General features: G+C 40.9%; 3 protein-coding genes across 3 annotated transcripts; all 3 read left to right on the forward strand.

The window, feature by feature from the left end:
- Positions 1-40,611: 40,611 nt before the first annotated feature.
- On the forward strand, positions 40,612-43,554 carry LOC131016594 (OVARIAN TUMOR DOMAIN-containing deubiquitinating enzyme 3). Its single transcript, XM_057945304.1, has 8 exons — positions 40,612-40,741; positions 40,813-40,948; positions 41,067-41,154; positions 41,807-41,870; positions 42,180-42,285; positions 42,355-42,409; positions 42,719-42,772; positions 43,206-43,554. The coding sequence occupies exons 1-8, from the start codon at positions 40,720-40,722 to the stop codon at positions 43,341-43,343; spliced, it is 663 nt and encodes a 220-aa protein (XP_057801287.1). The 5' UTR covers positions 40,612-40,719; the 3' UTR covers positions 43,344-43,554.
- Positions 43,555-49,639: 6,085 nt separating this feature from the next.
- LOC131016595 (ataxin-3 homolog) lies at positions 49,640-52,177 on the forward strand. The gene is made up of 2 exons (XM_057945305.1): positions 49,640-50,087; positions 51,373-52,177. The coding sequence occupies exons 1-2, from the start codon at positions 49,821-49,823 to the stop codon at positions 52,009-52,011; spliced, it is 906 nt and encodes a 301-aa protein (XP_057801288.1). The 5' UTR covers positions 49,640-49,820; the 3' UTR covers positions 52,012-52,177.
- A 4,475-nt stretch (positions 52,178-56,652) lies between these two features.
- On the forward strand, positions 56,653-58,695 carry LOC131018767 (uncharacterized). The gene is made up of 2 exons (XM_057947471.1): positions 56,653-58,008; positions 58,081-58,695. The coding sequence occupies exons 1-2, from the start codon at positions 56,653-56,655 to the stop codon at positions 58,693-58,695; spliced, it is 1,971 nt and encodes a 656-aa protein (XP_057803454.1).
- The last annotated feature ends 13,394 nt before the right edge of the window (positions 58,696-72,089 follow it).

The raw sequence follows: 72,089 nt of genomic DNA on the forward strand, positions 1-72,089 counted from the left end.
GAACAGTGGAACCTCCTTCTCCAGTCTGACTGATGAGGAAGCGAACAAGACTCTCAAGTCTGCTCTGAAGGATGAATCTGAATCAACGGAAAGCCAAGTCACACTTTCCCACCTTCATCCTGAGTATGCCATGCTGGGCAAGATCATCCAAAAATGCTGGATAGGTGCAACCGGAACCCCGACAAAGCTTCTCAACCTCAGAAGAATGTTATGGCAGCTCTTCTGAAGAACGAATCCTTCAACTGGGAAAAACCTTATCTGAAGCTTCTCTACAACGAAGCTCACAACACAAGGCCTGCGACAATGGTTTGACAAGGGAACAGGGTTTCCCAGATTATCATCCGAGGAACAAAGAAGCACAGCTTTGTGCAATGGCCAAAGGTGATTGATTTTACAGACAGTCTTCGTCTCTTCAAACCTGCAAAAAGAGAACCCAAACCTTCTCCGAAGACGAAGATAATCAATATCTCATCACCACAATCATCTGGATCTGATGCCCCTGTACCCCCCTCATCAAATCCTCCTGCTCACACGAATGTGCCACGCCGATCCCGTTCCATCCTCCCCCAAAAATCCTCCAGAAAGCTAAACGAGATGTCTTGGAAATCCTCTCCGAAATCCAAAGGCAAAGCTGTCTTGGAAGTTTTCCCTGAACCAGATCCCACTATTCCTTCAAAAGGTACTCACGACACCCCACCTCAGTCGATGATGATACTGGCACTTCAAAGTAGGGTTGTAATCGAATCGAATAGTATCGAATATCACCATATTCGATTCGTATTCGTGACAATATTCGAATATTCGATTCGGTATTCGATTACGTTTCGAATACTAAATAAGATTCGAAGTGATTTGTGAATTATTTGATTCGATTCGAGTATTCGATTCGTTTTTTAAATTTTTTTCTAGATAAAAGTTTTTGAATATTCGATTCGAGTATTCGATTCATTTTCCATGTTATTCGATTTGATTCGAAATTATTCGATTTGATAATCCTGAAGAAAATTAAAGATAAAAATATTTCACAACTCTCACAAGTTTTTAGGAAATCACAATAAACGAATCACTTCCATTAATCTCCATAGAAATCATTAAGATTTCATGGTTCAACACCTCATAAGTTGGAACAAATAGAGTATATCACCAACACCAACTAATTAAGGATTTTTTTTTGCTTAGCTAAATAATTGTAACAGATCTACGCATCACCCATCAAAACAAAATACAATCTTTAATACAAATTGGTAAAAAGTAAAATTAACTAGAACAGATCTACGCATACAGATGAGACTCTGGAGAGGAAGAACATATTTCAGCTGAGACAGGGATGACAGAGCTTCCACATCTGAATCTGGGGGGTGGACGTTGAGAGATGACGGCTGCAAATGGATCTGGCGGTGCGAAGGTCTGCGAGATGCACTAAGCGATGATGGAGGTTGGGGCGGCGGGCTCTGTATCTCCTCGAGAGAGAGAGAGAGAGAGAGATATGGGTTAGAGAAGTGAAGCCCTACATTACCGTGAATCTTTTCTTTGAGGGGATGTCATTTCTTTTTCTAATTTCAAGTATAATAATGAATACTCATATTTTAGAGTTAAGATTTGCATTGGGATTCGGAAGTGACCGAGTGAGTATAATATATTCTTTATCCAAAATTCCAAATATAGGACAAATATATATATATATATATATATATATATTAAATATTTGTGAATATATAAATATTTAAAAATATCGAATCAAATATTTTCGAATATTGAATCGAATATCATAATTTCATATTCATATTTGAACATTAATCGAATCGAATCGAATATTTATAGTCGAATACGAATCGAATAATTTTGAATACGAATATCAAAATTTTGAATCGAATACCGAATCGAACAAAAATATTTGATTCGTTTACAATCCTACTTCAAAGGCATCTGAAGAGCCCTTCATTTGTGAGCCAGTAGCTGATTTACTCAGCTCGTCACCAAACTGCCAGGATCCCCAAGAAGCTCCAGCATACGACTCTGCTGCTCCAGCGGAATCTGCAGCTGATCCTGCCGCTTCTGAACAACTGATGGCTGATCCGATCAGTCAGTTGAAATTGGTCTCAACTCCTCCATCAACCGCAGTTGACGACAATCAACCCGGTGTCATTGAAATAGATGCACCTCTCTGCTCTTCGCCCGCAGCAGCACTGAAATCAGCTGACTGTGTTGATCCCTCATTCACTGAAGGACGAGTCGAAGACATCACCAAGTCTCCTCAACCTTCATCACCATCCCTCTTGAACACTGATGAGCCTACACCATTCGAAGGCATTTCTATCAGTCAAGAGTGGACAAGCTCTCAGCTCCCTGCTGAAAAAGAAGCTGAATGTCCTGCTCCACCAAGCAATGCTGGGGCATCCACCTCAAAAGCTCCCGTTGACAGTCAGCAAGCAAAGGCCCTGTCTGACGACTCTGATATTCCGATAGAACACGTTGAGCTTCCTCACCCAACAGGACCTGTTCTATTCGATTCAGACGAAGACACTGATGAGCTCCTTACACTCTGGAAACACAATCGACCGCGCAAGCATCAGTTTCTAATTCCCAAAGAAGTAGAAGATCCGATCGCTGTCCTGCTCGAGCACATCTCCAATCAACAGCATGAAATTGAGTCACTTCATCATGAACTCGAACGTCAGAACATTTACGGAGAAAAGTTTATAAGGAAACTTAAAGAAGTTCAGCAACAGGAAACAGACGACATGATTCATCACGCTGGTCTGATCCATCAGCTCAAAATTGATCTGCTAAATGAGGAGATTGCTCTTATCAATTTTAAGAAAGAAATGATTGATCCAGACGAAGGTCTTCCCAAACTCAAGAAGGATCACAATGACTTGTGTAATCTCTTTCTTGAAACAGAGATCAAGACGAAGACAACTCTTCATGAGTTCAAAACTCGGGTCAACAAATTGGAACTCGAATTTTTGCAAACGTTCATGCCTTCAACTGAAGTCAGACTAATCGTTGCAGAAACAGTGCGCCCTGTCCTGACTCAACTTGCAGCAGTTGAACAGCAACTCCACCGTCCTCAAGAGTCCCCTCACTCTGCCCTTCTTCAGAAGATGTTTGATGATCTTCAAGAGCTGAAAAGCCGACTCCTTCCCGATGATGCCAAAAAGGGGGGAGAGGATATGAAGAAGAAGCGCGACCGAAAGGAAGAAGATTGGATTCCTCCATCCTTGAAGAAGGATTTTGACTTTGCCAAGGCTGATGATCTGATCTCAAAGATTGCTCCTACTACTGCCTCAGTTGATCTCAACAGAAAAAGAGCCAGAGAAAGCTCTTCAAAAGAACCAGAGCCAAAGGACAAGAAGACGAAACCTGATTTCTCATCATGTCTTCTGGAAGGTCAAAGGCTCCAGTATTACTCGAGTAAAGGCCTAACGGTATCATACTTGGACAAATTTGAGTGTCAAGACAAATGGATACCATCTGAGCTGAATGTCTGGTGGGAGAAGATCAAGGAATGCTACACCAAATGGATGATCTTTGCGAACATCCAAGGAGACAGGGATTTCCGGAATGATGCCTGGAAATATTTCCTGTTGCAACAGCCAGAACGAGACTTGGTCTTGAAAATGCAAGATGCTCAAAGAAGACTCGGAACTAGCATTCCTGATCCAATGAAGAAGACGGTGGCTCCACCAAGGATCAAGAATGGAGTCAACAGAGATAAAATCAAGACAGAGATCAGAGCCATCTGCAAGATCTGGAATGTGAATCTAGACTCCCATGAAGCCAACGAAATCAGGGAAGCAGTCTTCAAATTGTATAATCAGAAACCTTGAACTCTTGGTTGTCTTTTACTTTTTAGTGTTGTTCTTTTCTGCTCATAATTGTAATATAGACTGATGACTTATCAGTCTGTTTTTAATGAAAATAACTTCTTATTTGATCTCAACCTGAAGACAATGACTTTTTGTCCAGACTCTGATTATGTTTTTCTATCTTCTCCTTGTTCTGTTTTAGAACTGTTTCGTTCTTAACTCTAAGTACAAGTTTTTAGGTTCTATTGTTAAGGGGGAACTGTTTTCACCCCAGTTTTAGAACTTGTGCTGTGAGTTCAGTCTTTTTGTTGTCTAGAACTGCTGTATGGTTTTGGCATCATCAAAAAGGGGGAAATTATTGGGAACCTTATGGAATATCCTAATCCTTGTTTTGATGATACCAAAATTCATAGGTCATAATTGTAATAGACTAGAACAGTTTTTGAACTCAAGTGTTAGAGTTCGTTTCTAGTTTAGTATGCGGTTCGGAAGACTGAAGACTGAAAGATGAAGGACTGAAGACTGAAGACTGAAGACTGAAGATACCAACTGAAGTATCAGTTGAAGAATCAGTTTGGAACTGATTACTTAATGCGTGCCACAGACTGATACTAAAGTCAAGTATCAGTTGATCAGTCTTCCTCGGACTGATATTCCAACATTCAAAGGAAGCCACGTACTCACAAAGTACAGCCGCATTAAATGCAGAGAACTCAGGATCTTATCTCTGCAGAGGTCATTCATATTTGGTGGTTACTTTATCAGAGACGTCACATCTCTTGTCCCTCAAGAGAGCCGTTTCCACCAGACAAAGAACCTCGAAAATTGAAGCCTCAACCCAAATTCGAATTGCTCTCCAACGGAAGAAATCTTGAGGACGTTCTACGCCAACGGATCCAATCAAGAGTTCTCCTACAAATAGCGCTCGAGGATCAACTTCAATCTTCACCGATTCAACGACATAAGCTGAAGCTCTGCCGAAATTGCTACTCAGCCTAAAGCTTAATCTCCCCAAACCTTGAATCGAAGAAGAGAATTCCAAAGCCAAAAATCAGTCACTGCTGATTACATACATTCTCTTAGACCTTAGGCAAACCTCTGTTTACCCAGAAGCCAAGGTCAAACTTGCTACAAAGAACTTGTTCTTTGCAGTATAGTTGGCACTCGTTCAAACCTCCTTTCCAAAAGAAAGATTTGAGTGATTCGGAGGTCAGAAGGGTTTTCTGTCTCTGAGAGTCTTAGCACGGGTTGTGCTAAGCAAGAAAAATCCGACGCGAGTGAATCATGGGTACTGAAGAAGGGTTTTCTTCAGTGGTACGGTTGTGTGCACCCGACAAGCACACGGATTGGTTTGCAGTGCACCTGTTAAGCACTTGCGGAGTGGATTGTTGGTCTGATCAACCGATCGTGGATGTAGGAAAGGGTTTTTCCGAACCACGCAAAAGTCTCTGTGTTGTTTACAGCTTTCAGTTTTACATTCCTACTTGTGTTGTTTCAATTGATAAACTGAATACCGATTCACTGCAAAGAGAAACCTAAGACCAACAACGTGCTCAACCGAGGCTATTGCGAAACTAAGTTTAATTTCCGCTGCGTATGATATCAGTCTGACTGATCTATCTTTTGATAGTTAGGAAGAGTGTTATCATCTCTGTTTTAGCAAACTCGACTGAAGCCCATAAGTGCATCAGTTAAGTTCCAGTAACTTAACTGATAACTCCTTACTGAAGAGCGTTCAGTATCAGTCGTCAACCTGTTTGGTCAAAACTGTTTTCAGTCAACAGGTATCTTTGTTTGCGTGCAAAGTTTCGTTTAGATCTCTATCTTGAGATCCCTCTGATTGAGGATTTTGTAAAAATAGCCCATAGGTGTATTCCCCCCCCCCCCCCCCATACACCTATTCGAGACCCCCCCGGGACCTAACACAAAGTTTAGGCTATGATTATTGAATGGCGGAACTCGGGGTATAAGGGAAGCTTAATTAAGCTCATTTTCTTATGAAAATGAATATTGTTGGGGTAAATGAAGCATAATTGTTGCTTTTGCCTATATCTTACCTTGGTGGAATTCAACTTAAATTCTAGACAGGACCAAATGGATGATAATTCGTAATTTATTTCTCATTCCTATGAGGATATATTCTGTATTTGAATAGTTAATTGCAATTGTTTGCTGATTAATGCGAGGGTCATGTGGAGTGGAGCAAGACAAAATAGCAAAAGAGAAAAAGAAATTATTGAAACAAGAAGATAAAGTATATTCCCTCGAGCCGATGATAGGGATAATAGCTCGGCGAAGAAAATGGCGACTTGCTTGTCAATGAAGAAGTTGGGTTATATCTCTCGCTCAACTCCGTCTGGTTTTGAGTTAATTGGGAAATGATTATGCAAACTGATGATGCATGTGCAATTATTGCTTGATTTTAATACCATGGGATCTGAAAATTTGAGTGAATTCATCGGGATATGAATATGGGAATCAAGTTGTGACAATGGATTATATAATCTAGGGTTCGAATCCTCTTTACAGCCCTGTTTCAAGGGGCTCTCATATCTTACTAATATTCTCGTTCAAGAGTTCTTACAGCACAGGATAAACAGCTTTGGGAAAAAACTTGAACAAGTATGGCAATCACCATAACACGAAAAGCTAATCCACTTGTAAGTGGTAATTCAGGTACTTCGCTGAACTTTATATCGTGGAAGCATGTGAGCATGATGGGGGAGTATTATGCTTTATCACTAGGCAAAATTATGATCTTAGGGTATTTTATGGGAACATGTAAGCAGGATAGGGATTTGGGAAATATTCTACTTCTTTACTTGGGCAAAACCATGACTTATATGATCTTTGATGGGATTTGTGTAATCACAACATCATCTGGAAAGCTGCACAACTTCTACATATGTGCTTAGACTTGAAATATGACATTATTAATAAACGAAGCTGCACACCTTCTGCATATGTGCTAGGGCTTGAAATGCAACTTGCATATTCTACTTAACATGTTCATGCAGAGCATTGCACATGTCACCAGAGGGGGGGAGTAGGGTGTATACCCATAGTCCACAATTTATAAATTCAAAATTGCTTCTTAGCAAGTCAAGGGAAAAGCAAACATCAAGGGCAGATCAGAGGAATCATTTTAACCGTAAGCCACAAAAGTTGGTTGCACCCCCAGGGTCTTCCATGCTCCGTGCAGGGGGTTACTGTTGAACCGTAAGCCACGAAAGTTGGTTGCACCCCCAGGGTCTTCCATGCTCCGTGCAGGGGGTTACTGTTGAACCGTAAGCCACGAAAGTTGGTTGCACCCCCAGGGTCTTCCATGCTCCGTGCAGGGGGTTACTGTTGAACCGTAAGCCACGAAAGTTGGTTGCACCCCCAGGGTCTTCCATGCTCCGTGCAGGGGGTTACTGTTGAACCGTAAGCCACGAAAGTTGGTTGCACCCCCGGGTCTTCCATGCTCCGTGCAGGGTGTTACTGTTCAATCGTAAGCCGCGAAAGTTGGTTGCACCCCCCGGGTCTTCCATGCTCCGCGCAGAGGGTTACTGTTCAATCGTAAGCCGTGAAAGTTGTTGCACCCCCAGGGTCTTCCATGCTCCGCGCAGAGTGTTCCAGCCGGCAAGGAGAGAAGCAGCAAAGAAATGCACACAAAGGAGAGAAGCAGCAAAGGAATGCATACAAAGGAGGGAAGCAGCAGAGGAATGCTCGGCCACCGTCCGTGGCTTCAATGCTCTGCCATGGTTTCTCTGCCGTGGCTTCAATGCTCTGCCGTGATTTCAATGCTCTGCCGTGATTTCAATGCTCTTACATGGTTTCTCTGCCGTGGCTTCAATGCTCTGCCATGATTTCAATGCTCTTCCATGGTTTCTCTGTCGTGGCTTCAATGCTCTGCCGTGGCTTCAATGCTCTGTCGTGGCTTCAATGCTCTGCCGTGGTTCCAATGCTCTGCCGTGGCTTCAATTCTCTGCCATGATTTCAATGCTCTGCCGTGGCTTCAATGCTCTGTCGTGGTTTCAATGCTCTGCTCTACTCTACGGGCTACAATATTTTGCGCCTCTGCTCTATGGGCTGCTTTGATATTCTACTCGCTGCTCAGCGAGAAATAAGCCGCCTTTTGGCATGCTACTGTCATCCATCGGTCTTCTCGTGCGCTGGTTTTCTTACGCGCGGATTATCTATTGGTCTTCTCACGCGCTGGATTTCTCACGCGCTCCACAACAGGGTATATTGTTTAGACTCGACAAATATTTATGACGGGTTTTCTCACATGATCAGAGTATCATATTTCTCAACTTCAACATGGGTCTTCCTATGTTATTCGGGTATTCTTGCAACGGTCTTCTGATTCATCTAACACAAAGCATTTATATTGCTTATCTATGCAAAGTATTCAATATGGGGTATTCTCAGCGCTGGTCTTCTTATGCGCTCAAAGAAATGGAAATTATTTATCTTTGTCAACATTCAACAAACAAGAAGGAAATCTAACTTGGAACTACAATTCCAAAGTCAAGGGGAAAATGCTTATCTTTGCTTTCTTACTGTATTAAAACTCTTATGTCTTCATGATTTGCAGGGATTAAGGAAAACAGCATAGCGCTGGCTTTAACAATATTTCGCTGGCTGAACACGAAGAATACCCGGTTCAACCAGACTAGGGGGAGTAGTTGATGAGGACTGAAATATGCACCAGCGCTATGCTAAACATAATGGGAATATTTCTAGTTATGATTATTATTATTATTATTGTTATTGTGGTTATTTCTGATATTTGATACAGGAGTGCCCTGACTCTCGGCTTGGCTCAGCTCGGCTCCGCTTTCCAGCTCTGATGGTTCAATTTCAAGATGTAGATTAGAATAACGGGGATTGGGCTTGATTCATTGGGCTAATGGGCTTTAGGGGGCCCAAGGGCCTTAAGTTTATGTTCATGCTTATAAATAGGGCCTTGGGGGCATAGATTAAAGGAGATATTCATTTTTATAGCTTACAACTTGTAAAGTGTAAAACACTCTCTCGATTATAGTGGAAAAACCCCCAAAACCCCCGTGGACGTAGGTCTTCTCGACCGAACCACGTAAATCCGTGTCGTTTACTGCTTTCTAGTTTAGGTGTTGGTTTCTCGTTTCACCAGGCTATTTTTTGTATTTTTTAAAGTTCGGGCTATATTTACAAATGGCTCAAAAGTTTGGGCCATATACTACAATTAACCCTACAAATAAAAACAAATGACTAACATTGTGAGATTAATGTCATAAGTTGAGTGCATCGATCGATGGCTCAGTGAAATTATGTAACATGACACTATATTGTAATTAATTACAATGATTCATTTCAACTTCCTAATATTCAATGTCAATTTCACTAATATTATATAATTCTTGTTCTATATTATACTCAAATAATCGAAAAATGTGGTCAATGCGGTCAATGTGTGATATTATTTTTACTATAGTCATTTATTTCAATTTTATAATTTTTAATTTCATTGTCATTATATCTTCTTCTTTTTATATATAATAAAATGTAATTTCAACTGTTTTGAACATTTTATGATTGTCGATAGCTATCAATGACATATTGTTAATTACTAATTTTCACCATCAATCAAGATAGTTGGATCTACTTAACTAAAATAAAACTCGTGTAAATTAATTCACTACAAAAAAACGCGTAAATAGCGACGAAATTTACCGACGGCAATTTTGCCGTCGGTAATTACCGGCGGCACGACGGCGGCATTTCAGGCGACCCGCCCTATCTCAATTACCGGCCAATCACCGACAGCAAAATCGCCGCCGGTAATTAGCGACGGTAACGCCGCCGGTGATTTTTTAATTTACAATATATCTTTAATTTTACACAATTACCGACGGCGATTTTGCCGTCGCTAATTAGCGACGGCAATTGCCGTCGGTAATGTGTAAAATATAGGGCACGCGTATTCCTTCTTTTTTCAGTTTTGTGCCGCACACAGAAGCCCCCCCTCCCCCTGCTGCTGCTGCTGCTTCCGGTCTCCACCCGCCGCCGATCGTCGCCGCCCACTGCCGCCGCCGTGCCCAGGTAACTCTCTTTGTCTCTCTCTCTCTCTCTCTCTCTAGATCTATATATATAATTATTTAATTATATATATATATATATATAATTATTTAATTTTCACTTATATTCTTTATTGTAGTTCGACGACTTCGTTTCGCCGCCTTCTTCACGACACCCGCCGGTAACCACCACCGTACGCTTCTCTTATTTATTTATTTAATTATTTATGAATTTATTTATGTATTTATATGTTAATTAAATAGATTTATTTGTTATATATAGTTAATAATTAATTTATAATTGGCTTTGTTTATAAATAAATTATATGAAGAATGAATAATTTTAAATTATATTAATTGAAGCATGATTAATTTTAAATTATATTAATCAATTAATATATGTTGTTAGTTTAATTTTAAATTATGAAGCATGATTAATTTTAAATTATATTAATTTTAATCAATTAGTTTAAGTTGTTTGTTAGAATAATTTATATATGTTGGATAATTTTGTTAAATTAAATGTTATGTGCTATGTGTTTATGAAATGTTATGTTATTATATATATTGTGGGATAGATTTAATCAATTTCTTAAGGATCTTCTCCCTTTGGGATAGAAATTGATTATTTCTTAAGGATCTTCTCCCAACAAATGATTGTTTTTAATTTAATTACCCTGATTTTTATTGCTTTTATTTGTATTGTATTATTGCTTCGACATTGGGGGGCCGGGTAGACCTAGTATAGGCTTAGTAAATTAGGACCACTATGGTCACTATAGTTGCTGGTAGAGTCGAGCACTTGGTAGTTAGGATAGTGGGGTTATGCTGTCGAAATTTTGTTAGATTTCAAGTAATTTATTATATTTTATTTGTTTTTTTCAATTAGAATTTGCAAGAATGAGTGATAATCGTATGTGGATGTACGCGAGATATCGTACTGCATTTGAAACGGGGCTTGAGTTTTTCCTTGAGTGGGCGAGAAATCAAACGGCGTACACAGATGGATAAGGTAACATTAGGTGCCCATGTAAGAAGTGCAAGAATCAAGCGTATTTAGATGTACCTACGGTCAGAAAACATGTTAGTAGGCGTGGATTTGTCCTGAATTACACAAATTAGGTTTCTCACGGGGAAGCACCGCTGTATATGCCGAGAGAACATGCTATAATGAATGAGGATGATGGATTATACAATAACTACGAAAGGATGGTGCATGACCATGCTGGACCTAGTAATTATCAAGATCCTCCAAATCTGGAGCAGCCGCCCAATAATGACGCTCAATAGATTTATAACATGTTGGATGCAGCGGATACTCCATTGTACGCAGGATGTGACACGTACACACAATTAAGCTGGATGACTCAATTCATGAGCATAAAGACTGAAAGCCACATGTCAGAGAGGACTTACAATCAGATGTCTTCGATGATGAAAGTTGCTTTACCAGAGGGTAACAACTGTGTAGAAGACTTCTATAGTACGAAAAGAAATCTACGTGGTTTGGGTTTGCCAGTAGAGAAGATCGATTGTTGTGTTAATAACTGCATGTTGTATTTGGGGGAAACTAGTGAGCTACATAGTTGTATGTTCTGTGACCAATCACGATATAAGGACAGGTTGCGTGCATCTGGGAGCCGCCGAAAGAAATAAGTGCCCGCCAAACAGATGCACTATTTTCCCTTGACGCCCCGATTGCAGAGATTGTTTGCATCTCCTGCAACTGCTGAACATATGCGGTGGCATGCGACCTCCACAGACGATGGGATAATGCGCCACCCGGCCGACTCTCCGGCATGGAAACACTTGAATTCAGTCTTTCCTGGATTCGCCGAGGAGATCAGTAATGTGAGATTGGGCCTCTCTACAGATGGTTTTGCCCCATTTGCACAATCAGGGCGTCAATATTCTTCTTGGCTAGTTATTGTCACGCCGTATAACTTGCCCCCGTGGTTGTGCATGAAAGAACAATTCATGTTCCTCACAGTCCTCGTGCCTGGCCCATCAAACCCAAAGATGAAGTTGGACGTTTTCTTACAGCCACTGATACAAGAGTTAAAATCTCTGTGGGAGGTTGGTGTGAACACTTACGACATATCGTTGAAGCAAAATTTCCAGATGCGAGCAACTCTGATATGGACTATCAGTGATTTTCCAGCGTACGCTATGTTGTCTGGGTGGGGTACAGCTGGGACATTGGCATGTCCACATTGCATGGAGAATACAGAAGCATTCATTTTACCGATGAGTGGAAAACAATCGTGGTTTGATAACCATCGGAAGTTCTTACCTCCTAACCATGTGTTTAGGAGAAACAAAACTTCATTCTTGAGGAATAAGACTTGCAATGTTGGTCCACCAGAACAAAGATCAGGAATAGAAATCTTGAATCAAATTGAGGGGTTGGGCTTCGTGAACGTTACCGAAGACTTCGATGGCAGGAACGCTCAACTCGCCAAATATCAACATGTAGGGTGGAAAAAGAAAAGCATATTTTGGGATCTACCCTATTGAAGACATCTTTTGATTCGACATAATCTGGATGTCATGCACATTGAGAAAAATGTGTTTGATAACGTGTTTAATACTGTCCTGAATGTGAAGGGGAAGACAAAAGATACAGAAAAATCCAGAGAAGAATTGAACACCTTCTGCAAGCGGAAAGAGTTGAAGAAAGTGGATGGAACCCGACAGTATCCGAAAGCATGTTATACGCTTGACAGGGAAGAGAAGAAGATCTTACTTCAATGGATCAAGAGTCTTAAGTTTCCCGATGGGTACGTGTCAAATATTAGTAGATACGTTGACATGAATGCCCTGAAGATGCACAACATGAAAAGTCACGACTGTCACGTGTTCATGCAAATCCTTCTGCCTGTTGTCTTTAAAGAACTTCTTCCTAAGAATGTTTGGGAGGCAATTACAGAGTTAAGTTTCTTCTTCAGAGAATTAACATCCCGCAACATGGCCATATATGATATGGGAATACTTAGTGAGAAGATAGATGTTACTCTTTGCAAACTTGAGCGTATCTTCCCTCCTAGTTTATTTGATTCAATGGAGCACCTACCAGTTCATTTGGCAGATGAGGCACGATTGGCTGGTCCAGTGCAATATCGGTGGATGTATCCTTTTGAACGATATTTGAGGACATTAAAAAATCATATAAAAAACAAAGCCAAGGTTGAGGGGTCCATCGCCAATGCATACTTACATGCAGAAATGTCAACCTTCTCTTCGTTTTACTTTGAAGATCAAATATCTACAAAGTGGACAACTTTGCCTCGCAATATTGAGATGCCTGTTGCTGAAAATGATGATCCTTTTTGTCTCGCCATATTCAAACCTATTGGGCGTTCACTTGGCCGAGGGACGAAGAGATACATGGATGAGCGCGAATACATTGATGCACGCATGTATATTTTGAGCAATTGTGCAGAGGTTGCAGAGACATATAGCAAGTGAGTATTCTCGTTCAATTTATGTATAAGAAGTATTCATCATATATAGGTGTTAACATATAACTTTTTCTTTGTATCCAAGGATCTTCGAGGAGGAAAAATGATATGCAAATCCTTACATGACTGATGCAGAGTTTGAGGTCGCGTTTGACAACGAGTTTATTGTGTGGTTTAGCCATTACATAAGAGACGATAAATTTATGTTAAATATACATTTACTTACTCTAAAATTGGCTTGCAAACTTAAATGATATTTGTGTGAAACAGGTTTGTCGTCCTTGTAACGACGAGTTGAACCCTTATATTAGGTCGCTTGCAGCTGGACCATTAAGGGAGATTGAAACATACTCCGGCTATTTCGTGAATGGCTATAGATTTCACACAACTGATCATAATAGAGAGAGTGCGACTGTGAACAGTGGCGTTTGCATAAAAGGCTCGGTCTATGGTAGTGATAGAGATGTGCTAGACTTTTATGGGCGTCTGCAAGAGGTTTGCGTGCTGGAGTATCCGGGGTATCCAATTAAGCAGACAGTCTTGTTCAAATGTGAATGGTTTGACTTGTCGGCTCAGGGAACTTCTATTGATACAGACTTCAAGTTAGTTTCAGTGAACCACACAAGAAGATATAAGAAGTATGATCCCTTTGTTTTGGCGAGTCAGGTAGTTCAAGTGTTTTACTGTCCCTATCCCAGTACGAACCAACCAAAGAAAAATTGGTGGTCAGCATGCAAAGTCAACGCAAGATCAAAGGTTGAAGTGTCTACTGCAGCATCTACATCAACATTAGATCAACCATTTCAAGAAGAAGTGGTTACTATTATGTCTACTCACACAAGTGTAGGCATTGAACAACCACTTCTTCTTCATCCCCTCGATGGAGTCGTTGAGATTGAAGATGACGATGAACCAGAAGACAAGGATCCCCCGTTGACATCTAACGATAGTGATGATGATAGTAGTGATGATTATGAATAAATGTAAATGCACATTTTGGTTGAATTTGAGAATAAATTTGTTCTGTTTGTTAGTTACTGTTAATGTTATGTTTGGCTATATATTTGTTAATGTAATTGTATACAACAGGTATCATGTCTACCCATAGAGGTTTCTTGGGATTTAGGAGGCGATCTGGCGGTAATGCGCCAGAAGCTACTGCAGATACATCTGATGGGTCCGGGACGCATATTTCTGGGACTCCCGAGACTCCCCAGGCCTCTGCTAGTAGTTCACGGGCTAGAAGGCCTATGGGCCCTACAGCTGCCGATATCAGAGAGAGAGCGGCTAAGGAGAGTACTGGGAGGATTATATTTCAGAGGCATCCTACGACTGGGTAAGTATTTTAGTTTAAATTACTGTTTCTCGTACACCATGATTAAGTGATAAAATTACTTGTACACAGTGTGTTGTTGGAGCCCTACGGCCTGTCCAAAGCTTGCACACAAGCGTTTAAGATGTTTGATAACCCAGGCGGGTACACATGGAAGTTGACGCCCCCGGCGATGAAGGATACATTTTTTGGTGAATTACAGGTACAATTAAATTTATAGTACATATAAATTTATCATATTAAATTGTTAAAATGTTTGATATTAAATTAATTCTCTTTCTTTCAACAGAAAGAGTTTCATTGGCAGCCCGAGGATGAGCATGACGTGAGGAAAATGTGGGAGAAAAATGCCCGCAAAAGGTACTCCGACATGATGAGCGACTACAAGAAAGAGCTCAAGGAGTGTACCCGCCAAGGGAGAGAGATGTCTAGACCCGTCTGGATGACTCCCGATTTCTGGACTGGACTCCAGGAATACTGGCAGCGTCCCGAGGTTGAGGCTGTTTCTACACGAGCACGTGCCAACCGGATGTCCGAGCCCGATGGGGAGGGTACAGGGATCAGTAGGCATGTGGGCGGGTCTCAATCGACTCGTATCCTGCAGCAGTATATGGTTAGTAATTAACAAATAATTAAGTTCATAAGTATATATATATATATATATATATAAGTATATAGGGAGAGGTTCAAATAAGAACCACTAATAAAATAAGAACGGAGAACCATTTTAAGCCATTCGATCATCAAGATCTACGGTGGATGCATCATCTTGATGGATGGATGCAGATGCTGGGTTCGAATCCTGGTGGGAGCAAAAAATTATTTTTTTCGGATGCATTAAATTTAATAGCGGATGCATTAATTTGTATAGCAGATGCAGTAATTTTATTGGTTCTTATGTTCTCACGATAATTGTGGTTCTCATTATAACCGCACCCTATATATATATATATATATATATATATATATATATATAAATTATTTATCTTATATAATTAAGTTCATAAGTATATATATATAAGTATATATATATATATATATATATATATATAAATATATAATATCTTGACTAATATAACTTATTTATCTTATATAAATGCATCTACAGAGCTTGGAGCCTGATTTTCCCCAGGATGCACCGAACTATGCCACCTTCCTCCGCCTCCACATGTACGCCGACGGAAGTTATACGTCGGAGAGAGATGCAAGAATTGACGTAAGTGTTTAAGTTTATTCAAATATTTAGTGAATGTATTTATTTTCTAACAATTATGCATCGTTATGTATGAATTAGGCCGAGGTTCATCGACTGGCCGCTGCCACAAGACGAGAGTCACGGCTAGATGAGGTGTATTTGGAGGTGGTGCATCCGGATAGGTCACGGATCTACGGCGTCGGGAGTGCCGGGCAGAGTCAGGCTAGTAGGGGGTCTATCCGCAGCACGGGCACTTCTGCGGTGTCTCAGCAGCTTTATGAGACACGGATCTCCACGCTGGAGGAGCGATTGGCGGCAGAGCAAGCAGTACGCCAAGCCATGCAGGAGCGCATGGCTCAAATGGAGGCGTTTATGAGGATGTATAATGCTCAGCCACCTCCACCCCCTGATGCCGATGATGATGATGATGATGATGATGCTTAGGACTTTCCGTCTTTTATTACCATGCTAGACTTATATTTATGTTTTCAAACAAAATTACATTTGCATTTTCTTTTCAAATTTATGTTTTATTGAACTATATATTTCAAGTGCTTTAATTATTAAAACTATATATGTTTTATATATTTATGGCAATGATTATGATGATTGCATTTAACATAAACAAATAAATTCAAATCACATTATAATAACCAAATTAAAACACTTTTGGTGTATTAATGTTAAAAAAAATTAAAAAATTAAAATATTTAATTAATAATTAAATATTTTACCGACGATAAAAATAAGGACGGAAACGAACTCGATCACTAATTAACAACATATTTCAGGTATTATCTCCATATATTCAAAGATTATAAATATATGAGTGAGTATATAGCATTTAAATGAATTAATAGGTGTAGATATATCAATAATACGAGTGTTCTGTACTGGTGACCACTCGAAAAGAATTTCAAAGTTAAGCGTGTTTGACACAGAGCACAAGCAAGATGGGTGACCCACTGGGAAGTTCGTCTAAAGTATGCAATACCGTATAAATACGGAAATAAATTGTGGATATACAATAAATAAAATAAATAAATAAATAAATAAAATAAAAAAATAAAATTAAAAAAATTACCGAGGGCAAAATGCCGTCGGTAATTACCGACGGCATTTTGCCCTCGCTAAAAGCCCGGCCCCCTCCGGCGAAGCGCCACCGGACGGCGGTGGTTTATTACCGACGGCATTGTGCCGCCGCTAATTAGCGGCGGCAAATGCCGTCGCTAATATTCCGGCATTGCTCCGCCAGACTCCGGTGGAAATCACCGACGGCATTAATGTCGTCGCTAATTAGCGGCGGCGGTTGCCGCCGCTAATTCTCCGGCATTGCTTCGCCGTTTAACGACGAAAATTCCGGCGGCAAAACCGCCGTTAATTGCCGGCGGCGGCCGGTCGCCGTCGGTATTGTCGTTACCGACTAGTGGATTAGCGGCGGCAGGTTGCCGCCGGCATCGCCGCCGGTAACACAATTTACCGGTGGCCGTCTTTTATTACCGACGGCATTTTGCCGTCGGTAATTGCCGATTTTTTTGTAGTGATTATAATCAATCATAACTGAATATGTTTCAAAATATAATTGGATAAGAATGTCGATGAACAATGCATGGCGGCCGATTATAAAAACTGGAACATATATTCATGTCTTCTTTTACGACATCCAAACGGTAAAGACCTTTCTTATGAACAGTGGGTTCTACAGTTCAAACGAACCTTCCCCAATTTTATTTTATTTTAAAAAAACATTACTATCAACACTTAATCACATAATAAATTAGTAAACACGAAATAATTTTAATAAATAATTAATAATAATTTATTAAAATGAGATTTTATTGAAAAGAAAAAAGAAAAAAAACTAAGGCCCCTTGAAAGCACAAAGAAGCAAACTAACTGTCGAGCCTCGCTAAAATAAAGAGTACTCGTCTAGAAGGAAGACCCCGAAGGGCGAGAGGAAACAAAACAAACCAAAACACACGCACGATGGGAGGAGCATGCCTCGGGCAGACTTATGCTCACAACATTCATAAGAAAACTAGAACATGGTCGAGGAGTCCCCCTCTTCCACCTGATCCGCCCAGCTTTTATTCGCTACGTTACTCATCGCACGGGCACTGGGGGCGATATCCCTGCTTTCCACGCCATATACATCTGACTGACTCCGGATTAGGAGGAATTTCCCGATCAGTAGCTCCCTGGAGTCTACCTTTTAATGTTACCCGCGCCTTGCTGGATTTTGAACCTGGTGGTCTACCCCGCTTCTTGGCTGGGGTCTACTGATTCAGCCACTGTCCCAGTCACGAAAATCCTCCTTTCCTCCATCGCCATTATGTTCTCTCTAATCTTGCTGTCCACGATAACATCCTCGTCCACAGAACTATTATTCGCCTCAAGAGTGGAGGGAACCATGAGAGCCTGCAACAAATCTGGGCCAGATAATTATCAACATTTATCTGAAGCACCTCAAAGCCATTGCTGATTTTAGTACCCGTGTCCTGCTGTCCAACCTTAGGTTTCCAATTTTTTCGATGATTAACCTGTACAAAGCCCTCATCACCTTGAGCAACGTGGGGCGGCTTATCGTTCTCAGCGTTCATATTAGGCCTATCTTTGTCATTAGGGAAACTGGTCTTGAGCACGCTTGCATTTCAATTGAATGTCCAGTTAGCTTGCAATTAGAATAATAGAGAGGTAGCTGCTTGTAACCGAACTCCACATAAAAGGAGTTATCTGGGCAGTCCACGAGGATATATAGAATCCGGCAAATGAAAAGCTAGATCAATTAGCTCGATAAGAATGCGAGCGTAATGACCAACCTCACCATCGGCCGTAGCTCCATCAATCTTTATAGGAGTCCCTAGCGATATACCAATTCCAGTAATAATAGTCGTAGTCCAATATTCCACAGGCAGACAATATATTCTCGTCCATACCTGAGCAAGCGAGGATAACTCCTTGTACGGGTTGAAATTACGCGTCCATTCCCTAAGTCTCATGGTGCCTTTAAAAAGATCCCACATCATTTTACGTTTGGCCGCTTCTTATCCTCTGGAGAGTGAAACTTGATTGAGAAAAATCTCTTTCCCATGGGAATCAACTGCCACCAATCAGCCGGCCGCCAAATAGTATGTAACTCTTTCTTGAGCTCAGTTGTCGTTCTCGGTGTGTCGCCTTTTCTAAGAATGAGCCTCCCGATAAGCGCGTGTTTGAATTCATCAAGGCGAGATTCGAATGATTCTTGACATTGTCCGCTGCATCAGGAATATTAGAAGGAGCTTCATGAGAAGCAGAAGTAGCGACTACGGTAGCAGATGGACTACCGGTTAGCGAAGGAACATCTATAGACACAGACGCCGGTCCATGAGGAACTAGGGTTTCAGGAACACCCCTAGTAGTTGAGGAAAGTGAACGCCGGTGGGGAATAAAGTTAGCCGGGACAGGCGGAAAGTTGAGACCAAAGTAGACGCAGTAGCCCTGAAAGTAGCTGCCATCTTCGTCGTGTCAAGCATATCTGGGTTTCGTGCCCTAACCAAAGCAACAGGCGATGAAGGGCAGAAGGGAGCAAGGAAGTAGCCGGGTTTACATGGGGAGGGTTATCGTCTGCCCTTCACTTTGGCTCGTAATCAACATCAATATCAATAATAATAATAATAATAATAATAATAATAATAATAATAATAATAATAATAATAATAATAATAATAATAATAATAATAATAATAATAATAATAAATGACTAAATTTATGAAAATAATATCATACATTGAGCACATCGATCGATTGCTCAATGAAATTATAAAATATGAAGGAATTATTTTAATGGTTTGAATGATAACACACGGTAGCTACTTTATTTGATTACAGTATTTCATAAAGGTAAGGTTAACGAAAAAATCATATCAAATTAAGGACATAGAAATAAAACTTAAAAAATAAAAGTAAATGACTGTAGTCGACAAAATCTATCAACTTGACTCATACTCAATCAGCATTCCAAATTGGCCTAATGAGCTAGACAACCCGGTCAGTCTAGCCCAACAAACTTCGAACCAACTTGGATCGATAACGAGGTTAGCCCAATTACTTAAGAAAACTTGTTCGCCCAACCCGTAAAGTCAAGTTATACTTATTGCAAGACCAACCTGGACCGACCCAGGTTAACTATCCCACTTTAAGTCCAACTTGTCTAAACAGTCAGGCTGAATAATTCGCATTCAGCCTGAGCCCATCAAACTAGTCCAACAAGCTAGTTCGCCACTCTAGCACGACCCTGAAAAGTCCAAATAGTCAAACAGACTGGCCCGTCCAGCCCGAAAAGTTATAAATCAATTTGAAGTGACAACCAATTAAGCTAAATATATCTCATCCGGCCCAAGGGCTATTGTCAACCTCACACCCTAAAAGACACCTCCCGCCAAGCTGACGCAGTCAGAGGGCAAATCTTTATGATCCCGTCCAAATCGCAACAACCTGGGAGATAAGGGTTTTGACGAGGCCAGACTGTAGAAATTCTAGCGGCTGGATGTCTTCTATATAAATATCCAAACTAGGTCATAAAGAGGACACACAAAAATTCCTACTTGCTCTCTACTTCTTGAATTCTCTCTACTGTACCACCACGCTGATTTGCTCTTCCAAGTCGGAAATAGCCAACTTGGTGATGTGGATCAACTTTCTCTTGATGACAAGGCGCAGCTTGATCACACCAATGATGTTTAGTTTTTTTGTTATTTTCTTTTGCTAAGTCATGCTTAGTTTCGTTTCAAATTCCTTTCTTTAGTTGTTTTATGTCATTTGCAATTATCTTTAATTATGAGAGAACTATAAGTATTCTACTCCTATGTGTTTAACGGGAGTTGAATAGTTTTATAAACAAAACCCCTTGAGGTTCCTTCCTCGTGCAATTCTCCGGCATCATCTTTGATCAACGGAATAATTGCTTGTTTGATTACTTGTTTTCTTGTTTGAGGGTGTTGCGCATCATTTGTGATGTGCTGTACATCACTTGGCCTATCTCCGCCTCCCACATTCCATCATCACAACCCGTTGTCACTGTTTACACCCTCCGACACCGCCGATAGCTTGGAATAACCACGCATTCCAACCTGTCTTTCTCTCTTATTTCATTCTGTTTGTCATTCTACTTTGTTATTCCGTTACTGACTTGAGCGTCGGAGGCTCTACGGTCAACACCACCCCCTCCCGGTGCTCAACCTAAGGCTCTTAAGTGTTCTTGTGTTGACAGGTTGCTAGTGGCCAATCTATTCGGACATGCAGACGTCATCCTCAATTGTAGATTTTAGCCTCTACAATGACTATAATTGTTTTGATAGAATGTCGTCATGTGTTGAGCACATAGATCGACAACTCAATACAAATATAATATAAGAAAATATATTATAATAAATTAGTGAACTCGAAATAATAATAAAAGAAGAAGAAGAAGAAGAAGAAGAAGAAGAAAATGACTAACATTGTGAAAATAATGTCATACGTTGAGCACATCGATCGATTGCTCAATTAAATTATACTATAGGACATTATATTATAATAAATTTAGTGAACTTGAAATAAAATATAAAATAGGAAGGAATTATTATAATGGTTCGAATAATAAATGGCATTAGCTACTTTCTTCGATTATTTCATAAAGGGAACCTGAAATAAAAAATATAAAATATGAAGGAATTATATTAATGGTTCGAATGATAACACAATAGCTACTTTATTTGATTATTTCATAAAGGTATAGGTTAACGAAAAAAATAGCAAATTAGGGGCATAGAAATAAAAATTAGAAAATAAAAGTAAATAACTATAATTGTTTTGGAATAATGTCGTCATGCATTGAGCACTTGGATCGATAACTCAATGCAAATATACTATAAGAAAAAATAATTTGTTTAAAAAATTACTATAATTATGAATGTAATGTCATACGTTGAGCATTTTGATCGACTACTCAATGAAATTATACTATAGGATAATATATTATATATATATATATATATAAAATTAATCAGCTCAAAATAAAAAATATATATAAAAATAAATGACAATAATTATGAAAATAATGTCATACGTGGAGCACGTTGATAAATTATTTTCTTAAAATTAAATTATAGAGCACTATATTGTAAGATATTACATGAAAAGGCAATTAAGAAATATCTTATATTATTAGATATTACATTATATTATAAGGTATTACATATCATTTCCAAAACAAAGTGGCCATATTTAAAATAAAAATAAAAATAATAATTGTTAGATGACAAAATAAAATAGTATGTTAAATAAAATAAAGAAAAAATTAAAAATATTGATACATATCATTTCCAAGAAAATGGAGAATATTTTTTTAAAAAAATTAATAGTTAGATGACAAAATAAAGTGACCATATAAAATTGTATGTTAAATAAAATAAAGAAAGAATTAATAATATTAATACATATCATTTAAAAAAAAGTGGCCATATTTAAAAAAATATATATATTAATCGTTAGAGTCCAAGATAAAGTGACCGAATGATATGTTAAATAAAATAAAGAAAATAATAATAATAATTAATTAAATAGAGGTTGTATTAAAAGAAAAAAGAAAAAATATCATAAAGAACCCTTGAAAGCACAGAGAAGAAGACTAAGGGCCGAGCCTCGTTAAAACCTTTCTAAGGAAAATCCAATGGGAAAACCTTAAAAAGGGAAAAAGAATACTCGTTTAAAAACAAAGTCACATGAGGACGGGAAGAAAAGCAAACACGAAAGAAACACGCCAACATGAGAGGGGAGGACTTGCTTCAAGAGCTCCGGCCTGACCATCGCCCCCAAGCAAGTCTGGAGCTGCCCTTATGCAGTCATGCTCGAGACCACTACGCGGAACAGGCCGAAACAGACAAGGCCAACGGAAGCTGTGAGAATCCGACTCATCAAAACCAATCGAGGGAACGACAATGGAAGACCGGATGCGACGTCGGAAGCAAGTACCGAGCAGCCAGGCACTCCCGCCTAAGACCCAGGAGGGCAACATACCAAATCAGGAAGTGCCCCACGCTTGCGAGGGAAACAGTAGCAGAGAGAATAAGTGCGAAAAATAAGGAGCAGGAGGCTGAACCAGTCGGAACCAAGCAATAGAGCAGGCTTCGAGAAGAGCAAACCAACCAAAAAACTTGACGCCAAGTGACAGAGAGGGCGAATCTCTGCCCATTGCAGAGCTTCCAATGGAGTCTGACCCTTTGGAGCCCAGCTACTAGCGCACCAATAAGTTGAAAAAGACTCCAAATGACACTCCGACCATCAACACCAAAAGAACCAACAACCAAAACACTAAAAATCATGGAAATCCGTGGCGAGAAGAAGAACGCCAAGGGTGACAACATACAGTGAGTGATCATGTCACCATACGGAGATGGCTATGAGTAGCCATGTCAAGCCGAGCAATGATGTCAAGTTCATGGGGCCACCAGCCCTCAGTACAAGAAGGATTAGCTATGATGTCAGCAACTTTGTTACCTTCATAAAAAATATGGGTAACCTGGAGGCGAAAGCTTTGGAGGAGGCGGAGAACGCCCTTCCATAAGGCCACAAATCTCCAAGGAATCACCTTAGACCGAGACTGCAATGGATGAACCACATAAGTCGAATCAGACTCAATCCATAGATAAGTCCAGTCTCTAGTAAACGCGATCTGAATAGCCACAATAACCGCCAACAGCTCCGCTTCAAACGCATATCCCATACCGCCTTTGTTGTGGAAACATCCCTTAACCCAGCTCCAATGATCTCTAAAGACTCCACCCGCAGATATGAGGCCAGGCGAACCAAGGGCCGAGCCATCAATGTTAACTTTAATCAAGGGGGCCACGGGAGGCCATGCCAGTGAACGGAGATAAACTCCGGCGGGAGAGTCGTTCTAACAGGGACACCAATATTCCTAAGAATAGTGTAGTCAGACCAAGTGTTGCGTATGTGACCCAACTTGCGAAAATTGACATCCATCTCATGAAAAGCCACTTTGACGGTGTGAAGAGTGTGAGTATCAACAAAGTTCTTGCTATCAAAGATGTACTTATTACGTTGCATCCAGGTTACCCAATCATGGTAATGATGCCGACTTTCCAGAAACTACTCAGCTGAGGGCTGAGCTTGTAATTCCAAGCAGCAACCAAGAAACTATGAATATCCGTGATATGAATAGCCTGAGAAAAATCAAACCAGCCTAATATCTCCTGCCACACAGGATGCACCCGGCTACAAGCCCATAAAATGTGATTTGCGCTTTTGTCAGCTGCAAAATAAAAAAGGCAATAGTTGGGCATAATAAGACCCTACCTAATAAGACGATCAAAGGTGGGCATCCGGCTGTGGAGCACACGCTAGCAGACCAGCGATCTGCGAATAGGGATGTAAGCCTCCCAGATCCAGGAACCCCAGGAAAGGATGTAAGCCTCCCAGATCCAGGAACCCCAGGAAACCTAAAGGAACATCATACAGTTGTTGGCGAAAGCTAAAACAGCAGTCACCTTCCCTTGGAGCGAAGGTTTCCAAAAATAGGTATCAGAGCCAGAGCCAGAGCCAATCGCTAGAAGCAGGATATTGCAGACCAATAGAGGGAATGAATTAACAAAATCCTGAGTAAAGTGCCAGATCCCATCAAAGAAGTAGTCAACGACCGTCTAGCAAAGAGAGTCGTGCATAAAATAAATAAGGGACTCCACATTTATCGGTGACACGATATCCAAGACAATCATCAGTCCAGAAGCGGGTCGAGGCACCATTACAAATATGCATGTAAGAGTCCTACACAAGACCAACGATTTCCTGACGTAAACCCAGCCAAACCGAGGAAAGCGCGACTTAAGACTTCACCTGGTTGCATTAAGTGAGATATCTCCAGCTCATGAGGTCGTACCCAAAACACTAGCCACCAATCACTTTCCAGGCAAACTTTATGAGAAAACACTTGTTCATATGGGTGAACGAGCGAATTCCCAACCCACCTTCTTTCTTAATCGCGCAGAGACAAGCCCAGATAATAGAGTAGGAAGGTTTCTTGCAGACATCACCCATCCAGATAAAATTACGGCATTTCGAATCAAGCTCTTTCAGCAGAGATCAAGGCCAATAGTAAACCATCATAGATTGCGTGAGGGAGCTCTAGATCACAGATTTGACAAGACAAACCATAGAAAGATGCAGACCCTTCCATCTCGAGAATTTATGGAGAATACTATCATGAATAACCCGGAGACGCGACGCCCGAGCTTTACCCCAAAATATAGGAACGCCCAAATAGGTAAAAAGAAACGATCATCTGGGGAAAATAAGAGAACAACCAATCAGCTGTCTAGTGTGAGAGGGAACACGGTTGGAGAAGTAGACACAAGATTTCTCCGTGCTCACTATCTGCCCCGAAATATAGTCATAGTAATCAAAGATGTTATGAAGAGTCTGGGCATTGGAGTCAGTGGCCTTACAAAAAAATTAAGATATCATCCGTATACAACAAGTGAGTAGGAAAAGGTGTCCCCCTCTTCAGCTGTATAGGGAATGAGATGACCCGAGTGCACACAATTGTGGAAGAGCGCACTCAGTGCATCCTCCGCCATCCCAAAGATGTTGGGAACCTTGTGGAATATCCTAACCCTTGTTTTGATGATACCAAAATTCATATGACTTATTTGTAATAGACTAGAATCATTTTGAACTCAAGTGTTAGAGTTCGTTTCTAGTTTAGTTGCGGTGTCAAAGACTGAAGACTGAAGACTGAAGAACGAAGACTGAAGACTGAAGACTGCAGATACCAACTGAAGTATCAGTTGAAGAATCAGTTGAAGACTGATTATCTAATGCGCGCAATGGACTGATACTAAAGTCAAGTATCAGTTGAACATTCCTCCTAGGACTGATCTTCCAACGTTCAGAGGAATCCACGTACGCACAAGTACAGCCGCATTAAATGCAGAGATCTCAATATCTTATCTCTGCAGAGGTCATTCCTATCTGGTGGTTACTTTTGAGAGATGTCACGTCTCCTGTCCATCAAAGAGAGCCGTTTCCACACAGACAAGGAACCTCGAAGATTGAAGCCTCAGCCCAAATTCGAATTGCTCTCCAACGGAAGAAATCTTGAGGACGATTTACGCCAACGGATCTATTCAAGAGTTCTTCTATAAATAGCGCTCGAGGATCACTTCAACCTTCACCGATTCAACGACATAAGCTGAAGCTCTGCCGAAATTGCTACACAGCCTAAAGCTTAAATCGCACAAAGCTTGAATCGAAGAAGAGAATTTCAAAGCCAAAATCAGTCACTGCTGATTACATACATTCTCTTAGACCCTAGGCATATATCTGTTTACCCAGAAGCCAAAGGTCAAACTTGCTTCAAAGAACTTGTTCTTTGTAAGTATAGTTGGCACTCGTTTAAACCTCTCCCCCATAAGAGTGTTTGAGTGATTCGGAGTTCAGGAAGGTACTCTGAACTCTGAGTGAAAAGTCTGAGCACGAGGTGTGCTTAGCAGGGAAATCCTATGCGAGGTGTGTGGGTGCTGAAGAGGGGTTATCTTCAGTTTACGGTTATGTGCACCAGGCAAGCACACGGGTACGGTTTGCAGTGCACCAGGCAAGCACTTGCGGAGTGGATTGTTGGTCTGATCAACCAGCCGTGGATGTAGGAAAGGGTTTTTCCGAACCACGTAAAAGTCTCTGTGTTGTTTACAGCTTTCAGTTTTACATTCATACTTGTGCTATTTCAATTGATAAAACTGAACACTGACTAACAGCAAAGAGAAACCTTAATCCAACAACTTGCTCTACCGAGGCTATTGCGAAACTAAGTTTAATTTCCGCTGCGTATGATATCAATCTAACTGAACTATCCTCTGATAGTAAGGAAGAGCGATATCATCTCTATCTTTGCAAACACGACTGAAGCCCTTATTTGATCAGTTAAGTTCCAATAACTTAACTGATAACTCATTACTGAAGAGCTTTCAGTATCAGTCGTCAACTCTGTTGGTCAAAACTGATTTCAGTAAAACAGGAGTCTTTGTTTGCGTGTAAAGTTTCGTTTTAATCTCTGACTGAGATCCCTCTGATTGAGGTCAGTAGATTGTCATAAAAATAGCCTATAGGTGTATTCCCCCCCATACACCTATTCGAGACCCCCCGGACCTAACAATTGGTATCAGAGCAGGTTGTTCGCAAGAACTATCTGCATCTGACTATGTTCTATTTGAACTAGATCCTTTTCCTTAAAGGTCTCGAAAAAGTTTTACTCTTTCTTTTTGTGCTTGCAATTTGCTTTATCTGCCGTTATCTGTTCTCTCTTTTTTTATGGAGACTAACCACAACAGATTATCTTCTCTACCTATGTTTAGTATTGAAAAATACGACATATGGAAGTTTCGGCTTGAAAGCTTCCTCACCGCCCAACATTGCCGAATGTGGGAAGTCATCACCAGCGGACCGATCACCATCACCGAAACCATCAAAAGGGTTCCTACCGATCTCCGACAGGATCCTTACGATGAGGTCCAGCCCAAGTCAAAGGCAGACTTCACCACAGAAGAAAGGAAGCAAGATGAGTTGGACAACCTCGCCAAAAGCATCATCTCCGGCACCGTTCCCGACAAGCATGTCATGAAGATCATCAAGTGCGGATTAGCAAAGGAGATGTGGGACATTCTGGAAAGAATGTGCGTAGGTTCTGAGGAAATCAAGGAGAATAAGCTATCCATAGCTTGCCAGAAGTTCGACTCCTTCCTCATGCTCAAGAATGAATCTGTCGAGGAAATGGAACAAAGATTCAATCTTATCTTGAACGAAGTTCAATCCATTTCCAAAGACAAATACACTCAACGAGAAATCAACCTGAAGATTCTTCGAGCACTGCCACGTGGAGAATGGCAGATCTACTCAGTCGCTCATCAGCATAAGCCAGGATTCAGTCAGCTCCCGACAAACAAGCTTTTCTCCGACCTCATGGCAAATGAGTTCGACCTTTTGAGAAATCTTGGTATCAAGAAGGCTGGAGGATCAGACGAAGATGGTCCATCAACCTCAAGAGGAGTTGCACTGAAGGCCTCAACCAGAGAAGGCAAGAAGCAAATCAAGGAGCCAACGGAACTCAACCCAGAGGACTTCTTCAGTCAATATGCTTTGTTGACTGAAAGATTTAACAAGATGGAGTCCAAGTTCCGGAAGTACAGAAGGTTCCACAAGCAACACTTCATAGGAAAAGAAAGAGAAGGAAACTCCAGACATTCCACAGATCGTAGCGGAGAAAGGAAGTCAGCCGCTTACGACATCAAAGACTTGGAATGCTTTGGATGTAGAAAGAAAGGGCACTTTCGACATGAATGCCCTGATCTGACTCCAGCTGAGCGCAGGGAACTGAAAGCTAAGAAAGATCGTAGCTTTACAAAGAAGAAAGCGATGGTTGCTGACGATGCTGACTCTTCCAAAGACACATCAGAATCATCCGACTTCGACAGTTCCAGCTCAGATGATGAGAGCCGAGCCCTGATGGCCAATGAATCAGAAAGCGTGGCTGACAACAGCTACGACAATGGAATGAATGGCCAGAGGTAAACTCTCACTCAAAAACTCCTTATACTGATAACTTCCTGATGCTTTCAGGAGACCATTCAAAATCTGGAGATAGCTCATCCGATGAAACTGACGAGTTTGATCAGCTCATGACTGATCACTGTCAGCTGAGGAAAATGTTCGAAGATCTCCTCAAGCAGAATCAGAAAATGGACAAGGAGATCAATGATGAACGAGCTAAGAATCAGACAATCATCTACTTTCCGGATGAAACGTGTCTTGATCAGCTAATCATGGATAACAGTCGACTGGAAGAAGAGCTCAGAATCTCCAACTCATAATGTGAAAGAGCATCTCATGAAATCAAGAGGCTCAATCACAAACTGGAAGAAACAGTCAAGAACTGCATGATGCAGTCTCCCATGATGAGCAACTTTCCATCGAAAGGCCTGGTCAACAGCATCAGAGGAAAGGTTGCAGCCGCCAAAGGAAAGGATATCATGATCATCTCAAAGGACGATCCTTCTGAAATCACAACCTCAGAAGAATCAAGAGATCATGATATGGATGAAGTTCACAAACGCAGACTGATGGCTAGATCAAATGTTCCACCTCCACGAAGCTACAGACGAGCTAAGGAGGCCCCCAACCAGATCATTCTATTGAAAAGGCTGGAAAGCAGATTTCAGTCAAAGATCCGAGAAGGAACATCAGGAGTCAAGAAGAGTCTTCCTCACCAATCCAGGGGAAAGAAAAGCAATATCAGTCAGAAACTAACATCCACAGTTCAGTTTCAGAAGGAACAACATCCGTGGAGACCAAGTAATGCCGAGTCCAGATGAAGCAAGAACCATCCTCGTCAACAAGCTACTGGACATCAGCCAAGTCTCCAAAAGTCTGCAAAGACTCGAGTATCTCAGGGAAGATACTTTGCCGAGCAAAGAAGACCTCAACCACTCATCAGACAGAACTGCTACAAGAGTGAGGCCTTCAAAAGGATTTCTCAACAGAAGAATGCTCATGTGCCACCTGAAGCGCCAACGACATCAATCAGACATTCAACAAAGTGCAAGAGATCAGCCAGACCAATTCTGAAGCAGATATGGGTTCCAAAGGGAACTCGAGCTAACATCGAAGGACCCAAAGCTTGACTGGGTGCCTGAAGCAACTCTTCCTTGCAGGTCAATATCAGGAAACATAAAAAGAAGGAAGAGGCTAAAGCTTCAATAAGAACGTGGTATCTGGACAGTGGCTGTTCGAAGCACATGACGGGCTACAAAGAATATCTATCTCAGTATGTTGAGAAAGCTGGATCCAAAGCTGCATTCGGAGACAACTCAATTGGAGAAACAAAAGGCTACGGTGTGCTCAACATGGGTAACGCCAGTATCAGTAATGTTAGCTTTGTTTCTGGTCTTAAACATAATCTGTTGTCTGTGAATCAATTTTGTGACAGTGGTTTCACAGTGAAGATCAAGAAGGATGAATTCACTGTTAGAAACAATCAAAAGAAGGTGGTTCTGAAAGGATTCAGACAAGGAAGTCTCTACGTCGTTTCTTGGGAAAACAGCCCACCAGAAACGTGCCTCATCAGCAAGAGCAGCTCGGAGCTCAATTGGCTATGGCACAAGAGACTCAACCATCTCAACTTCAAGACGATCAACAAACTTGCTAAGCATCAGCTGGTAGAAGGTCTTCCTTCTATTGCATTCCAGAAGAAGCAAGAATGTGAAGCATGCCTCAGAGGAAAGCAAACGCGGATATCATTCAAGTCAAAGTCAGGACACTCCTCTGAAAGGATTCTGCATCTACTTCACATGGATCTGTTTGGCCCGATCACTCCAAGAAGCTACAACGGTAGGAAGTACACCTTAGTAGTCGTTGATGATTACTCACGATATACTTGGGTTGTATTTCTCTTCAAGAAGAAAGAGACACTGGAGGAACTGCCAAAGTTGCTGAGAAGACTAAGCGTTGAAAAAGAAGTCAACATCATCAGCATCAGATCAGATCGTGGGACTGAGTTCCTCAATACTGTCATTCGTAAGTATTGTGATGAACAAGGAATCAGTCATCAAACTTCTGCGGCAAGAACTCCACAACAGAACGGAGTTGCAGAAAGAAGAAATCGGTCTCTAAAGGAAGCAGCAAGAACGATGCTAGCCGAGTCAAAACTCCCCTTGAAGTTTTGGGCCGAAGCAGTCAACAACGCATGCTACACGCAGAATTGCTCCTTCCTCACTCAGAGACATGGAAGAACTCCATACGAGTTATGGAAGAACAGAAAGCCATCGATTGCCTACTTTCATGCTTTCGGTTCTAAGTATTTCATACACAACAATGATAAGAAGAGGTTAAACACTTTCGATAGCAAGGCTGATCCATGAGTTTTCCTTGGATACTCTGGAACAGAACGTTCAAGAAAAGCCTATCGAGTGTTTAATACTCAAACTCTTTGTGTTGAAGAAATACCTCATGTGATCTTTGATGAGTCTACAGATGATTTCAGGGAACAAGATGCTGAAAAGTATGTTCAGATCGCTGAAGGTTCCAAAGCTGAAATCCACAACATCGAGCCCTCTACTGTCTTGGTGTGGGGACCTGGCAATGATGAAGATACTGAAATGCTTCAGTATCAGAAGATCAACCAAAGGTCTGAAGTTCAGACTGGAGCCAATACAGATGGCATCAGTCAAGGGGGAACTCCAGTTGCTAAAGATCGAGTTGAACGCGCAGAAGCCGCTCCAGCTCAACTCTCCCCTGCTCCAGAAGGTACTCATCACCCCAGAGCAATTCTGACCGAAGAAGCCCCACCTTCCTCAGATGAAATCAAGAAGTATAGAAGATGGTTTGAACTCCACTCGAAGGAGAACATCATTGGAGAACCATCAGATGGCGTCAAGACTCGGAGATCAATGTGCAACCTCGTCTTCGACATCAATCAGAACTGCATCAATGAAGATAAGAATTTCAGCTGTTTCTTATCAACTACAGAGCCCAAGGATATTGAAGAAGCTCTGAAATCTACTGAGTGGGTCATCGCAATGCTAGAGGAACTCAATGAATTCAACCGAAATTCAGTTTGGGAGCTTGTGGATCGACCAGACGATGCAAAGGTGATTGGATTGAAATGGATTTTCAAGAACAAGGAAGACGAAGAAGGAAACGTTGTGAGAAACAAAGCAAGGCTAGTGGCTAAAGGATACAGTCAAGAAGAAGGAATCGACTACGACGAGACGTTCGCCCCAGTTGCCAGATTGGAAGCAGTCAGACTCTTCTTAGCCTTCGCAGCTCACAAAGGTTTCAAGGTACACCAAATGGATGTCAAGTGCGCATTTCTCAATGGAGTGCTCACAGATGAAGTCTATGTAGAACAACCTCCAGGGTTTGAGGTTGCTGGACCAGAAAAGGTGTACAAGCTAAAGAAAGCGCTCTATGGGTTGAAGCAAGCACCAAGAGCATGGTATGATACTCTCTCGGAGTATCTGGTTGAATAAGGCTTCAAAAAGGGATCTGTGGACAGAACTCTGTTCACTCTCAAAGAAGGAGATGATCTCTTGCTTGTTCAAATTTATGTCGATGACATAATTTTCGGATCCAAATCCGAACGCATGTGCAAGAAGTTTGCTGACATCATGACCAACAAGTTTCAAATGTCCATGATGGGAGAAATGAATTTCTTTCTCGGATTGCAAGTCAAGCATACCAACGAAGGAATACTGATCAGCCAGTCCAAGTATGCCAAGGAGCTGATAGCTAAGTTCGGTATTCAGCACATGAAGTCAGTCAAGATCCCGATGAACACAAACTGGAAAGTTGATCCAGGTTTAGAAGGAAAATCTGTTTCTTCGAAGAAGTACAGAGAAATCATTGGATCTTTGCTGTATTTGACTGCGAGCAGACCAGATATCGCATTTACAGTCGGGGTATGTGCAAGATATCAATCAGATCCTAAGGAAGCTCATTTAGCTGCAGCTAAGCGGATTCTGAGATATCTCAAAGGCACGCCCAATCTAGGATTGTGGTATCCAGCAGACGACGACATCAAGCTCACTGGATTTTCAGATTCAGACTTCGGTGGATGCAAGCTTGATCGCAAATCAACCTCCGGAACATGTCAATTCCTAGGCAACAAACTCATCTCTTGGTTTTCAAAGAAGCGGACTTCAGTCGCCACCTCTACAACTGAAGCTGAATATGTTGCTGCCGGAAGCTGCTGTTCACAAATCCTGTGGTTAGTCCATCAACTAAAGGACTATGAGATCGACGAAAAGGAAGTTCCTATCTTTTGCGACAGCTCCAGTGCTATTGCAATCTCCCAAAATCCAGTTCATCACACCAGAGTAAAGCACATTGAGATTCGACATCACTTCATTCGTGATCATGTCGAAAAGAAGAATGTCTCTGTGGAATGGATTCCCACTGCTATTCAGAGAGCGGACCTGCTGACCAAGGCTCTTCCAGAAGAGAGGTTCAATGATCTTTGTGCAAAGATCGGCCTCATCAACCCTGAAGAGTGATGCTGTGTTTGAAGATTTTCTCAAACAGTCATGCTGACTGGTGGTCAACCAAACTGCTGCTTCTACGATCACCGACGTGGAAAGCAATGAAGTCCGAATGCTCATCTGAAGAAGAAATCATCCTGTTGATTCAACCAGGATCTCGTGGTATCAACTGACTACTATGATCAGTTGATCAGTAAGTATTTTAAATGCTTATCTTTCAAAATCAGTTATTTCAATTATGAGCTTTAAGTTTTTAGTTCAAAATCTTTTACTCTAACTGATCAGTTTCTTTTAAAAACTTTAACTGATTGTTGGATTTGTTGGAAAATGGAATATCCGTGAAGGACAAGATTTTTATAAAGTGAAAATCTGTCTTGATTGAACTTGTCCTGATCTTTTTGCCAAAAATCCTTCCAACCTTTTTGCCTCTGCAATAAAATTTCTTGAAAAGCTCATTGACATGACAGTATGTAATGATGCCTTTCAACTTTTATAGAAAACACAGTCCCTCGCAGTGACGGCGGACGCGAATTTTCTCTTCAATTGCATTTTAGGCACAGTTTTCGAAAAACCTTTCATCTTCTACATGGTTCACTTTTTGTCTATTTATACCATGTTGTCTTCACGATTTTTCTGCATCAACTAACAACTCTCCACAGTCTCCACTGTGAGAAAAAGTTTCAATTGTTTCAAAAGTTGCAGAGAAAATTTGTTCCGACTAAAGGAGAAATCTATGACTGCAAAGTCATGGAGTGGAAGAATGACGCTCACATACCTGGTCTTCACCGGACCCTTCCACTGGATCTCAACGTCTCTCCGACGTCAAAGTTTGCTCTACCCTCACTTGTATCCAACGAAGCGAGCGTCTTCTATCCTCATGCCCGGAGCATCGGCTTGAAGTATCTGTCTGAAATAACACAGACTTCATCGTCTTCACAGAAAGGCCTCTCGCCCACTGTGAAGCTTCGATGCCAAGCAACAACAATGAGCAGGAGCTCGTTGTCAACCGGCGCAACATCGACAGTGTCTATCCTCACGATAGCCACTCAGTCGATTTTCCTCCTCCACACACTTCTCTTCTGATGCCTCTTTCTCTTCACCATCAACCCTCTCCTCAACCTCCTTTGGTTTGCATGATTGCTGCTCTCTTCCTCAATATCTCGAGAGCCATGCAAACCTGATACCACCTCGTTCTCCGCCTCCTTCATCCCTCCTCTCCTCACTCTTCATTTTTTTTTTCTAAACCCTCCGCATTCTCCATTTACCTCTGACCCTCAACATCTTTCTCTGGGCCATTCTGCGATTCTGCTTCCACGCAGTGGTCTTAGCTTCATCCTTCAGTCAAAATTCCACTTTTTTGATGTTGCCAAAAAGGGGAAAATTCTTAAGAGACTTATTCTCAAAAGACTGAAGACGATCAAGCAAAATGATCATCCTATTTCATCAGGATGATCATGAGGAAGATTAACCAGAGGATAAGACCTCAATTCAACGGAACACAAGTGAGAGTGGAACAAGCTTAGGAACATGAAGACACGAAGACAGAAGATGAAGATCAAGAAGTTCAAGGTGCAGCCAAGCAGACTGCTGGAGTCCATGGGTTTTCCATGATGTTTTTGTTTTTATTTTTACTCCAATGTAAGTCTTACTCTGTACCTCGACTGATGGCTTATCAGTCTTTATGAAATGAACTTCTTTTTTATCTCAACCTGAAGACAATGACTCTTTGTCCAGGCTCTGATTATGGTTTTTCTGTCTTCTTTTAGTTCTGTTTTTAGAACTGTTTTCGTTCTAACTCTAAGTACAAGTTGTTTAGGTTCTATTGTTAAGGGGGAACTGTTTTCACCCCTTGTTTAGAACTTGTGCTGTGAGTCCAGACTTTTTGTTGTCTAGAACTGCTGTGTGGTTTTGGCATCATCAAAAAGGGGGAAATTGTTGGGAACCTTGTGGAATATCCTAACCCTTGTTTTGATGATACCAAAATACATAGGACTTATTTGTAATAGACTAGAATCGTTTTGAACTCAAGTGTTAGAGTTCGTTTCTAGTTTAGTTGCGGTGTCAAAGACTGAAGACTGAAGAACGAAGACTGAAGACTGAAGACTGCAGATACCAACTGAAGTATCAGTTGAAGAATCAGTTGAAGACTATTTATCTAATGCGCGCAATGGACTGATACTAAAGTCAAGTATCAGTTGAACATTCCTCCTAGGACTGATCTTCCAACGTTCAGAGGAATCCACGTACGCACAAGTACAGCCGCATTAAATGCAGAGATCTCAATATCTTATCTCTGCAGAGGTCATTCCTATCTGGTGGTTACTTTTCAGAGATGTCACGTCTCATGTCCATCAAAGAGAGCCGTTTCCACACAGACAAGGAACCTCGAAGATTGAAGCCTCAGCCCAAATTCGAATCGCTCTCCAACGAAAGAAATCTTGAGGACGATTTACGCCAACGGATCTATTCAAGAGTTCTCCTACAAATAGCGCTCGAGGATCACTTCAACCTTCACCGATTCAACGACATAAGCTGAAGCTCTGCCGAAATTGCTGCTCAGCCTAAAGCTTAAACCGCACAAAGCTTGAATCGAAGAAGAGAATTCCAAAGCCAAAATCAGTCACTGCTGATTACATACATTCTCTTAGACCTTAGGCAAAACTCTGTTTACCCAGAAGCCAAAGGTCAAACTTGCTTCAAAGAACTTGTTCTTTGTAAGTATAGTTGGCACTCGTTTAAACCTCTCCCCCATAAGAGTGTTTGAGTGATTCGGAGTTCAGGAAGGTACTCTGAACTCTGAGTGAAAAGTCTGAGCACGAGGTGTGCTTAGCAGGTAAATCCTATGCGAGGTGTGTGGGTGCTGAAGAGGGGTTATCTTCAGTTTACGGTTGTGTGCACCAGGCAAGCACACGGGTATGGTTTGCAGTGCACCAGGCAAGCACTTGCAGAGTGGATTGTTGGTCTGATCAACCAGCCGTGGATGTAGGAAAGGGTTTTTCCGAACCACGTAAAAGTCTCTGTGTTGTTTACAGCTTTCAGTTTTACATTCATACTTGTGCTATTTCAATTGATAAAACTGAACACTGACTAACAGCAAAGAGAAACCTTAATCCAACAACTTGCTCTACCGAGGCTATTGCGAAACTAAGTTTAATTTCCGTTGCGTATGATATCAATCTGACTGAACTATCCTCTGATAGTAAGGAAGAGCGATATCATCTCTATCTTTGCAAACACGACTGAAGCCCTTATTTGAATCAGTTAAGTTCCAATAACTTAACTGATAACTCATTACTGAAGAGCTTTCAGTATCAGTCGTCAACTCTGATTTCAGTAAAACAGGAGTCTTTGTTTGCGTGTAAAGTTTCGTTTTAATCTCTGACTGAGATCCCTCTGATTGAGGTCAGTAGATTGTCATAAAAATAGCCTATAGGTGTATTCCCCCCCCCCCCCCATACACCTATTCGAGACCCACCCCCCGGACCTAACAAAAAAGAATAGGAGACAGGGGATCCCCCTGTTTAACACCCTGAGAGCAGGCAAAATATCCACAGAGCTGCCCATTATAGAGGATCGATAATCTTGCCGATCTAAGAATGACATCAATTCAGTGAACAAAGCGCTCACTATAACCAGCGACACGAAGAACATTCAGTAAGAATTCCCAGCGCATAGTGTCAAAGGCTTTTTTGATATCGATCTTGCAAGCCATATTAAGGTCCCATCCGGATCTCCGCATATAGTTGACTCCCTCAGAGCTCAACATGATACAGTCGTGGATGGATCTGCCACTAATGAAGTCAAACTGGTTAGGCAAAACATAGCAGGCAGCGACCGTATTCAAACGAGCTCGGCAAGAACCTTTAGAGATAAAAGAAAAAAATATTAATAATATTAATACATATCATTTGCAAATAAAAGTGGCCATATTTAAAAATAAATAAACAAATAATACTCCCTCCGTCCGCCAAAAGTAGACCACTTTTACTATATTGGGCGTCCGCAAAGAGTATACCACTTTCCTTTTATGGAAATGGTCCCACCACCCACTTTAATCTTTTATCCTTACAAACACTCTTTACTTACAAAAAAAACCTACCCCAAATTCAATCTCAACCACACATCTAATAAAGTGGTGGGACCCTTTCTCCACTACATCAAAATCATCACCAATTTTATTAAATTCCGTGCCCAACCAAAGTAGTCTACTTTTGGCGGACGGAGGGAGTAATATTTAGAGTCCAAAATAAAGTGACCAAATAATTGTTAAATAAAATAAAGAAAAAAATAATATTAATACATATCATTTGCTAAAAACGTGGCCATATTTTAAAAAAAAAAGATAAAGAAAAAAACTAGTTAGAGTCCAAAATAAATGAACCGAATAATATGTTAAATAAAAGGGTTAATAGCCGGAAAATATACCAACTATTTTGAGATTTGCATATTGCACATGACCTTCAAAATTAGCCCCAGAATACATGACCTTTTGATTTAGTTGCAATTTGCACCCGGCGGAAGTTCCGACCACTCTCATGTTTGACCGGCGGTGACGTGGACATTATTTTAAATTACATGGCATTACGCGTGGCATTTATTACATAGTGGCAAGACACGCGTTCAAAACGACGTCGTTTTGATAGGGAGAAAAAATAAAAAAAAAATAAAGAAAAATGTCTTCTTCTTCAATCTCCTGCCCGAAGCAGCCCCGCCGCTGCGACTTCCCTCCCGTCCACCGAGCATCCGAGGCCATCGAAGCAGCCCGCCGCTGCGACTTTCTCTCCCGACCACCGAGCATCCGAGGCCATCGAAGCAGCCCCGCCGCTGCGACTGCCTCTCCCGACCACCGAGCATCCGAGGCCACCGAAGCAGCCCCGCTCTGACGCCCCGCCACCGCGACTTCCTCTTCCCCCACGATCTGCCGCCCTCCACCAGATTTGGGGATCTAGAGTTTTGGGGAAAAATGGAACTAACCACCTCAGGCCACCGTCTCCGTCTCAGATCTGAGGTGGTGCGTTGTGTGTCGTCGCCGGATCTGAGGTGGCCTGAGGCCACCGCTGTGTCGTCGCCGGATTTCATAGTTCTTTGGTGGCCTGAGGTGGTGCGTTGTGTGTGTGAGTTCTCATGTGTCAGTGTGTGTGCTTGGTCTGTGTGTGAGAGACGAGAGAGAGGGAAGTCGGGAGAGGTTAGGCCGGCTGGCTGCTCGCCGGAGCAGAGGAGAGAGGGGGCGCGGCGGGAGCCTTCGGCGAGTCTGGTCGAGAAAGAGAAAGAGGAGTCAGGGGGAGAGGGATGGGCCAGAGAGAGAGAGAGAGAGAGTGTCAGGGGGAGGGGGCGCCGGATTTCATGTTTTTTTGTTTTTTTTATTTAAAAAAGCTTGACAAAAACGACGTCGTTTTACTTGATCGCCGGTGCGTCCACGTCAACAAAATCCAATGGCCACGTCACCACCGATCAAAGTGTTAGTCAACGCGGGTGCAAATTGCGATTAAATTGAAAAGTCATGTATTCTGGGGCTAATTTTGAAGGTCATGTGCAATATGCAAATCTCAAAATAGTTGGTGTATTTTCCGGCTATTAACCCTAAATAAAATAAAATAAAAATTTAACAATATTGTTACATATCATTTCCAAAAAAAGTTGGCAATATTTTAGGAAATAAATCAATAACTTTTCAAAATTATCAAAGTTAAAAAAAAATTAAAAAAATAAAAATCTGTAAAAAACTTTTCAATACAAATTAAGGGTAATTTAATCATGATAATAATTTAAATTAGGTAATAAAATTTGAGTTAATATATAAAAGTATCCACTTTCATATTGTAAAATTAAAATATAGCCTATGAAATAAAAACATTAAAATATGGCCAGTTTTTGTGTAAAAGTACAAAATTACCCCCCACTTAAAAATTTAAAAAAATGGCCACTCATTTCTCTCTTTCTCTCCTCTCTCTCTTTTCACCTTCACCTTCACGTCACACTTTTTTTTTCTCTCTCTCTCCCTCTTCCTCTCCTTCTCGTCCGCCGCCGCTGCACAGTTGCCGCCCACCACCACCGCTACACTTCTGTTCTGAGACGGAGGGAGCCGCGCTGCCTCTCTCTCTCTCTCTCTCTGTCGTTCCTCGCGCCGCCGCCTCCGGCCGCGAATCGCTGTCGCATCGCCTCCTCTGGCTGCAACGGAGAATCGCAGGTGGTGGCTGGTATGAATTACAGGCTCGTGATCTCCACCAAGGATGGCGCCGCAGCCGCCCTTAAAACCTATACCGTCGAATTTCAGTTGGTTCTTCGTGAATAGCTGCAGCAATTGAATGAATTGGCTGATTTGTGGCAATGGCGGTGAAGAGCAATGGTTGATTTGCGTGGCATGAAGAGGAATTGGGGGATTCGAGATGCTCCAGATTTGTTCAATTATGAAAAAGAGATTTTAGGAAAAGTATAACCTTTTTTTTGTTTTGTTTGGAAGCCATTTTGATTTGAAACAGGCGAATGTGCCTAATGTATTAGGTTTTATGTTGGTGCTTGCCAGCATGTGATAATACTAACAAAGCTCACTTTGTGGTGTTTATTTGGTTTGGTAGATTTATTAATATTAATTAGAATGTGTTCATAGCTCTCCCTCTCTTCTTTTAGGTGACTTTTTGTGACTGAGAGATTGAAAATTGATTAATGTTTTTGAATTCACAACCAAATAAGTGAATTTACGATTAAATGTTCTTGAATTCACGACCAGATCTTTGAATTCACAACTTGATATTCTTAAATTTACAACCAAATCTATAAATTCACAATCAAAATAAATTACAGTTTTAATTGTGAATTCAAACTTTAAAAACTCAAATTCACAACTACTTGAATTAACAACCAAAATAAATTCTAGTTGTGAATTAAATTCAGGTTATGAATTCGACTGATTGTGAATTCACAACCAACATAAATTTGGTTGTGAATTAAATTTTGGTTGTGAATTCGTTTGTTGTGAATTCACAACCAAAAAATTCTAGCTGTGAATTCATTTTTGGTTGTGAATTCGACTGGTTGTGAATTAAATTTTAGCTGTGAATTCGACTAGTTGTGAATTCACAAACAAAAAATTCTGGTTGTGAATTCGACTGGTTGTGAATTGAGAATTCACAACCAGTGTGAATTCACAACCAAAAAATTTTGGTTGTGAATTCACACTGGTTGTGAATTGCGGGATTTTTTAAAGGGGTGATGTAAAGTGGCCATTTTTTTAATTTTTAATGTGGAAGGGTATTTTGGTAACAGTGGCCATTTTTTAATATTTTTATCTTAGTGGACAATTTTTAATTTTACAATATGAAAGTGGCCATTTTAAAAATCCACTCATAAAATTTCAAGAGCATTATATACGTACATATTATGTAACTTTAGCATTATTGTATTTTTAAACCGTGAAGTAATTCATTTAAACCCACAAAAAGATCCGTGTGTCTGCTATGTTGGCGTTTGAACGGAACACGTCAAATATCGATTGTCGGATTATTTTTGCGAGCCATAAATAAGAAAAAATGAATCGATGGATATTATTTTATAATTATACTTAAAATGATATATTTTTGAAAAAATTCCTAAACAATAAACCAAAAACTGAGATTTACTCTTTAATTTTTCATAACTAGCAGAAAATTTGGGAGCATGTGATAAGAAAATGGGGCAATTCTGTAAATCAACCAAAGTTGGAGGACTTCGGTAAAAAGAAAGGGAAACAAATAAAAGGATTAATATTTTATGGGCCAATCACAACTGGTTACTGACTTGACTTACTGGATTAAGCTCCGCCGCCGCATTCCGGTGACTTCTACATGGCCGGCAGCCCCTCCAATGGTAAACCTTCAGCACTATACTTCTCAATATACCGATTCCACCTGTAACTCTTCCTGCCACTGATTGAACAGAAGCTATTCTCCAGCAACTCAGGTGTGGCATTGCGAATTTCGAGATCGCCGCTTCGCCGGTCGCTTCTGTTTCCAATCATCTCACCTCATTCGCTATTGCCTCTCCGAGATTCTTCGCCAGGATTGGGAGCCCAGTGTAAGGGGACTTTAATCAAACACCTGGTGATCGCGGTCATTTTACTAGTAGAGGAATTATTTGAAGTAGGTAATTAGAATATTATTCTCTCTCTCTTTTTTTTTTTTGCGTTTTTCAGAAATGGAGGTTCACCGGCGATGAAGAAAGTTGAGCGATATTCTGTTCGGAAAGTTACCGGTGATGGCCGCTGCCTGTTCCGTGCAATGGTATGCTAAGTGAAATATTTTAGGAGTTGGATTTGCTGAACCGTCTCTTTTTCACTGTTGATTGCAGCTAGGATTAATGATCTAGTGCTTGATTCATGTATAACTGATTGTAATTGATATTCATTTGCAAAGTTTCTACTTGCATTGATTATGTATAAATTTATTTATTTTAGAATGCCTTATTAGGTGTGTGCAGTGTTCAAATTAGTGAACTAATGATGTGAACTTGAAAAGAAACAATTGGAACAAGTGATATGTTTAATGTAGAAAATTCTTGTTCTCAAACTCAACCGTCAAATGATCAAAATAAGGTTTTTTTTTTCAACCAAGTCGAAGTATTTAAGCTAGAAACAAATAAATGTAGAAAGCTGAAAATTAGAACTACTTGAATTTCCTTCCTGAATCTTATCTGGTTATCATAGTTGAACTTTTGTAACTCTCAAAACACTCTTCATTGGGGAATAAATAATTTATGGTTGGAAAGATGATTGGTTCAGCTTTCCATTGCCGCTAACCTTGCATGCTTTAGACTTCGTCAGAGATGGTTACAATCCAATCATCAAGTACTCACGGACTAAGCAAACACATTTTGTATCAATGAGTTGAATTACAGTATTTAATTTTGGATTGTAAATTTATTGCTTGGAACCAGGTAAAAGGAATGGCGATCAACAAGGGCATGCGTCTTGGCCCAAGAGAAGAGAGAGAGAGTGCAGGTCTGTCGATAAAACTAAGTGTTTATTCATACAATCATTGTGTTCCTTTCTTATGGTTGGAAAAATTATGTCTAACAAGTTATAGGTTGATGAGTGATGACTTTTGCTTATATATGATTGCATAGCAGTATACTTATGAAGTAGGCACAGAGTACTCAAATCTTTATAAATATGATTATTTCTTGATTCTTGTTTTCTGGTGTAAGAAAGATGACAGGCGATCCCATATGATTATCTGTTTCCTTTAGTTTTTTATGCTTATTGGAGAGTATGCACGATGAAATTGACACTTGCACGATTCAACAACAGATGAACTACGGATGGCTGTAAAAGAAGTTATATGTGATAATGAAAAAGAACGCTCTCAATATGAAGAGGCATTGGTTGCAATAACTGTTGAGGAATCTCTGAAACGGTGAGGCCTTAAGTACTTGGTAGTAGATGCTTCAGGCGATATCCAATCATATACATATTTCATCTGCAGTTACTGCCAGCGCATTGGAAGGCCAGATTTCTGGGGCGGAGAGCCTGAACTTCTGGTTAGTACGAAATGTTATCCCTTCCGTGATCCAGAAATTTGTCTATCCTCATATTGGGTTTCATCATTTAGACTTTCAGTTTTCTTGGTGGTGAACGGGTAGTGGCTCCAAGTTAGTATGATTGGATTGAATTTTTTTCAAAACCCCTTTTTATATTTTCATAGGAAAATCGTCGTGACAGGTGAGTTTTCCCCCTGCTACGGTTACAATAACATTGATTATACGTGTTTGATAGTGTAACTAGTTCTTGAAACTCACCTCTGTGTAACCTATTTAAAATTGTTAATCTACGAATTTCTTCAAAATCAGGTGCTGTCAAAGTTGTGCTGCCAGCCGATAGTTGTATACATCCCGGAACATGAGGTATACTTTTCTTGCACTTGCATTATATCTAGATTCAAGTGGTAGAGCATTTCTAGGTTTTGATTATACCGAAACTGAATTTGTGCTTCACATAATCCAGATCAGATTCTGAACCTCTTCCTCTTTAGATAAACTTCATCCTAACAAGCATTCTTTCCATCAAACCTTGTATACATCTCTGCCTGCACATCTTCAAACAGAATAAATGAGTTGTGCTTCACCACTGCTTCTTAAAGCACAAAATTATGCCAATTGCATTTGGTGAATTTGTCCATTAAGCGTCTGAGCACACATGCATAATCAGAATCAGTCAACCATGACAGCATACCAAGAAGTGTCATAGGTAGAGAACGTCGTTGTGTTGTGAGCACATTTTGCCGTATCCTGTCTTGGGAATTGACAATGATTTGTTAACGTGGTGATGAACTTGCAGCACGGTGGAAGGGGAGCCGGTTTCATTCCAATTCAAGAATATGGCTCCGAGTTCCATAAAGGTTCGAAACAAGGGAAGCTGCAGAAGGCAGTGCGACTGCTCTACACAGGAAGAAACCATTATGATCTGCTAGTCTGACTTTGCATTTTGCCTAACGCTGGTGAGTGAATACTCATGTAATGTTGTTTTGGTTGTGGATTATTTTATTTTATGAGAATCAATGTTCTTGTGTATTATCTTTTTGGCCCACAATGTATTTTACAAATAGAGATTAGAATTTATGTTGTATTTGAATTGTGTGGTTTTGTTTGAAGCTTGTGAACGAATGAAATCGACTCTTGTTCATGCTTGTTTGAATTGCATATTTAAGAAAAAGACGTTTACACAATTATATTTAGAAAAGTTTCTAAAAAAAACAAAAAACAACAACATTTAAGAGAGAGAGAAAGAGAGAGATGTGTTGATTATTTAAGAACAAGACGCTTAAAATTTTAAATTTCAGTTAAATTGACAATCCCCCCATCAAAATATAAAATGAACAAACATGCTAAGATATTTTTGGCAACTGCAAAACTAACTTCATTAGATTATCTTTATCACCAACCCAACTTTTTAATACAAAATTTATTTCTCTTTCTTCCACATACACGACCTATAATTTAACAACCTTTATGTTTTATCAATAACTTACTGCAACCTAAATACTTTTGTTTTTTTTATTATTTGTTGTCATATTTTTTTAATTATAAAATGCCACATGTCAGCACAAGAATTAAGGTTACAAAGGTTGTTCTGCAACTTAATTGATAATCGGTTGTGAGGCACTTTTGATTTTAATATTTTTTTTATTATTTTTTTCTTTATCTTTTAGCTATGACTGATTATGGTTGGTCATTGATAAAACTAGTCTTAAGCAGCTGAACTCATTTATATATCCATCAAAGTGCCACGTGGGCATAACAAAATTTAACAATAGTAAATGAATTTTCCTCTTTTATATGTAATACAACCTCTACTTAAACTGAGCTATCCTTTCTCCATGGCAAATTTGTCGAGGAGTTGCCGAAATCGAATTACAGTGACTGGTTTGGTAAAGATGTCAGCCACTTGGTCAGTGGTAAAAACATGCCTAAACTCTTTCTTTAGAACTTTATCCATCACAAAATGCTTATCGATCTCAATATACTTAGTCCGAGCATGTAGAACTGGATTGGTAGCTATAGCCGCGGCTTTTTTATTATCACACCATAAGATAGGCTTCTGAGGAAGTTTAATACCCAATTCAGTCGGGTTGGTAGCTATAGTCGTGTGGCTGGTTATATTTATGGATTGAGTCAGATTCTACTTATATTGTTAATCTGCTGGAGACTCGATCCACTACGATTCCTTGGCGTTTCATTGCCTTATAGAGCAAAGTTCTTGGCCTTATTTCTGACTTCAATCTCCAAGTTTCTCACATCTATCGAGAAGGTAATAAAGCTGCTGATGTCATGGCTAACTATAGCAGAGATGAAGGTTGGTGGCCCTATGCTATTGACGAGGTTAAAGTGGCGGTGTGCCTTGATATAGCCACTCATAGTCACCTTCGCATTCGCTAATGGTGTCTCTTTTTTAGGAGGTTTGAGGTTGGAACGTCCCACGTTGCTTTTTTTCTATTTTTTGGTGCGCTAGAAACTAGGTCATGTGGGGTCGGGTTCCGATGGTTGCTTTGCAGTAGGAAGTCGCGCCTTGCTTTTTCCTGCCGGTGTCGAGAGGTTTTCGGTGCTGACGTTGTTTGCCTGTCTTGCTCCAGCCGTTTGGCTCAGGATTCTGCCGACTGGAGGCTCAGCTTCGTCGTTGCTCTTGTTCGCATTTGGACCTCGCTGCACTTGGTTGGCCCTCAAGCCTTAGCAGATCTTTTGTCAGGGTTGGGGGCCCTTCTGATCATCTTCGCGTATGGCCGGTGTGTCTTTTCCTCCAGTTTGGCTTCTACATGTAGCGGCTCATTTGCTCCATCTCCTGCTGTGGTGTTTAGTTGACGCGGTTCTGCCCCCCAGTGGGTCAACGGAGTTGCCTTGGCCTTCTGTCAAGGGACTGATCTTGCCACACAATATCTCTGGTTCGCAATTATTTGGTATGTTAGGTGGGATCATGGTGTTTATCTTGCGGCGTCTCCTAGATTCTTTTTCAACTCTCGGGTGCGCTCGAGGCTAGGTACAGGGACGTCGGCCTCCGTTAGCTGCTCCACGATTAGGAAGGGTTTGCTATCCTTATTAATCGGCGTAGAGTTTCTTTTGCTCTCGCCTCTTTTGATGTCTTTCTTAGCAGCTCAAGCGACATTTATTCGAGCACCTGACGTGTGGAACCTTTTTGGAGTGCTCTCCATTTTCCTGCTTCGGTTTATTGGTTTTTGGCTTCGTGGGTTTTTGGTTTGCTAGAGTCTGGGCTACTTGGGGGCAATGGTCAGGTTGGAGTTCCTGAAGTAACTTTCCCGATCTCCTACCTTTTTTTGTCTTTTATGTTCTTAGACGGGCAGTCTTTTTCCTCTTTAAGGTTTTTCCCTTTGGGTTTTTCTTAAGGAGGTTTTAATAAGTCTCGACCCTTAGTCTGCTTTCTTGTGCTTTCAAGGGTTTTTTAGGTTTTTTTCTTTTTTCCCTTGTATTAATAAATCGCAATTTAATACTCCCTCCGTCCACGATCAATATTCCCAATTTTTTTAGTGCGGGTTTTAAGAAATGTTAGGTGAGTGTGTTGTGAGTGAAATTTGGGTCCCACATTAAAGGTGTTATTATGGAGTAGTGTTTAAAAATGTGTGGTGGAAGAGTGAAGTTTGAGTCCCACATTAATAAATTATATTGTGATTGGAGTTTGGGTCCCACATTAAAGGTATTATTGTGGAGTAGTGTTTAAAAATGTGTGGTGGGAGAGTAAAGTTTGGGTCCCACATTAGTTAGTTGTGTTGTGAGGGTAGTGTTTAAAAATGAAAATGAAACATTTTTTGTGGACATACTAAAATGGTAAAAAGGGAACATTGATTGTGGACGGAGGGAGTATTGTTTAAAAAAAAATCTTTTTGTTTTTTTTTTCTCTTGGAAATATAAACTACCATATTATTTGTTGTTGAATTATGTTCATTTATGCCATATTAAGTGGTGGAAAATTTAAAAATCTGTGTGCAAGCATAAATAAAATTAGAAATAAACTCTTTATTATTAAAATAAGCATTTCAAGTATATTGATGTGATTAAAAGTGTTGGAGGGAATTATTACCACCAAAACTTAATTTCCTACCAAAACCAAAACCAACAATTCAAACTCCTCCTTAAATATGTTGCTGCATACCAACATTCATTACAAAAACACCATTTACTCCTAGCCATTTTAAGAGAGATGGCATATCCAAGAAAAAGAGCTAAACTAACTAAAGATGAGAAAAATAAAGTTGCACAGTAGCTGCTGCAGAACACCGTCAATGGAGTTTCAAGGCGTGGCGCCCAACAAGAATGCGTAGACAAATTTGGCAAGAAAACCGTGAGGTCCTATGGACATCGACGAGACATCAACTTGAAGTGGGCATACTTGTCGACTTGAAGACAACAAAGGAGCAAGGTAAACAACATAAAGATAGATGGCAACTTGATATTGAAAATGTAAAAGCCTTATCTTTCTGTCTACAATTCAAAAAATGGCAATAAAGTTGAATGTTAGCAAAAGCTTATTAGGAACATGGATTAAAGAGAAACAAATAAGGCGACACATAGAACTAGAGGCACATTGGAGACTAAGCTAATACAGTCTATTACAAAAGTTAAGAAGTCATTAAGCCATGCATAATTAATCAGGTTTGTTACTATCAGATGCACATGCATTCATCATTTAGTTAAATATTATGTTCTTTTCTTACAAAGCATGCTATGATCACAAGTATAGTAATTGTTCTGTTATGATTTTAACAGATTATACCTACCATAAAAGTTAAATGGTCTGCCACACTAGCAAAGACATTATAATCCAGCAAGACAATGTCAAACCACATATAATTAAGTCATATTGTCATAATGATCCAAAGTTCGTTGCAGGTGCAAATGAGTTGTGTGAACTCTACTACTAAAAAATGAAGATGTTATATTTTTTGTGGACATACGAAAAAGGAAATTGTGGAATAAATTTCGTGGATGGAGGGAGTAGTAAAGCCCCAAACTGAATCTGACGTGAGGAATGAATACCTCAAAGAGAAAGGGCTGATGGAGGACAAGTCAAATCTATTGTAAAAACATGTTTAGTGGTAAGGTTAAATCTGAGAGGATATTGTGGGAATACTAACTTATATAAGTGAGACGTGGAGGCCACACTAATTTTTAACACTTATATGAATTTAAAGAGTTATCCATGGCTTGCAAAGGACAAAATCGTGAGAATGAATTGAGGTTGGAAAATTATTGTGTTGATGTTATTGTCACAGTATACACCAATATATGAGGAATGGTTTAATGACACCGAGTTCTATCAATCCACATATATATCCAATAGTTTTGACTAATGATGGTTTAAGGTCGCAAACCACCTATGCTAATGCACTAATGTCTCTTGAGGACAAAGTTATGTGTCTGCATATTGTATTAGGCTATTTCCACTTATGTGGAGGGATTGTTGGAAATTTGATTTTGAGAATAACAATGTTGATCAATTTTTTCGAGTAACGAGACATTTAATTTTGTAGAATTAAATGACATAGAATCGATCTACATTATGAATGGATAGTTGTGGTATATTTATTTACTCATTTTTGGTGTGTGGGAAATAAATTATTTAAAGTTGGCCATATAAGTTAATGCTTATCCCATATTGATTAATTAACATTGATTAATAGTATGTATAAGTTATTACATTGATGCATGTAATAATCATATGCATAAGTGATGGGTTGTGAAGCCACATGCATGCCCACGCCCACCTCGTTGCCATTGCTTGCCCGGCCCCGACATTCGACGTTCGACCACATGCTCCGGTCGCAGTCTCAGTTCGGGATCCATGGACTTGGATCTTGGTAATTAGTCTTTGTGTCAGACCTTAAAGTCCATTGGGCTTAAGTTTTGGACCATTCATTTGTTGCCCAGTAAATCGTAGCCCAATCCGTTGGGTCTATTCGTGCGTATGAGAACTCATCCGCCTGTTGATCTCCTAAAGTTGATGACAACGTGGGAGTAACATCGGTAACCTCTCATGAGTTATATCTGACCATAAATCAACATACTCATCCCATAATTGGACTGTGCTCACAAATATGACAATCATTTGCATTAGAACAACAACATAAAAATTTGCATAACAGTTCTGCATACTCACTACACTAGTCAAAGCTCAGCTCTCGCCTCGTACCGGTTCGTCGAAGTTTGTTGGTCTATGGTGTTGCTACGTACGAAATGAATCCGTTTTATCTTTGAGAACTACAAAGCCAAATCGTGAGCATTACAGGGGTGTATATCGTCTTGCAGATACAAGACACATAGATTCGACTTTCCACATTCCGTTTCACGAGATTTGTTTGCTTGTAATCGTTCAACTCAACTTATTTCTTTTGTAATCTCATCTCATATATTGTCTACTGTAGTATCCCTAGCAAGCTTGTATTTGCAACACATATTATATTTGATTTTTGTCATGCGCGGTGATATGTCAACAAAATCATCATGTATTTATTAGGAGGTCGAGCTATCCGTTGTGAGTCTTCTGACTTCTTGATATTGTACGTGCCTATTTAAATGAATAAACTTTTTTAGCCTAAAAAAATAAATAAAAATAGATTAAACTTAATGAAAAGAAATTGAAATCATTCAACTATCATTATTAGCAATCACCCTAACTATCCAACCTCTTAATATTTAATTGATTTATCTTTCTTCCACATCATGAATATTCATTTAAACCCAACCACACATATTTTGAGAGATTATCAATGACCACTCCAACCAAGCAATCATATTATTTTATTATTATTTTTAATCATTCTATTTTTAATTGTATTAAATACTAATTAAAATAATAGCAATACATTAAGAGAGAATTATAAAAATTTTAATACTGAAAATTGATGTCAATATAAAAACAATACTTCATCCGTCCCCAAACATCTTCCTAAGGAAGTGTGGCACGAGTTCTAATAAAAGTTAGTTGCGTAATTGATGAATGGAGAATGATTCCTCAAAAAGTGAAGATTATAAGAGTAAGAGTGAATGCAATTATTTCTAAAAGTAGGCTAGGAAGATGTTTTGGAGACAATTCAAAATAGAAAGAGAGGAAGATGTTTGAGGGACAGAGAGAGCAATATAATTATATTGTTGTGCAATAAATGAGATTATATAGCAAAATGGGGGGTTAATACAAATTATATAAGTAAATAAGTCACTATTATGGGTATAATTAGCAATCCCTCATGCAATAAGTGAGATTATATGGGTTTAATATAAATTTTTAAACTTGCAAATGAAATATTGATCAATTTTTCTTGGAAAAAGATATTGATTATGTTTGTCTCCTTGTTAATCACAATTCACAAACAAAAAGGCAACTGAACTCCATCGCTGCAATTTATCTAGGTTAGAAACGGTGATTGGGGTTTAGAGAGAGAGAGAGAGAATGAGTAGTAACGCAGAAGGGGGAGGGGGAGGGGGAGGGGCCAGCAACGGGGGGATGTTGTACCACGAGGTACAAGAGTCGAAGCTGTGCGCGGTGCATTGCGTGAACACAGTGTTGCAGGGCCCCTTTTTCTCGGAGTTCGATTTGGCGGCGTTGGCCTCCGATCTAGATCGTACGGAGCGGCAAATGATGCTCGGCGCCGTCACCGGAGATTTTCTCCCCGAACTCTCGCATAATGTCTCTCTCGATGGCGACTTCAGCATCCAGGTCTCATTTCTGAAAAGTTCAAATATGCAGATTTCTGTTTTCAATTGGCTCAAGAACACTTTTGATACTATAGGCGTATCTTGTATTTTTCTGTGTGTGTTTCAATTTTTTTACCTTTTCTTTGTGGGTAAAGAAATAGAATTTACTTTGATCGGTTTTAGGTGAAAACTTGGACTGTCTTTGGTTTATCATTCATAATTTTGATATATGGTGAATTTACGAGGGTTTAGTTGAAGAATCAAGAATGCAAATCTAACGGAACAAGTAATGTAAATACGTAATGCGAATTTGATTTCTTGTTTGTTTGTGTAGATTGTTTGTGTTTTTGAGTCTAGGGTTTCTTTCAAGGACCTATTTTTGAGTCTGCAGTATCATGCTATTTTTGAGTAATACTGATTTTCTAGGACCTATTTTGTTACATCTCATTCATTCTGTTTGAATGGGGTTATACGATATCTGGGAAAGCCATTTTCATTAATCGAATAGCTGAGAAGTAGCTTAGTGTGCTGACTGCATATGCCCCATTTTGCAATTCCCATACATGCGTTGCTCGTTTCACATGAGTAATTATAAGTAACTGGTGACAAGCTCGGCTCACACTGGCGCCCTTTCTATTTCTGGTTTCTAATTTAGTAAACCACATTTGTGCAGTAGTGTAATGTGTTTTCTACGTCATTTTCTACGTGCAGCCCCTCTTCCCTTCTTTATGTATATGCTGATTGTGTTTGAGGAATAAAATGAATGTGGTCTTGAATATTGAAGAGTGATGAAGAGATATAATTGAGTGGTACGTTCATGTAATGCATGGTAAGCTTGAAGTTTTATAACGGGACACTAGGGTTTGGAACTTTAATCAGCACTTTGTGACTGGCTGATCTGATCTTAGATGACCGAGCCAGGAATTAATGTCATGCTGTAAATGATTCGTGAATTAGCAGACACAGCGACATGGATCTGGGATATGCACTAGTCACGTTCTGGGATATTAGAGTAATTTGTTTGTGCTTTGCGCTTAGTTATACAATCAATTAGGAAACTATCGACAGTGATGAACCATGAGTGCATGTTTCTTCTGTTCTAAACAGAATATGTAACCTTAGACCCCAAGAAGATAGATAAGGAGCCAACCAGAAGCTTTAGGCTTCATACTTGTATGGAGTGTTTATCATCATAGATGTTAAAAAAGCTTATTTGTCCTACCCAATTTTCAAATGCAAGATAAATATATTCTGTACAAGAATTGCAAATATATTGATTACTTTGTTTATGGCTTCTCTACTGGTAGGTTCTACAAAAAGCTTTGGAAGTGTGGGATCTGCAAGTCATTCCCCTTGATAGCCCGGTGGCCGAGCCAGCTCAAATAGATCCCGAGAAGGAAAATGCCTTTATTTGTCACTTGCAGGACCATTGGTTTTGTATTAGAAAAGTTAATGGAGAGTGGTATAATTTTGACAGCCTCTATCCAGCACCGGAGCACCTCTCGAAGTTCTACCTTTCAGCTTACCTGGACTCTTTGAAGGGCTTTGGGTGGAGCATTTTCCTAGTGAGAGGAAATTTCCCAAAGGAATGCCTCGTCACATCCTCCGAAGCCTCCAACGGGTTCGGGCAGTGGCTTTTACCTGAAGACGCGGAGAGGATCACCAAGTCGTGCAACACGGCATCAAGAACACAGAAGGTAACTGGTCAGCAGCAGCAGCAGCAGCAGCAACAGCAGCAGCAGCTTTCTGATCCCTACATGCAGTATGATGATGCACAAATGTTACTAGATGATGAAGATGAGGATTTGAAAGCTGCAATAGCTGCCAGCCTGATGGAATCCTCTACTCCTCCGTTGGCTGCGGCGGTGACAACGACTACTACTACTGAAACGCAACCAAGCTCCTCAGAAAATGAGATCAACATCAGTGAGGAAAAGAAGGAATGAGAGAGGCCATGGTCGAAGATATAGGTGATACTCATCAGTGTGGTTTGTGTAAATTCTATGATTGTTTAAAGGAAACTGTAAAAACTTTATCCTTCAAAACAATCATGACGAGGGGGCAAATTATACCACATTTTTTGAATAATATGGCCTTATATGTTTGAATTTATGTGCTTATATATTCTTTTGGGTGGAGATTACATCAGAGGCCTTAAATTTTGCATTTTGTGGGATTATAAAGCCCACTTTGCATATCCTCATGTTTCTGTGTAGGTTTCATGTCTAACAAAGGTTCTGGTAGTATTGTAGCTGGTTCATGACTACATGGATTTGTGTGTGTGTGTGTGAGAGAGAGAGAGAGGGAGATTGCCAAGCAGATCGAGGTCACTTACTGTTCAAATCAAATTGCAAAAGATATTACTGCAAAAGATATTAATTTCAATTTGCTACAATTGCCTCTGATTAATGCCTTATGTCATGTTAGAGTTAATTATTCTGGAATTTGGTGCGTTTATGAGTCTGTTTTATGCTTTGTAGGAGATTTTTATAAAATAGGAGAAAGAATGATATTCTGGAGATTTTGGATTAGAATTGCGTTTTTAGGCGCAAACTGGTGCTCAGAGCGGAATAGTCTGCGCCAGAGCAGAGCTGACAATCCCGCGCCAGAACTGACCAAGCTCGACAGTGCTGAAATGCCATAGCCAGAGCTGACTTCCATAGTCAGAGCTCACCATCTCCAGAGCATAACTCATTTGCCAGAGCAGAGCTAGAACTCGACAGAGTTGAAGCTCAGTCACCAGAGCGGACTTTACTCGCCAGAGTCAACACAATTTCAGAGCTGGCAATTTCTCGCCAGAGTTACGAAGACTTGCCAAGCAAGTTATCCAATGAAATCCCTTGTGCGCACGCTGCCTTGATGTTTATCTTTTAAGCCCGGTTTTGATGGGCCGTTTTGAGGGTTTTTAGGGTTGATCGGTAGTGTATATATAAGGCTCAATGTTCTTCATGAAAAATAATCCTTTAGCCTTCGGATCAAGAATAGCTTTGACCTTAGGCAATCAAAACAATCTTTAGTTTAATTATCATTTTAGATAGTTCTTTAGTTTCAAGTTTTAGTTAGTTCTTAGTTAGCATTCAATTCAGTATTAGTTAGTTCTTCGTTTAGAGTTGTAATCAAGTGACAGATTTGCTTTTCAAGACGATTTCGGTATTTATTTTATTTACGTTAATTCCTTGCTTCTACTTTAATTATGTTTTGCTTTAGATTATGTAATTTCCTTTACGTTAGATTAGATTAGAAACTTTTAATTTAAAGTTCTTTAAATTCTTAGCGTAGTAACCTTTAATTCAACTCGCCTAGTTAATTCTTTTACTTTATGCTTTTAATTCTGCCTAGGGTTAGTAATTTATTTATGCTTAAGTATTTATGATTTGTTCTTTTCTGCCTAGTTAATGATTCTTTTATGCCTAGTTAATTCTAAGATTAGTTTTAAGTTAAGTTTAATTTACAAGCTTTAGTTTAATTTTACTGCTTTCAATCCGAACTTTACTATTTTCTTGTGATACAATTAGAAGCCCTTTAAGATCTTCCTTGAGAGACGACATTGGATCAACTTACCATTGCTAGAGTGTCCTTGTCCTATTGCAAGTCAATCTAGAGGTGTTTTAGGTTGAGTCAGCCTCCAATTATCTTACTTTTTTCTGTGTTTTGCCAGTTCATACTTAACAGTCATTAAATAGCTAAACATAATGAAATACATTAGTGGCTAGTGTTGATCTATAAAGTACCGTGTTTTTGTTTCAAAAATGTTATAAATATACTCCCTCCGTCCCAACGAAAGCGGTGCGTATTTCTTTTTTAGCCGTCCCAACGAAAGTGGCACATTTTCTTTTTTGGTAATAATTTTACAAACAATGGGCCCCACACACCTTTACACATTTTTACACTACAATCTTATTCTCCTTAAATCTTGTGCCGAAAAGAAGCACACCACTTTCGTTGGGACAGAGAGAGTATTATATATACCCTAATTATTAGTATTAAATAAGTTCTGGACGTAAGTGTATTTTGTTTGTATGGACAATCTAATACAAAGTACTACAAATACACAAATGAACACTTGTGGTCGTGGATGCCAGTTTAGAGTAGGCTTAAGCTCCCCAAACTGAAAAATATTCTAAGAGCACTTTTGCTTTGAAGCATAAAAAACGAACAAACTTCATTTATCACCTTATACCTCATTTTGATGTAATAAAAAACTCTAGTTGATCATATAAAATTTCGAGCAACATTCTTTTCTTTGCGCTGGATATAATTTTATACTAAGGGAATATGTTATAATTTTATATCACATTTTATCTCGTTGGTTAAAAAACTTTTATAATATAAAGAATGAGATAAATATATTATCATTCAAAATAAATAAAATATAAAAAATATGATCATTGGTTTGAGTGAAAATTTTATATTTCATTAAATTATATTATGTAGGGATTTTTTTGGCAATAATCTCCTCGCAAATTTTGAAAAAAAGAAAAAATAGAGCTCCAAACATTTTGTTTACTGTATTTATTTTGTCGATGTTGAAATATGTCACTGTGTGCTCTATTCATATTGTAATTATGCATTATGCATGTGTTGGTCTAATGATATAATAGTTAATATTTGAAGTTAAAAATTAAATTTCACGGTCGTGCAACCTTTAAATATAGGGTTAATTGCATGAAAATACACGAACTTAAAATTGAGCTCCGGCCATCGGAGAGGATGATGTGGCGCCTATGTGGCACTTATTCGTCTGACATGTCTTTAATTAAACCTACGTGCCACAATGAACACGACGTCGTTTTGACTGTTCTACAAAACACCGCGCGTTTAGCTAGCGGACAACGTCGTTTCCACCACCATTTCGAATTAAACCCTCAGATTAGGGCATTGCAGTTTTACAGTTGTAAAATTACGGAGGAGACGCCATTTTCACTGCTCGTTGAAGGTCAACAGCTACAGGTGTTCTACATGCATTTTTCATCTCATTCGTTGCGTTTATTAATAGTTTTTGGGTGATTTCATTGAGTTCTTGAGTGTCTTTGGTTTGATTTGTTAAATTTTGTGGAATAGACTACTCGTCCGTGCTCGTGTTGTTTTTGCAGGCTCTTGGACTCGATTTGTGAAGATTTTGGATGAAGAATAATGAAGCACGTAAAGAGACGAGTCCATAGGCGCAAACGGGGCTTAAATCGGGCATCGGATGAGCAAGAACGGGCGTCGGGAAGTCCGCGTGTCAGAGGACACGCGGCCGCACGCGAGAACGGGCGACGGGAGGTCGCGCGGTCCGGGCATGCGGCCGCATGCCACGGCCGCGCGACGATGCAGAAATCCCTGGACGACCGCACGGGCCAGGCGCGCGGCCGCGCGAGGTGACCGCGCGAGCTCGCGCGACGAGGCCGCGCGAGGCGCCGAATTTTGCCCAAATTTCCGGATTTTCACCTATAATGCGACTTTTGGGAGTATTTTCGAGCTAGAAGACCTAGGGCATATAAATACCACCCTGTAGCTTATTCCAAGCACCTTTTATCATTTTCTTTTACTTTTCCTAAGAGCTGTGAGACACGGAGCAAGAGCAAGACTGAAGATTCTCGACTTCTACGGTTTTTCATTGTTTAATGTTCATTAGTTTTATTGAGATTTTGATTGTTAGTCATATGTCTATGTGTGGCTAGTTTTCTTTTTCCCAGGGTTTAGGGAGTAAACACGATTTGAATTCCTGACTGTTGATTCAATTAATCGAGATTAATTTTCCTTTTTATGTTCTTGTTTATCTTGTTTGCTTTATTGCTTGATCACCAATTTAGCATAATCATAGGTTTTAATTTGAGATCGGGAGATGATAATTATTACCTGAACTAAGAACATAGAACACATTTATTTTAATTCTAAAGGGAATTAATAATTGTGAGGGCGTTAATCCTAGGAACTTTTAGGAGTTACATGTTAGAAGTGTGATCCAGGGATGGTAGCCTTGCATGTAATCAACGCTTTGTATGCCACGGGAGTGGGTATGAATTAACTTTGAGATTGCCTTAGGAATTATCTCATTAATTGAATCAAACGTGTTAGTTAGGAGAATCTGTTGAAACCTTTGCCTTGGGAAACTCTCTTTCTTCTGTTACTTCGCATTTTCACAGCTTGATTTCTTTTCAGTGTTTCTTTATTTTAATTTAAGTTTGTTTTCCAAAATCAAACCTTTAAAATTCGTTTTTTCCATATAGAGTAAAGTAATTAAGAGTAGGCATTGATAACCATTAGTCCCTGTGGATTCGACCTTGTTTGCCACTATATACAATTTCACCCGTACATTTGCGGCGTGTAAATAAAATTGCGAACAAGTTTTTGGCGCCGTTGCCGGGTACTGATTTGTATCAGTACTATTCTGTTAATTGTTTGATACTACTCTGGATTTTTATTTCTGTTATTTATTTACGTTATTTACTTCTTTCTTGTGGTTCTAATTTGAAACTGGTGGATTGTTTAGGTGGTGTACGAACACAAGATCTAAAAATTTACCTTTAGTAGATTTTGATCCGGAGATTGAAGCTACGTGCCGCCATAACAACAGCCAGACGACCAAAGTCAAATTGGATCACATGGCTACTGCGGAAGAAGTCCGTGCTTTGAGAGAGCAGTTGCAGGCGTTGATGGATGCTCAGAAAAATGTTGATGAGCAGAAACAGCCGCCTATTGATGAGGCATTTACTCCACTGTACCAGTACCAAGAGCCGCCCAGAGTCAACGCAAATAATTTCGAGCTAAGGACTGGGCTGATTACCATGGTACAACAGAACCAATATGGAGGTAGTGCCATAGAGGATCCGAATGTGCATTTGAGACAGTTTCTGGAGTTATGCAGTACTATAAAGATGAACGGCGTAGCAGATGATATCATTCGCCTTCGTCTATTTCCCTTTTCATTGCGGGACAAGGCCAAGTCATGGTACCACACTCTGCAATTGGGTGCCAATCCTGCATGGGAAGAGTTGGCACACCTGTTTCTGCAAAAATTTCACCCTCCTGGTCTCACTCTGAAGCTGAAGATGGACATCATTCAGTTTCAGCAATTCGAAGGTGAATCATTAGCAGAAACATGGGAACGATATCAAGAGAAATTGAGGAAGTGCCCGTCCCACGGCTTTGATGAAGGGACTCTAGTCGTCATGTTCTACAATGCTTGCGGAGAGCGCACGAGGATGTTCATGGACACAGCAGCTGGAGGCTCGCTACTCAAGAAGGGAAGCGTAGAAGCGATGGAGATCATAGAAAGTATGGCAGCTACCAGCTATCAATGGCCGTCCGAGAGGGTGCAGCTGAAGAAAGTTGCTGTAGCATCCAGCTCAGATCCCCTAGCGATGATCTCGACTCAGCTGGCAGAGCTGAGCTCAAAAATTTCAGCAATGTCTATGGGAAATTCTGAACCAGTTGTGGAGGATCCGACAGGCGTAGAAGACGCCAACTTCATTCATGGGAGGAACTTTGGGAACTTTCAGCGTGGACAGCAGAGCGGCTACAATAGAGGACAACAATATCAGCAAGGAGGTCGCTCACACCCGAATTTGTCATACGGGAATCCCAACAATGCAATTCAACCTCCACCAGGCTTCTCGGTTACCAACGGAGTGATAAATGAAGAGAAGAAGCCGAATGTTGAGGAGTTGCTAATGAAGTTCATGTCCAAGTCCGACGAGAGGATGGAGAAGTTGGAGTCCAATGCTGTTGCTGTGGGGACCCAGATGAAGATGTTCGAGACCCAATTGGGTCAACTGGCCAATACTTTTACAAATCTACACCAACAAGGTCAGTTTCCGAGCAATACAACTGTTAATCCCAAGGAGCATTGCAAGGCAATCAATTTGAGGAGTGGGACTACTTACGAGGGACCCAAGATGCCTGAGGACGAGATCGTGTCGCCGGTTGATGAGAAAGAAGCTGAGGAGGTCACCGTTGAGGTTTCTGGCAAAAAGAAGAATGAAAAGAAGAAGACTACTTCGCCAGCAACAGTGACTTTGCCGTTCTCTCAGCGTCATCAGAAAGAGAGGGTGAAACAGCAGTTCTCCAAGTTTTTGGAGATCTTCAACAAGTTGCACATCAATCTTCCATTGGTGGAGGCGCTGCAGGAGATGCCACAGTATGCGAAATTCTTGAAGGACATCATCTCGAGAAAGAAAAGGTTGGGAGAATTTGAGACGGTGAATCTCAATGAGGAGTGCAGTGCGATCTTGCAGAAGAAGCTCCCAGCCAAGCTTAAAGATCCAGGCAGCTTCACTATTTCCTGCATCATTGGAGGCCAGCAGTTTGGGAAGGCGCTTTGCGATTTGGGGGCAAGCATCAATCTCATGCCCTTATCTATTTTCCAGCGGTTGGCTATTGGAGAGATGAAGCCGACGTCGATCGCGTTGCAGATGGCAGATAGGTCGGTGACATATCTACGGGGGATAGTGGAAGACGTGTTGGTGAAGGTCAATGAGTTCATATTCCCAGCTGATTTTGTGGTGTTGGATTTTGAGGAGGACAAGACCATCCCGTTGATCCTAGGGAGACCGTTCTTGGCCACAGTGAGAGCCTTGATAGATGTGGCTAATGGGGAGCTCACTTTGAGAGTGAATGATGAGAGCCACACTTTCTCCATATATTGAGCTTTGAAGTTTTATGATGGGGAGGAAGACATTGACATGGAGGAGTGCAAGTTGTTGAGCTTAGTCGATTCCTATGACACACCGTCTTCATGGAATCTTGGCGACCCTCTTGAGGCTTGCATCTCTCATTTCTTTTTCTCTACTGATTTTGATTTTCCTCTTGATATGCATTTGTTTTCTGATGAGTTATTTGAGTGTTGTAGTGCATTGGAGAGTGTAGCAGAGATTGCACATAGGAAATGACGATTTCTGGAGCTGCGCACCGAGGAGGAGAAGAAAAAGATGGAGGAGGAAAAGGGGACCGCCCCAAAGCTTGAGTTGAAGCCGTTGCCGGATCACTTGAGATACGCCTTCCTAGGTGATGGTGAGACGTATCCGGTAATTGTATCAGCTCTTCTTACTCCTTGTGAATTGGATTCTTTGTTGCGTGTGTTGAGAAAGCATAAGTCTGCTATTGGTTGGTCGATCTCTGATTTGAAAGGGATTAGCCCAAGTGTCTGCATGCATAGGATTTTGCTTGATGATGATGATAGGCCTAGAGCGCAACCTCAAAGGCGCTTGAATCCTATTATGCAAGAAGTCGTTAGGAAAGAAGTGTTGAAATTGCTTGATGCTGGGATTATATATGCTATATCTGATAGTGAGTGGGTCAGTCCTACCCAAGTGGTGTCTAAGAAAGGGGGGGTGACTGTTGTGAAGGGTGAGTCTGATGAGATGATTGCTACACGTGTGGTCACTGGTTGGAGAGTCTGCATAAATTATCGCATGTTGAATGCTGCTACTAGGAAAGATCATTTTCCCCTTCATTTCATTGATCAGATGCTTGATAGATTGGCTGGGTATGAGTTTTACTGTTTTCTTGATGGTTATTCTGGTTACAATCAAATTATGATTGCTCCGGAAGACCAAGACAAGACTGCTTTTACTTGCTCATATGGGATTTTTGTTTATCGTCGCATGTTTTTTGGTTTGTGTAATGCTCCTGCTACGTTCCAAATATGCATGATGGCTATTTTCCATGATCTGATTGAGAGTGTGATGGAAGTGTTCATGGAAGATTTCTCTGTGTTTGGTAGTTCCTTTGATCATTGTCTAGAGAATTTATCTGTTGTGCTTGCTCGTTGTGAGGAAACTAACTTGGTGCTTAATTGGAAAAAGTGCCATTTTATGGTGCGAGAAGGCATTGTTCTTGGCCACAAAGTTTCAGCTGCAGGTTTGGAGGTTGATCGAGCCAAGATTGTTGCCATAGAGAAGCTCCCGCCACCAACCAATGATAGAGCTGTGCGTAGTTTCTTGGGTCATGCCGGATTCTACCGCCGCTTCATCAAGGACTTCTCAAAGGTTGCTAAGCCGTTGAGTCAGCTGTTGGAGAAAGATGTCAAGTTCTGTTTTGATGATGCTTGCACAGCTGCGTTTGAGACTTTGAAGAAAGCCTTGGTCACAGCTCCTGTTTTGATTGTGCCGGATTGGACGCAGTCATTCGAGTTGATGTGCGATGCCAGTGATATTGCCATTGGGGTTGCGTTGGGTCAGAAGAGGGACAAGATTTTTTGTGTCATTTATTATGCCAGCCGAACTTTGGATAAAGCTCAGGCGAACTACACGGTGACCGAGAAGGAGATGCTAGCAGTTGTGTATGCTTTTGATAAGTTCCGTGCATACTTGATCGGGACGAAATCAATTGTATACACCGATCACGCAGCCATCCGCTTTCTCTTTGATAAGAAGGATGCCAAGCCACGACTCATTCGGTGGATCCTGTTGCTGCAAGAGTTCGATATAGAGATTCGGGATCGTCGTGGCTGTGAGAATGTGGTTGCCGATCATCTCTCTCGCTTAGAGAATCTGGTGGAAGGAGAGGAACTTCAAGTTCCAATCAAGGAGACATTCCCGGATGAGCAGAGTTTGCAAGTGAGCTCGCCTACACCATGGTATGCCGACTATGTGAATTTCCTGGCCGCCAAATATCCTCCACCCAAGGACTTGAGTACTTATAAGAAGAAGAAATTCTATCATGATGTGAAGTTCTACATGTGGGAAAAACCGTTTCTTTACCGACGATGCACCGACATGGTGATTCGTCGTTGTGTGCCAGAAGAGGAGTGGGGACCGATCCTCACTCAATGTCATTCATCACCGAGTGGAGGCCATTTTGGAGCCAATAGAACCGCTTTTAAAGTCCTACAAAGTGGTTTTTATTGGCCCTCTATCTTTAAGGATGCCCACGCTTTCGTGTCTCGTTGTGATCGTTGCCAACGTATGGGTGGTATTTCTAAAAGGCATGAGATGCCTTTGACTAGCATGGTGGAGGTTGAACTATTCGACATATGGGGGATCGACTTTATGGGTCCGTTCCCTTCATCCTATGGGAACCAATACATCCTTTTGGCCGTAGAGTATGTGTCGAGATGGGTCGAGGCCATTCCCACCGCCAAGAATGATTCAAAGGTGGTGATGAAATTTCTGCAAAAATACATCTTGTCAAGATATGGAGCGCCGCGAGCTTTAGTAAGTGATGGGGGATCACATTTCTGCAATTGATGGTTGGAGAGCTTGTTGAAGAGGAATGGAGTAAAGCATCGTGTCACTACGGCGTATCATCCTCAAGCGAATGGACAAACCGAGCTAGCCAACCGTGAGATTAAGCAAGTTTTGGAAAAGACTGTGAATGGAGGTCGCAAGGATTGGGCGATATTGCTAGATGACGCTCTTTGGGCGTATCGCACGGCATACAAAACTCCTTTAGGTATGTCTCCATATCAATTGGTGTTTGGAAAGTCGTGTCACTTGCCGGTGGAGTTTGCCCACATAGCGTTTTGGGCGGTGAAGAAGTTGAATTTGGACTTTCACTCGGCTGGAAAAGAGAGGATGCTTCACTTGAGTGCTTTGGAAGAATTTCGTGACCAAGCCTTTGAAAACTCTAGCATTTATAAGGAGAGGACGAAAAGGTTTCATGACAAGATGATCCTCAAGCGAGAGTTTGCCGCGGGAGATCAAGTACTATTATTCAATTCCCGTCTTCGTTTGTTTCCGGGAAAATTGAAGTCGAAGTGGTCGGGACCGTTCACCATCTCCCAAGTTTTTCCTAATGGAACGATTGAGTTGAGCAAAGAAGGAGGTGAGCCGTTTCGAGTGAATGGGCAGCGAGTGAAGGCTTACTATAGCCCGGAACAAGTCCACACGGTGGACGTCTTTGATCTTCATGATTGTTGAGTCATGAAGCGTCGAGCTATCGACGTTAAAATAGCGCTTATTGGGAGGCAACCCAAAGTTTGTGAGTTTCTCTTTTGTTTTAGTACTTTAGTTCCGTTTGGCTTTTGTTCGTTTGTGTTGCTTGCTGCATTTTTGCAGGTATAAAATAAAAAAAGAAAAAAAAAACTTGTTTTTGGAGGAGTCGAATGTCCAGACCGCGCGGCCCAGGCGTGCGCCCGCGCGTCGAACCCGCGCGACGAAGTCAGATTTTCTGGAGGGCTCACGCAGTCCAGGGGCGCTGCCGCGCGAGGGGCCCGCGCGAGGTCGCGCGGTCCAGCCATGCGGCCGCGCGACGAGGACAGAAATTCTGGGAGGCTCACGCGGTCCAGGGGCGCGGCCGCGCGAGGAGCCCGTGCGAGGTCGCGCGGTCCAGCCATGCGGCCGCACGACCCAGACCCGGCTGCGACCCTCGCCTCGACCCGCCCAGCCCGGTTTTTACCCTTATTTCTCCCTCTTTTCACGATGTTTACACACACAACACCCACTTTTCACCCACTAACACCCCAATTCATTTTTTTCTCTAAGTTTCTTCCATCCAATCCATCCAAGTATTTCCAGCATGCCACCAAAAGGGAAAGCAACCCGGGCTGCCAAAGGAAAGGGCCCAGCCACTGGCTCGTCCTCAAGAAGCAGCCGTGCGGCGCAGCCGGTCTCGAAGTTCTCACCGGCTCACTTCGGTGTTGAACTCCCTGATGATGCCTCTCACAAGAACTGGGAGAAACTCATTCACATCCCGGTCAAGCCCACTAAGTACATATGTCCAACTACTTTGGAGAAGTTGGGCATCCAGGATGATGTTTGGGCGATGGTCGATCGCGTAGGACTTCGAAAGGTCTTCACAGGGAATTGGCTCACCTATTGGATTCTCACGATCGAGTTCTTGTCGACTCTGAAGACACTTATGATCGTACCATTCCTACAGAGTGCTCCTTCCGCTTGCTCAACCAGGACTACACGCTTGCTTGTAATAATTTCAATGACGTTCTTGAAAGTCCGCAGAGCGGGGTTTATGGTGTTGCCGGTTTTCAACCGCAGACATTCTGGGCTGCCATGGTTGGCTTGACTCTTGAGGATAACAAGCACTTCGTTACCGACCGTGCAAAGGCAAAAGCTTTGAGAAATCCGATCTTCCGCTATCTACAGCGGGTGATGGCGTACAACTACTTTGCCCGAGAAAATGTGGGCAACATGCGATCTGACGAGTTGCTCTATCTCAAGTGTATGCTCAGAGGTGACAGGATTGACTTAGCTCCTCAGTTGCTGGATCAGTTTCACAGTCAACTCACCTCCCCGACCGCCTCCATTGGCATTGGAGGATTTGTCACCGCCATTGCTCACGACTTGGAACTTGAGATCACGGAGACCGCAATTTCTCAAGATATTTTGGTGGATTCAAGGTGTTGAAAGCAGCGGGACACATTGCGGGTGGCCGGAACTTATACTGGGTCTTGAAGCCGAAGCTGTACTTTCCATTGCCCAACCCGCACTTGACCACTGTGCTAGATGTGGCAGATCGCTCGAACTGGCTGCTGAACACCCCGGAGCACCTTAACCTCATAGTCCAGTGTGCACCGGCAGCACAGGCAGGACGGGCAGCTACAAGAGACGAGGCTGCAGAGGAGGAAGCAGCGTATGAAGCCGGGGGCGGCGTGCCCCAAGAGTCTGAGGCGGGGACTTCATCTTACTTTCCCCACCATCAAGCACCTCCGCCGCCGGCCGTTGGATACGATTTCAATGCCATGGAGCAGCGGCTCTACGGCCACATGGATGTTGGCTTTGCCACAATGCAGCAACACATGTACGGCCACATGGATGCAGGTTTCCAAAACCTGCAAACCAACATGTACGGCCACGTGGACAATCAATTCGCTGCGTTTCAGAGGCAGCAACAGGGCTACTTTGATGCCCAATTTGAAGTTGAGCGCGCTGCCCGCCTACGGCAACATGAGGAGTACATGCGCCACCATGAGGCGTATATGAGATCGATGAATGATTGGCGGCGAGCCTTCCCAGGACCGCCACAGGATCCTCAGGACCCGTCGGCCCCTTGAGCCCCGGTGAGTTCGACTCCGTGCCCTACACTTCCTTTTCAAACTTATTCTTCCTTGTGGAGAATAAGTTTGGGGGGATGTGGCTGTGTGGGCACTCTATCTTTATGCTTTGCTTCTTTTTAGTTTGTGCTAGTTGTTTTGAGTCTTGTTTGCTTTGTTTAGAGTCGTTGCTTTGTTGAGAAGTTGTCAGTCTTGTTTTTGTTTGTCACTCTGTGTTGATGCCTTGGTGAAAAGATGAGATGTGCATGGATTAGTTGGATGACTGGCCTATGATGATTTCTGCTTTGAACTGGTGAAACTGCATGTGTATGTGTTGACATTGTTGAGATTAGGGCTGTCTAAATGGTTATCGGGTTTTGGGTATCCAATTAACCGAACCGAAATTCCCGGGTTTGGGTATCCAATAACCGAAAATTTCGGGTATTGGATCGGTTTCGGTTATTGTTTTTTTGGAAATTTCGGTTATCGGTTAACCCGAAAAACCGATCGGGTTAACCGAATAACCGAAAATTATTTTATTAATTATTTAATATATATATTATCAATATATCATATATAATATATTATATATTTGTAAATTAATATATAAATATATTTGTAAATTATTTTATATATATATATATATATATATTTGTAAATTTACATATATATTATATATTTATTTGTAAATTTACATATATATTATATATTTACAAATATATTATATATTTACAAATATATTATAAATTTGTAAATTTATAATATATATTGGTAAATTTTAAAATATATTATATATAATATATATTATATATTTACAAATATATTATATTTGTAAATTTACAAATAATTTACATATATATTATAATATATTTACAAATATATTATATATTTGTAAATTTACATATATATTATATATTTGTAAATTATTTAATATATATATATAATATATATATATATTTGTAAATATATATTATATATTTGTAATTTCTTTTAGAGTAGACGATAGAGCAAAAATTATTTGAATTTTATTTTTTAAATGGGTATTTCGGATACCCAAATAACCCAATTGGTTAACCGAAGCGGGTATTGGGTAACCGAACTTTTAAAACGGTTCGGGAACGGTTATTGAAATTTGGCAATTTCGGGTTCGGGTAACCGAAAATTCGGGTACGGGTAACCGAACCCGAACCGATCGACAGCCCTAGTTGAGATTGAGCATGATTGATAAATGATAAGCATGGTCTCTATGTGTTTGCAATCAATGATATAAGCTGTGAGATTTGAGCCTTGACTGTCACTATTTTCCACAGTCTTATTTCTGTTTCTTGAGTGATTATTCAAGCATGCTTGTTTCTCACTAGAACTTGTCTTGGTTTCTCTCTCGAGGTCACGTAGTGTGCTTAATAACTGTGAGATGATAGAAGGCCATCTTTGCTAGCCCATATATTCCATACTTGTCCGTTTACTCTATATGATCCTAGTTTCGCCCCTTTGAGCTTTTATTATCCATTTTATTTGGTTTAGCCGTGGGTGGGAGCTTGGAGTTTGTTGTTATGGGATAGTTGGTTTGTGGAGGTGTGTGATAATGGTTTATGAACTTTGATCTTGATTGAGAAAATCCTAGTATCCTACAAGTCGTTGAAAAAAAAAAGAAAAAAAAAGAAAAGAAAAGTGAGAAAATTGAAAAAGATAGGTACATAGGATACATTAGAAGGTCTTAACGTCATGGGAGATAATTGTTGTGTTGTGGTGGATTATATATTGAAAATTTTGGTTTTGTGGAAGGTAGAGGATAGAATCGAGCAAGAATGCTATAAGGTTGGTGATGATGTTACTTTGATTTGCATCTTTGAGTCACTTAGCCAAACATATCCTACCTTGCCAAAGAGCCTACATTACAACCTTCAATAAAGACCTTTTTGATCTTGGTTATAGGAGCACACATTTAGTGGTGGAGAGGTGAGACGATTGACAAGCTTATGGATGAGTACATGTTTAGCTTGAACTGAGCGTATACACGTCCTTTTTTATTGATACACTTGAGAGTTGAGAGTTCGTATTTTCTTTATCTTTTTGGTGAGGATTGCGAGTCATTGAGACCATAATTTGAAGTTTGTCATGAGTGTCATATCTTGATGACAGGAGACACAAATGCATGCTGTTGTTTTTGTTGATAAATCTGAAGCCACAAGGTCATCCACTTTTCTCTGCGCTCTTGTCGATTCAACTGTGGTTCATCTTTGTTTTTGTCCGAGGACGAACATTGGTTTAAGTTTGGGGGGTTGTTCTACAAGTATTTTTCATCTCCTTCGTTGCGTTTATTCATAGTTTTTGGGTGATTTCATTGAGTTCTTGAGTGTCTTTGGTTTGATTTGTTAAATTTTGTGGAATAGACTACTCGTCCATGCTCGTGTTGTTTTTGCAGGCTCTTGGACTCGATTTGTGAAGATTTTGGATGAAGAATAATGAAGTACGTAAAGAGACGAGTCCATAGGCGCAAACAGGGCTTAAATCGGGCATCAGATGAGCAAGAACGGGCGTCGGGAAGTCCGCGTGTCAGAGGACACGCGGCCGCACGCGAGAATAGGCGATGGGAGGTCGCGCGGTCCGGGCATGCGGCCGCATGCCACGGCCGCGCGACGATGCAGAAATCCCTGGACGACCGCGCGGGCTAGGCGCGCGGCCGCGCGAGGTGACCGCGCGAGCTCGCGCAGGAAGGCCATGCGGCCGCGCGACGAGGCCGCGCGAGGCGCCGAATTTTGCCCAAATTTCCGGATTTTCACCTAAAATGCGACTTTTGTGAGTATTTTCGAGCTAGAAGACCTAGGGCATATAAATACCACCCTCTAGCTTATTCCAAGCACCTTTTTATCATTTTCTTTTACTTTTCCTAAGAGCTGTGAGACACGGAGCAAGAGCAAGACTGAAGATTCTCGACTTCTACGGTTTTTCATTGTTTAATGTTCATTAGTTTTATTGAGATTTTGATTGTTAGTCATATGTCTATGTGTGGCTAGTTTTCTTTTTCCCAGGGTTTAGGGAGTAAACACGGTTTGAATTCCTGACTGTTGATTCAATTAATCGAGATTAATTTTCCAATTTATGTTCTTGTTTATCTTGTTTGCTTTATTGCTTGATCACCAATTTAGCATAATCATAGGTTTTAATTTGAGATCGGGAGATGATAATTATTACCTGAACTAAGAACATAGAACACATTTATTTTAATTCTAAAGGGAATTAATAATTGTGAGGGCGTTAATCCTAGGAACTTTTAGGAGTTACATGTTAGAAGTGTGATCCAGGGATGGTAGCCTTGCATGTAATCAACGCTTTGTATGCCACGGGAGTGGGTATGAATTAACTTTGAGATTGCCTTAGGAATTATCTCATTAATTGAATCAAACGTGTTAGTTAGGAGAATCTGTTGAAACCTTTGCCTTGGGAAACTCTCTTTCTTCTGTTACTTCGCATTTTCACAGCTTGATTTCTTTTCAGTGTTTCTTTATTTTAATTTAAGTTTGTTTTCCAAAATCAAACCTTTAAAATTCGTGTTTCCAGATAGAGTAAAGTAATTAAGAGTAGGCATTGATAACCATTCTATGGATTCGACCTTGTTTGCCACTATATACAATTGCACCCGTACACTTGCGGCGTGTAAAAAATTGCGAACAACAGGAAGGCGATTGTTTATTCGAAGTGGTCCCAGCGTTGAAGGTCAATGGCAGACAGGTAGGGTTCTTTTTCTTCACTTCGCGCCCCTTTTTTCGTTTTTTTCATGTACGAATTAGATTGGGTAAATTCTGAATTTTTTGATTTGTTGGTAATTTGATGCAGTGATGAATTTGGGGTTTATATACATCTTGGGGGAAAATTTACTCATGTTGGGTGTGCAAGATTATATCTTGGGGGCAGTTCAATTTTAAAAACGGTAGATAAAGATAGATTTGGTTACTTTGATTTGCTTGAATTGGTTGGTGAATTAGGTTATGTTAGTTGGAAATGTCTGCTTGGAAAGCTCCTAGGACACTAGCATTTTTTGATTTACAGAATGATGCTGATGTTATGAGAATGCTAAAAACCAGTCTTAGCAAAAATGCATTTTGTAATGTGTATGTAGATAATGGTAAAATGGGTAGTGATAAAACTGTTGAATAGAGGAGTAAAAGCAAAGAGAAGTCAGATGTTGTGGATAAAGACAAGGCAATGGGAAAGGGTAAAGAGAAGTCAGATGTTGTAGGTAAGGGAAAGGGCAAAGAACAGTTAGGTGTAATAGGGAGGGATTCACCACTAACTAGAAGTAGGAAGAAGGCTTTAGATGTTCCTACTTCTCCAATCACTAGGACCAAGAAAGTTTTAGATATGGGCAAGGGTAGTGTGGCAGTTGAGAATACACCAAAAAAGTTGGGTAAGGAGAAGCAAAAAATTGGGTAGGTCATATGTTTGTAAAAGATATAAGAGTAAGGTAGATGAGTTAAGACTAAGCGATGAAGTGTATGAGGGTGAGGGTGGTGAGTCTAAGGCTGTGGATAAGGGTATAGAGGAATTAGTAGATGGGGTCATAATAGAGACAGATCCTGAGGACTCTGACTATGCTCCTAATGAAGAGGGAGAGCATTATGAGACAGATGACAGTTTAGGTGATAATGAATTGGGCAGTGATGATGAAGAGTATAGAGAGGCAAGATTGAACATTATGCTTGAAGAAGGCTTGGTGGCTGAAATGAAACCCCTAAATTTGCAGGAGGATACGTTGATGAGTGAGGGTAGGTCTATGGACAAAGATGAGAGCAATGTTGGGAGAGGAGATGATATGCATTTTGATTATGACCAATCTGATGGGGATGTTGTTTTAGACTTTACAAATGAGGATGGGGGGCCTAAGAGATTGTCTAGAGTTATGTATGACCCTAGATGCAATCACAATGATTTGCCAGTGAAGATTGGGTTAAGGTTTGAGAATGGGTTTCAATGTAAGAGGCTCTTAGAACCTGGGCAATTCTGAAGGGGTTCCCTATTAAGTTTAGGAGAGTAAGTAAAAAACAGTTGGATGCAAGGTGTAAAGCACCATGTGTGTGGAGGTGCTATGGGTCTTTAATCACATAGCAGCAAACTTTTGCTCTGAAAGTTGTTGTGGGAGAGCATACTTGTCTGTTTGACATTCACAATAAATTAGCAGACTATAAATGGCTAGCTAAGCAGTATGTGGAGGTTTTTAGATTTAGACCATGTATGCAAGTACAGGAGATGGCACTAGATGTTAATAACAGGTTCTCTATCCAACCTTCATTAGGGAGACTATACAAGGCAAAAGCACATGCCCTGGAGTTGTTAAGGGGGTCAGTGAAAAGTCATTACAACTCATTGAGATCATACATGTCTGAGTTAATAAGGGTGAATAGGGAAGGCAGGTTTGAGCTTCTTTTAGGAGATGGTACTGTATTTAGAGGGCTTTATATTGGGTTCAGTGCTCTAAAAAAAGGATTCATGGAGGGTTGTAGGAAGATCCTGGGACTGGATGGGTGTTTTCTGAAGACTTACTTGGGGAGTGCACTTTTATGTGCTATTGCCAAAGATGGAAACAACCAGATGTTTCCAGTGGCATGGGCCGTTGTAGAAACTAAAAATGAAGAATGTTGGAAATGGTTTCTGAAAATCTTGCTTGAGGAGTTGGGAATAACGGATGGTCTTGGTCTGAGCTTCATTTCAGATCAACAGAAGGTATTTTTGCTTAGTAGTTTTCACATTTTGCTCAAGTTATTTGATTATATCTGAAACATTTATGTTTTTTGAAATTGCAGGGGCTTGAAAATGCAGTGACATGTCTTGCACCATTTGCTGAACACAGGAATTGTGTAAGACATGTTGGTGTGACATGATTTCGTGGGTGTAAATTCAATCGGAGAATTAAGGTAAAACGATGAACTATACCTAGTGTTACTGACGATTGAGAGAAGAAAGTGAAGACGAAAGCACAAAATTGATTACTGCTGTATTAGGAATAAAGATAGCGTACTATACAAATGAGCACGCATGCGGATATTTATAGATTTACATATGGAGGGTAGAACAGTAAAATCAGCACCGGAGCATGCGTCTCGCGTGGTTGGGGGCATAATGGTAAAGTCGCCTCTACGCGGGAGATTTCCCCGCGTTTCGGTGATTCCGCTGGCGAAAACCATTCCTCTGGCGAGAACGATTCCTCTGGCTGGTGTGATTCCTCTGGCGAAAACCATTCCTCTGGCGAGGGTGATTCCTCTGGTGCGAATGATTCCTCTGGCGAGAGTGATTCCTCTGGCGAGAGTGATTCCTCTGGCGAGAGCCGTCTCGCTGCTCCCCATGATTCCCCTGATACCGTCATTTCTCTGCTCTGCACATATCACTCCTCATCAACCACTCCCCCCTCTGGTCTGACTAGTTTACTCTGGAACGAAGCAACCTAGTCAGAGTGTTCATCCGCGTGGCTGACGTCACCCGCATTAAATGCCTGCCCTTTCTACAGTGCTTTTCCGTATCCCCAGATTACCTTTTTCAGCCCTCACGTCCTTTCGCCTCCCCGTAGAAATCCTTGACCGTCGATTGCTTTTTTAGGGCCACGTGTCGTTCATCCCGTATGTTGGTAGTTGCCCGCGTACGTTACTTAGTCAGTTTTGAATTTTTTACTTCCCACTATTCATCTTTTCCTATTTTTCTGAATTCCTTCGTCTGCGATTTCCGGCGATCTTCTCCCTGTTCCGGCGTATTTCCTGCGACCCTTCTGTTCCAGTTTTTACCGTCGATCTTTCTTTGACTTAGGTAACTCGCATATCCTCATCTCCCGATATTTGTGTTTAGTTATAAAGTGGTGTTGAGATTTGTTGGTGCTCTGATTGAGCGTGAAAAACCCTAGGATTTTTTAGATTTTTTTCGATAATGGCTTCCTCCTCCTCTCCTGTTGCCCAGCCCGACTTTTTCCCCTCCCTTTTTTCCTTCTCATGTACCCTCCCCGGTTGATTCTCCCCCTCCTTCGAACCCTAGTTCTCCCCGGACTTCTCCATCGGCTTCTGGATCTTCTCTCCCCGCTTCCGCAACCCCTAAATCTTCCAAGGGCAAGAAGAAAGCCCCTAGGACGCCCAAATCCATGCCGGAATCCCGATTGAGCATGGATAGCCTGCACAAGATGTTTGACCTCTGTAGGCAACCTCCGGGTTTAAAATTCGTACCCCAATCCAAGTCTCTGATGCTTGCCTTTGACAAATTGAACATGAATATGGTGGTTATCTGGCGAGCCCAGATAGATGCCGGTCTGAGGCTTCCCCCTCCTCCGCTTATAGTAAACGTGGCTAATCACTTCAAAATCCCCTTTTATCAAATAGCTCCCTCCGCCATTCGGAGGTTGTATTGTTTTCACATTCTTTGCACCGCTCATGTTGTTAAGAATACCTTTAAATTGTTTACCCAGACCCAATCCCTAAGATTGCAGGGGGGCCCCCTGTATAGTTTTGCCGCGCGTAAGACATATCCCGCCCTTTTCCTGAATTCCCTGAGTTCTTATGATAAGGACTTTCTTCACTCCTACTGCTATGTGAAGACTACTTCCGGTACTTGGCACCAGTATGGCGCCCAAGAGCTGCGATGGCATACCTCCCGCACCACATACCAGCCGATCTCCCAAGGAAATCCCTCCGATCACGACCTGGGAGTGTTGAGTAACCTTAATGCCTTCCACACCCAAGAGCCATTCCCCTGCAAAGATCTCACTGAAAATTTCTCGGCTTTGGCAGCCAATGGCCTGTTTCCCCTATACCCTCCTGGATCCATAGGTAAAATAGGCATTAGTAGCGTATGTGAAAATTATTTGTTACCTTATTTTTGGTGATAAGATTGTGTTTGTTTGCAGGGATGTCGTGGAGGAACAAATATGTAGGTCCGATCTTTCCGCCGGCCCTGCCTCTGGCGAAGAAGGCCAAGGCTCTGGGCAGCCTACGGATGTCGGGGTGGACATCTCCGGGCTGATTCCTGTGGTCCCAGAGGAGACTATTCCGGCGCAACGCTTTCCCCCTGGCAAGGGGAAGGACATGGAGGTACTTCTTTCCTTCAGCCCGGACAGCCAAAGGGCAAAGGACTCTGGCG

The sequence above is a fragment of the Salvia miltiorrhiza genome, chromosome 3, assembly GCF_028751815.1.
Source record: "Salvia miltiorrhiza cultivar Shanhuang (shh) chromosome 3, IMPLAD_Smil_shh, whole genome shotgun sequence".
Lineage (NCBI taxonomy): Eukaryota > Viridiplantae > Streptophyta > Magnoliopsida > Lamiales > Lamiaceae > Salvia > Salvia miltiorrhiza.

Coding starts and splice junctions, on each gene's coding strand:
- LOC131018767 (XM_057947471.1), top strand. CDS start 56,653: ATGGCTACTGCGGAAGAAGTCCGTGCTTTGAGAGAGCAGTTGCAGGCG. Junction 58,009..58,080: donor CTGAGGAGGTCACCGTTGAG/GTTTCTGGCAAA, acceptor CCGTTCTCTCAG/CGTCATCAGAAAGAGAGGGT.
- LOC131016595 (XM_057945305.1), top strand. CDS start 49,821: ATGAGTAGTAACGCAGAAGGGGGAGGGGGAGGGGGAGGGGCCAGCAAC. Junction 50,088..51,372: donor ATGGCGACTTCAGCATCCAG/GTCTCATTTCTG, acceptor CTCTACTGGTAG/GTTCTACAAAAAGCTTTGGA.
- LOC131016594 (XM_057945304.1), top strand. CDS start 40,720: ATGGCCGGCAGCCCCTCCAATG. Junction 40,949..41,066: donor GCCAGGATTGGGAGCCCAGT/GTAAGGGGACTT, acceptor TGCGTTTTTCAG/AAATGGAGGTTCACCGGCGA. Junction 41,871..42,179: donor AGAAGAGAGAGAGAGTGCAG/GTCTGTCGATAA, acceptor ATTCAACAACAG/ATGAACTACGGATGGCTGTA.